The sequence below is a fragment of the Chenopodium album genome, chromosome 5 (assembly GCF_948465745.1).
Source record: "Chenopodium album chromosome 5, dcCheAlbu1.1, whole genome shotgun sequence".
Lineage (NCBI taxonomy): Eukaryota > Viridiplantae > Streptophyta > Magnoliopsida > Caryophyllales > Amaranthaceae > Chenopodium > Chenopodium album.
The window spans coordinates 39869717-39941805 of record NC_137838.1 but is presented as its reverse complement, the minus strand read 5'-3'; the positions used below and the strand labels follow the sequence as shown (position 1 = coordinate 39941805).

The 72089-nt window shown below is 37.6% G+C and overlaps 1 pseudogene; it reads left to right on the top strand.

The window, feature by feature from the left end:
* The first annotated feature begins 36657 nt into the window (after positions 1 to 36657).
* Positions 36658 to 65514, top strand: LOC145632850 (nuclear poly(A) polymerase 2-like; annotated as a pseudogene).
* Positions 65515 to 72089: the final 6575 nt, after the last annotated feature.

Genomic DNA, 72089 nt, shown 5'->3' with positions numbered 1-72089 from the left:
CTTTCTCCAACCAAAATTCACACTTAGACAACTTGGCATACAATTATGCTCCCTTAAACATGATAACACTTGCCTCAAATGCTCCTTATATTCTTTTTCATCCTTTGAATAAATCAAAATATCATCAATAAACACAACTACAAACTTGTCCAAGTATGTCCTGAAAATCCCATGAATCAAATCCATAAACACTGCAGGTGCATTAGTCAAACCAAATGGCATCACTGTGAACTCATAATGACCATAATGGGTCCTGAAATCACTCTTTGCAATATCTTGCTCTGCAATTCTCAACTGGTGATAACCCGATCATAAATCTATCTTTGAGAATGTAGGGAATAATTTCAAGATTTAATCCCACTAGCTTGAACCCCACTGTGATCATACACTAAAGTACGGTGGCATCCAAAAGGGAAGAAGATAGAGCAAAAGAGTCGCCAACTAGTTTTAGGAACTTGTAAGCCGTTCATAGGATGAAGGTTACACCCCTTTACGATCCAAGAGATCTTCAACTGCATAAGGTCTTAAACCAAATAAGGGTTCGGGGATGAAGGTACAAATCCAACCTAAAAGAGATTGAACCTGCCCTAATAATAGGCCTCTCTTTATTCTGATCTTATTCATGTGCGCTTTCTGACTAACATGCAATCAATGGGATTAACCCTAAACCTGTTTATCTATGTTGGTTGAGTATTAATGCACAAATAAACTATTATTGGCGATCACTTCAATTATAATCACAATTTACCCTAAACAAGATTATTAATTATCTTATTAAGCATGATTACAAGTACCAATTCCCTTTAAACATGCATAAAGGTGTGATCAAGCAATAACAATAAATAGCATCAAGCAACATAATCAATAAAATCATAACAATAATTATAATTATAATAACAATAAAAATAATCATCATCACAGTAATAATAATAATAATAATATTCATAATAATATTCATAATCATCAACAATTATAACAATTATAATAATTATCATGTTCATGTTAATATTAAAGCACAATAGTAGTAGCAAGATCCTAGGCATGATACTAACAAGATTAATAACAAACCCTAGCATGTCACTAAGCAATAAAAATCAAATATTTAACCCTAACATGATACTAACATGAATAAATATTAGGAAGAACATAGGAAGCCTCGCAACAATCATATTTAATATTAAAAATACCCTAGACATGACACTAGGAATATCATAATAACAATGTAAACATGATTTCTACATCATAATATCAATAAATCAATAAAGTACTTACTTTGATGCCTCGTACCTCTTGCTAATAAAAAAAATACACACGTTAGTAACTTCAAGGAAAATAATAATCAAAACAATTAAATTAAATAATTGAAAGAGAGATTTGGGACCAAACCCTCAGAAATTAAACCTTTCACGTCTAGAGCGAAGGCAACTTCGAATATGGCTAGGTGTTTCTAGATCTTGTGAATGCGGAATTTTGTATGAGAAAACAAAGTTTGGAAAAAGAAAGAATTGAATGTTTAAAATAATGAAGAGAATTGGTGATTGAAAACTTGTGAATGAGGAAAATTGGTGAGAATTGGTGATTAAAAACGGAGTTTTTATTACGATATTTATAGAGAAAATTAGCCAAAAAGATAAAATAAACAAAACAGATTCTGACGCGCAGAAAACAAAGCTGGCGCCACCCTTGGCTAACTGGCGCCAGGCACCAACACTAGCACCAGGCGCCAATAGCTAGCGCCAGGCGCCTAGCCTGGTTCCGGGCGCCAAGGCTTGGGGTTAGGCGCCAAGCTTATTTCCAACGCGTTTTCGAAAATCAGATAAGTTTACCGTACTGGAGGATCAAATCATATAATTTCCTCAAAAATGCTATTTGATTTTAATTAAAACTCTGAAAAGTCAAAAGTCCATTTATCAATGCTAATTGAATTTGGAATGAAAAGAACTTTCTAGAAGATTCTAGAAGACTAAAACCATTCCTAATTGCATTAGGAATGATAAATCATATTAGGCCCTCCACTAGATCATTGGGCCGCATATAAGGCTCAAACCGGGCCTAGTTTAGTAAATTGGCCATAATTTCCTCAATATTCATCAGAATTGGGCTTATAATATATCGTTGGAAAGCTCTTTACAAGCCCCATCCAACTACACTACTATTGGACCCATATCATGGACCAACCAAACTGGATTGGCTGTTTTCTTAAAATAAGTTTTCAAAACAGAGAGAAGAGAAAATAATTAAAACTATCCGCAACACTAGACTTTCCACACTTTCACTTCATTCGATTATGATTCGGGGTGAAAGGTACTCATCACTGGGTTTGGTTTTGGGGAGACACAAATAGGTGTCTACAGAAGCCCCCACTTTGACTGAGTTTGGAGAAACGCAAGTTTCGATAACAAAAGTCAAAGTATCGATAGGGACGGAGAATGATTCAGAACGTTATGCGATCCTAAACTAATCTTGTAACGTCAATACCTGAAAAACTAGTGTTAGTTAAATAGATAGAAGAGTTAAGAAACGCGTATCTTGCACCGTCGAGCACACGTCTCTGAAAGTAACCGATTTGCTGCCGCTTTACTATTGTTTTGATGACCTTCTGCAAGCTAGAGAATGACTTCCCGCTTGAAAACTGCTACGCCCGTAACTGCTTCCAAATTAGAAGATTGCTTCGCCTGAAACGATCCTCTTCCACTATGATAATATTCCACGTCCAAGGGAATACCATCGAAGATTATTTCTCTTGAAATCACCTTCAGTTGTTTGAGACAACTTTCCATAATCTAGGGAACGCCACCTTGCTGTTTCGATGTTCACTTGTCTCTAAACAAAGAACTTATTTTTGATATGACTCCAATTTCCGCTATGATAGTCTTCGAAAAGATCACTGCTTTTTAATCCTTAATGCTGCTATGCCAGTACGTCGGCGCTTTGCTGCTTGTGAACCAGTATGTCGACAATCCTCTTTTATTTGGGAATAGTTGCCAACACAACTCTTGTATGATGTATGACAATCCGATTAAGGGAAAGTTGTCAATGCCACGTAACAATCCATCCTTGGTAATGTTGCCACGATGATGCGACAATCCGTATCTCGGAAAATTTGACAAAATCCAATTTTTGGGAAAAGTTTCCATGTTTCGTAACAATCTTTCATAAGAATTTTGCTACGATCGACAATCCTCGTCTTGGAATATAACTCTTGAAAGCAATCCACCTTGGAAATTTGCCAACGCTATGTGGCAATCCTTTTGGGGAAATATTGCCACTATTGACAATCCGCGTCTTGGAACATTTGCAAAAAAGAGTCGACCGACAGTCCACTTCGGGAAAATTTGCCACTTACTGAAATGAATGACAATCCACGTTGAGGAACCTTTGCCGAAATTTATGATGAATAGAGTCCTACGACAATCCTTTGGGAAATTTTGCCATAGGGAACTAGGTGTATGACAATCCAATCTCTAAAAACTTGCCAACGAGCCGATGAATGTATGCCAATCCAAACTTGGAAAAACTTGCCAAAAAAAGAAGGAGCACGACAATCCACGCTTGGAAACTTTGCCAGAGATGACAATCCATACTTGGAAAAATTGTCGTTGAAGAAGATGTACGACAATCCATTTTTGGAAATACTTTTAGTTGGGGATGACAATCCAATTTTTGGAAAAATTTGTCGTTTTAATAAGAATGCGCGACAATCCATATTTGGAAATATTGTCGTTTAAGTGCTTGCTTTTTAACCGATTGTAATGAGCCAGTGTTTTAAGCGCTTAAGCTAAGTGAGACGATCTTTCGTCAGGTCGATCACTTAGACTGTAATCAAACCGACTACTTAATCATGTCAAATTGCTTATAGGGCCTAACTGGCATACCAAGGAACCCGAAATTGTTGTATGAGGTCGAAATCACCTTTCTGAGAGGCTTCGAGCTCTGTCGTTGTTGAGATATTTCTGGCGCCAGGAATTGGAGTAGGATCCTCCCTATTCTGCTGCACCCGTATTTATTTTGACTATAGAACTTTGCCAATTTCCTTAACCATCTTATGGGTGACCTAAGGCTTAATTATCTTAGGGTTGACCTAAGGTTTAATGTTTCTTGACTCAATAACTTGACACGACTCAAGGTATAAACTTGACTCGATGTGATCGACTGACTCGAGGTTGACTCGACTAGAAGTGAAACGACACGTGTGACTAATGACCTGTGTGTGCATAGTGTTTTATTATGCGACCCGAAAATGCAAAAAAAAGCAAAAATTTTCCGTCATTTTTGTGGAGGGTACCAACTTTCTCCCAAAAAAGAATCGAAGTTTTGAAGGTGCATGTCGAATGAGCTTAGTCAAATGTTGTGCAAGGATTAACCCATCCTAGGCTATCTCAACTGTTGAATCAATGATGAAAGTATTTGTGTAACTTAGGCACGGAGGCTAAGCACTTCATACTTCGTGATGCAATGATGATTATGAGTGATTAGTGATGCGACAAGGCATGCTTCAATGTTAAGGTTTCATGACAAAGGGTTCCTAAGGGGAGTATGTTTGATCATGTATCTGTGCAGCGTGTGAACGTGGCACCAAAGTTAGGCCGCAAGAGCTAAGTGTGTTGAAAAATATTATTTGTTAAGAGAGTCAAATGGTGGTGACTCGTAGGCTAGGTAAGCTAATGATGTAGGGATCAATCCCCTAAGTCTAGCTCTAATTGAATAGGGATGAGCATTGGAGATCCCTTGATATGATCATGGTGTAAGTGTGTCAATGTGAATATGAATGCATGTTTATTACGGCAGCACCTCGATGTGAGGTTGCCTACGCATCCGTTAGGAATCAGGCCGAACGTAGCTCTAGCTGAACCTCGCACAAGTGTGTATACCTCAAAAAGGTATTTTTAAGGGTTGTAACGTGGTTAGGCTAAAGGTTTGAAGAAGAAGGGGATAAAGGCTTAAGACCCTAGATAAGCCCCCAAGGTGTGAAACCTTGAATCTTTATATTTTTATGCTTGAGTTTCTACTCTTTTTTTAGCTCTCTTTTATCTTTTGCTTTAGCATCTATTTTATTTTTATAAGTGTGGGCAATCCCGATCATGCGGTTTATCACTCACTTGGCATTCATGTTTCTCAGGCACGGTACCGAGCACTCAATAAGAGACGCAATCTGAGACGTGTTCTTATCGAAGATATTTTCATATCAAAGACATTGGAACACTTTCCCTTTTGTACACTTGTTTTCATTTTTTATTTTTGCTTATTTTTTGCTATTTCTTTCTTTTGAATTTGCTCAAGCTTTCTTTAGAATTGCATAAGTTGCACACTGTCCCATCCCAAGGTTAGATAGATGTAGGTTGAAAAAATAAAGGTCTGTCGTTAGACGAGGCTCAAAGTGGTTTATGAAGAAAGGATGTATAATTGAAGGGTGAAAGGAGATATGATGTGGCTATAAGGGGTGCCTCAAATCATTGGTGTACCTTGTGCTTAATTCGACATGGATTTTAATATTTTTTTTATTTTTTTTATTTAATGCAATATAATGAAATGATCATATGCAAGAAAATAAATGCTCATTTTATTAACAGGAATAAAGAATCTACAAAAATAATCTAAGGGAAAAGAAAGGTGCCTATGCTAGACTTATTGGGGAAAGGAAAAAATGAAAAAGAAATAGAAAAAGAGGTCATGAAATCCTGTCGTTGAAGCTCGCTTCTTGTCTTGTGTCGTTTGCTTCATCATCACCCTGTCTTCTCGCTAGCTAGAGGCAATGGGATCTTGTTTGCTTCTATGAGATCTTGAATGAGGTTTTGAAACCTGTAGCATTCATCAGTAGTATGACCGCGCCCTCGATGGTACTTTCAATAGGAGTTTGGATTCCATCTCGAAGATCGATTTTCTGGTGTTGGATCCTCGGTAGGGCCAATAGGTTTGATTAATCGTCGATCATAGAGACGATCGAAAGTAGCATCGTGGGTCATTCCAATGGGTGTGAACTCTCGCCTGGGTTTCCTTTTAGATCCTTGATTGTCCATGGCTAAGACACCATTATGGTCAAAGGTATAAATATTATTACTAGAGTGGACGTTTTCGGAAGAAGAAGGATTGTCGTTGTTCTTTCCTTTCCAGCCACCGTGGTTACTATTGTTAGTAGCTTTTTGCTTTGCGAGGTTATCTTCGATTTCAATTCCGATGTCATAAACGGCTTTGAAAGTATTCAAATTATGTTGATATTTTAAGTGCTTTGAATACTTTTCTTGGAGATTCTTGATAAACATCCTCACAGACTCCTTTTCGGTGGGGACCTCAATCATCTTGGCGGAAGTTTCCCTCCATTTATTATAGAAAGAAGTAAAACATTCATTCTCTTTTTGTCTTAGCATCTCAAGTTGTCTATGGTCGGTTTCAACTTTAATATTGCACTTGTATCTATCAACGAAAGCGTTCACTATCGATTCCCAGGTAGAGGTTTTCTCTTTGTCAAGGGAGAAGAACCATTGTTGGCAAACGGTTTCGAGAGATAGTGGGAACAGAGAGGGGAAAACCTTCTTATCGATACCCTCAATGTTCATTATAGTTTCGAAAGCTCTTAGATGGAAGTAAGGGTTATCTGGTGCCTTAAATTTAGGGATGTCAGTGGCGTCGAACTTATGTGGAAGAAGTTCCTTGTCCAGCGAGACCCCTTGTGAACTCATGCCCTGAAATTTATAGTCACTAGATAGCTTCCTCAAACTTTCTTGCATGAGGTTCATTTGTTGTTACTTCACGGGATCATCGACCTTGAGGGTGAGGAGCTTCAGTGTTTCAGTCATGGTAAATAGTTGGTTCCTAAGCTCATTTACTTCTTCTTAAGTTGCCATTATCCTTTTAGCCTTCCTCTTTTGACGAATCGGTTTATCGAAAAGTGAAACTTGAATAAAGAGGTTGTCCTTGATTAATCGCCCTTCTCTCCTCGACCAAGTACTGTTTAAAAGGAAAGTGGGGATATTTATTGTTAATTATTTGACTCAAGCTTTATTTAACATGCAATGGATGGAGGAGGTGAAGAAAGATGGGAGAATGTGAAGAAAGATTTAGGTGGAGGGATATGAAGAATTAGGAATAGAATGTACCCCCCAACTCAAATGACGGAAAAGACCGACTCATGCATGAACCTAAGACATGGTCATGGTGATATGCACTCAAAGTGTGTGCTAAGACTAGTGAGTGTAGGTGGCATTTTAAGACTCGTGTCATGACCATGTGGCTAGACTATGTGACTAGACTCAAGCAAAGACTAAGTCAAGAGTTCACGTATATGCATTAAACTGGACAGACTGTGGTATTTTAGCCATAACATTTTATCTGCGACTCTGATTGATATGAAACCAACGCTAAATTAAAGATAAAACTCGGGGCTATAGATCCATAGGTTGTACGACTCGTAACTCTTCCTAGAAATCCGGCTATGACCAAAACAAGTTGACGCTTGTGCAGTATACGGGAATAAAAATCCGGGTTGATTAAAGGAACTATGACTCGATTTTATATTTATTTATTAGCTCAAATTAATTAATTAATTAATTAAACAAATTCCTTTAGTCATTAATCAGTTTATTTAGTTTTATCACAAGTCAAACAAACGGTTAGGAAAAATCACATAGAGTATGCACAATAAATAATGCACAATTAGTCAAGTAGGCACAATATGATGCAATGAGTTTGCAACCTAACCTTGGCTCTAGTTTTCTAAAGTTCGGGATATGGTTTAGTCAATATAGGATCCATGGTTAATTGTCCGGATGCACCGCGCGGAAGCCTAACCGTGAAGGGTTGGCGCGAGTGGACGGGACACCGCGAGTTTAGAAAAACTCGCTTCCATGGTTTGGTGAATTCAACATCTCGGATATACCCTTTGTTGCACGGAGCGTTCAATCGGGTAGATGGATCATGAATTCCCAGAGGGTTATGTCCATATGTAGAACACATATGGGTTTCAGAAAAGTGAGAAAAAATTCAATCAGGAAGTACGATCGAGCGAACAATACGAAAAACCGGTCGAAATCAGAACGCATATTTCTGGCTCGGTATTGGGGGAAACTGGCGCCAGCCAACAGAGACTGGCGCCAGATTTTAACTGTAGCGCCTGGCGCCAATACTGGAGTCTAGCGCTACGGCTAAAATGCTGGCGCCAATGCTCTGGCCCCTGACGCTACTTCCCACATGCCTTAGCAGCTTTCTATGCTCGATAAAATTTTCCAGTTTCGCGCGGTGTTATTTCAGTCCTAGTTGTGAAATACATTCCTCAAATTTCCTACGTGTAAAATCCTATGTATTTAACTCATTATGGCTGGTCTTTCCAATGAGATCTTTTTTTATGCATACGACAATAATGTTAATCAAAATTACGCACATGAAATACTTAGAACTTTTTGAGTCTCATCCACTCATTCTAAATCATTGCCGAAATAAATTCCGGAATTGAAATAGAAATCCTACCCAGTGGAGTCGCCAAAAACTATAGGGAATAATTTCAAGATTTAATCCCACTAGCTTGAACCCCACTGTGATCATACACTGAAGTACGGTGGCGTCCAAAAGGGAAGAAGATAGAGCAAAAGAGTCGCCAACAAGTTTTAGGAACTTGTAAACCGTTCATATGATGAAGGTTACACCCCTTAACGATCCAAGAGATCACCAACTTCATAAGGTCTAGAACCAAATAAGGGATCGGGGATGAAGGTACAAATCCAACCTAAAAGAGATTGAACCTGCCCTAATAATATGCCTCTTCTTTATTCTGATCGTATTCATGTGCGCTTTCTCACTAACATGCAATCAATAGGATTAACCCTAAACCAGTTTATCTATGTTGGTTGAGTATTAATGCACAAATAAACTATTATTGGCGATCACATGAATTATAATAACAATTAACCCTAAAAAAGATTATTAATTATCTTATTAAGCATGATTACAATTACCAATTCCCTTTAAACATGCATAAAGGTGTGATCAAGCAATACCAATAAATAGCATAAAGCAACATAATCAATAAAATCATAACAAAAATTATAATTATAATAACAATAAAAATAATCATCATCACAATAATATTCATAATAATATTCTTAATAATATTCATAATCATCAACAATTATAATAATTATCATGTTCATGTTAATATTAAAGCACAATAGTAATTGCAAGATCCTAGGCATGATACTAACAAAATTAACAACAAACCCTAGCATGTCACTAAGCAATAAAAATCAAATATTTAACCCTAACATGATACTAACATGAATAAATATTAGGAAGAACATAGGAAGCCTCGCAACAATCATATTTAATATTAAAATACCCAAGACATGATACTAGAAATATCATAATAACAATGTAAACATGATTTCTACATCATAATATCAATAAATCAATAAATTACTTACGTTGATGCCTCGTACCTCTTTCTAATAACAAAATACACACGTTAGTAACTTCAAGGAAAATAATAATCAAAACAATTAAATTAAACAATTGAAAGAGAGATTTGGGACCAAACCCTCAGAAATTAAACCTTTCACGTCTAGAGCGAAGGCAACTTCGAATACGGCTAGGTGTTTCTAAATCTTGTGAATGCGGAATTTTGTATGAGAAAACAAAGTTTGGAAAAAGAAAGAATTGAATGTTTAAACGAAGGAAGAGAATTGGTGATTGAAAAATTGTGAATGAGGAAAATTGGTGAGAATTGGTGATTGAAAACGGAGTTTTTAATACGATATTTATAGAGAAAATTAGCCAAAAAGATAAAATAAACAAAACAGAGTCTGAGGCGCAGAAAACAGAGCTGGCGCCACCCTTGGCTAACTGGCGCCAGGCACCAACACTAGCGTCAGGCGCCAATGGCTAGCGCCAGGCGCTAGGTTTGGTTCCACGCGCCAAGGCTTGGGGTTAGGCGCCAAGCTTATTTCCAACGCGTTTTTGAAAATCAGATAAGTTTACCGTACTGGAGGATCAAATCATATAATTTCCTCGAAAATGCTATTTGATTTTAATTAAAACTCTGAAAAGTCAAAAGTCAATTTATCAATGCTAATTGAATTAGGAATGAAAAGAACCTTCTAGAAGATTCTAGAAGACTAAAACCATTCCTAATTACATTAGGAATGATAAATCATATTAGGCCCTTCCCTAGATCATTGGGCCGCATATAAGGCTCAAACCGGGCCCAGTTTAGTAAATTGGCCATTATTTTCTCAATATTCATCGGAATTGGGCTTATAATATATCGTTGGAAAGCTCTTTTCAAGCCCCATTCAAATACACTACTATTGGACCCATATCATGGACCAACCAAATTGGATTGGCTGTTTTCTTAAAATATGTTTTCAAAACAGAGAGAAGAGAAAAGAATTAAAACTATCCGCAACACTAGACTTTCCACACTTTCACTTCATTCGATTATGATTCATCGTGAAAGGTACTCATCACTGGGTTTGGTTTTGGGGAGACACAAATAGGTGTCTACAGAAGCCCCCACTTTGACTGAGTTTGGAGAAACACAAGTTTCGAAAACTAAAGTCAAAGTATCGATAGGGACGGAGAATGATTCAGAACGTTCAGCGATCCTAAACCAATCTTGTAACGTCGATACCTGCAAAACTTGTGTTAGTTAAACAGATAGAAGAGTTAAGAAACGCGTATCTTGCACCGTCGAGCACACGTCTCTGAAAGTAACCGATTTGCTGCCGCTTTACTGTTGTTTTGATAACCTTCTGCAAGCTAGAGAATGACATCCCGCTTGAAAACTGCTACGCTCGTAACTGCTTCCAAATTAGAAGATTGCTTCGCCTGAAACGATCCTCTTCCGCTATGATAATATTCCACGTCCAAGGGAATACCATCGAAGATTATTTCTCTTGAAATCACCTTCAGTTGTTTGTGACAACTTTCCATAATCTAGGGAACGCCACCTTGCTGTTTCGATGTTCACTCGTCTCTAAACAAAGAGCTTCTTTTTGGTATAACTCCAATTTCCGCTATGATAGTCTTCGAAAAGATCACTGCTTTTTAATCCTTAATGCTGCTATGCCAGTACATCGGCGCTTTGCTGCTTGTGAACCAGTATGTCGACAATCATCTTTTATTTGGGAATAGTTGCCAACACAACTCTTGTATGATGTATGACAATCCGATTAAGGGAAAGTTGTCAATGCCACGTAACAATCCATCCTTGGAAATGTTTCCACGATGATGCTACAATCCGTATCTCGGAAAATTTGCCAAAATCCAATTTTTGTGAAAAGTTGCCAGGTTTCGTAACAATCTTTCATAAGAATTTTGCTACGATCGACAATCCACATCTTGGAATATAACTCTTGAAAGCAATCCACCTTGGAAATTTGCCAACGCTATGTGGCAATCCTTTTGGGGAACTATTAACAATCCGCGTCTTAGAACATTTGCAAAAAAGAGTCGACCGACAATCCATTTCGGGAAAATTTGCCACTTACTAAATGAATGACAATCCACGTTGAGGAACCTTTTCCGAAATTTATGATGAATAGAGTCCTACGACAATCCTTTGGGAAATTTTGCCATAGGGAACTAGGTGTATGACAATCCAATCTCTGAAAACTTGCCAACGAGCCGATGAATGTATGACAATCCGAACTTGGAAAAACTTGCCAAACAAAGAAGGAGCACGACAATCCACGCTTGGAAACTTTGCCAGAGATGACAATCCAATCTTGGAAAAATTGTCGTTGAAGAAGATGCACGACAATCCATTTTTGGAAATACTGTCAGTTGGGGAAGACAATCCAATTTTTGGAAAAATTTGTCGTTTTAATAAGAATGCGGGTCAATCCATATTTGGAAATATTGTCGTTTAAGTGCTTGCTTTTGAACCGATTGTAATGAGCCAGTGTTTTAGGCGCTTAAGCTAAGCGAGACAATCTTTCGTCAGGTCGATCACTTAGACTGTAATCAAACCGACTACTTAATCATGTCAAATTGCTTATAGGGGCTAACTGGCATACCAAGGAACCCGAAATTGTTGTATGAGGTCGAAATCACCTTTCTGAGAGGCTTCGAGCTCTGTCGTTGTTGAGATATTTCTGGCGCCAAGAATTGGAGTAGGATCCTCCCTATTCTGCTGCATCTGTATTTATTTTTACTATAAAACTTTGCCAATTTCTTTAACCATATTATGGGTGACCTAAGGCTTAATTATCTTAGGGTTGACCTAAGGTTTACTGTTGCTTGACTCAATAACTTGACACGACTCAAGGTATAAACTTGACACGATATGATCGACTGACTCGAGGTTGACTCGACTAGAAGTGAAACGACACGTGTGACTCATGACCCGTGTGTGCATAGTGTTTATTATGCGACCCGAAAATGCAAAAAAAGCAAAAATTTTCCGTCATTTTTGTGGAGGGTACCGACTTTCTCCCAAAAAAGAATCGGAGTTTTGAAGGTGCATGTCGAATGAGCTTAGTCAAATGTTGTGCAAGGATTAACCCATCCTAGGCTATCTCAACTGTTGACTCAATGATGTAAGTATTTGAGTAACTTAGGCACGGAGGCTAAGCACTTCATACTTCGTGATGCAATGATGATTATGAGTGATTAATGATGCGACAAGGCATGCTTCAATGTTAAGGTTTCATGACAAAGGGTTCCTAAGGGGAGTATGTTTGACCATGTATCTGTGCAGTGTGTGAAAGTGGCACTAAAGTTAGGCCGCAAGAGCTAAGTGTGTGGAAAAATATTATTTGTTAAAAGAGTCAAATGGTGGTGACTCTTAGGCTAGGTAAGCTAATGATGTAGGGATCCAACCCCCAAGTCTAGCTCTAAGTGAATAGGGATGAGCATTGGAGATCCCTTGATATGATCATGGTGTAAGTGTGTGAATGTGAATATGAATGCATGTTTATTACGACCGCATCTCGATGTTAGGTTGCCTACGTATCCGTTATGAATCAGGCCGAACGTAGCTCTAGCTGAACCTCGCACAAGTGTGTATACCTCAAAAAGGTATTTTTAAGGGTTGTAACTTGGTTAGGCAAAAGGTTTGAAGAAGAAGGGGATAAAGGCTCAAGACCCTAGATAAGCCCCCAAGGTGTGCAACCTTGAATCTTTATATTTTTATGCTTGAGTTTCTAATCTTTTTTTAGCTCTCTTTTATCTTTTGCTTTAGCATCTATTTTATTTTTATAAGTGTGGCAAATCCCGATCATGCGGTTTATCACTCACTTGGCATTCATGTTTCTCAGGTACGGTACCGAGCACTCGAATAAGAGACGCAATCAGAGACGTGTTCTTATCGAAGATATTTTCATATCAAAGACATTGGAACACTTACCCTTTTGTACACTTGTTTTCATTTTTTATTTTTGCTTATTTTTTGCTATTGCTTTCTTTTGAATTTGCTCAAGCTTTCTTTGGAATTGCATAAGTTGCACACTGTCCCATCCCAAGGTTAGATAGATGTAGGTTGAAAAAATAAAGGTCTATCGTTAGACGAGGCTCAAAGTGGTTTATGAAGAAAGGATGTATAACTGAAGGGTGAAAGGAGATATGATGTGGCTACAAGGGGTGCCTCAAATCATTGGTGTACCTTGTGCTTAATTCGACATGGATTTTAATATTTTTTTTATTTAATGCAATATAATGAAATGATCATATGCAAGAAAATAAATGCTCATTTTATTAACAGGAATAAAGAATCTACAAAAATAATCTAAAAGAAAAGAAAGGTGCCTATGCTAGAATTATTGGGGAAAGGAAAAAATGAAAAAGAAATAGAAAAAGAGGTCATAAAATCCTGTCGTTGAAGCTCGCCTCTTGTCTTGTGTCGTTCGCTTCATCATCACCCTGTCTTCTCGCTAGCTAGAGGCAATGGGATCTTGTTTGCTTCTATGAGATCTTGAATGAGGTTTTGAAACCTGTAGCATTCATCAGTAGTATGACCGCGCCCTCGATGGTACTTGCAATAGGAGTTTGGATTCCATCTCGAAGATCGATTTTCTGGTGTTGGATCCTCGGTAGGGCCAATAGGTTTGATTAATCCTCGATCATAGAGACGATTCAAAGCAGCATCGTGGGTCATTCCAATGGGTGTGAACTCTCGCCTGGGTTTCCTTTTAGATCCTTAATTGTCCTTGGCTAAGACACCATTATGGTTAAAGGTATTAACATTATTACTAGAGTGGACGTTTTCGGAAGAAGAAGGATTGTCGTTCTTCTTTCCTTTCCAGCCACCGTGGTTACTATTATTAGTAGCTTTTTGCTTTGCGAGGTCATCTTTGATTTCAATTCCGATGTCATAAACGGCTTTGAAAGTATTCAAATTATGTTGATATTTTAAGTGCTTTGAATACTTTACTTGGAGAATCTTGATAAACATCCTCACAGACTCCTTTTCGGTGGGTACCTCAATCATCTTGGCGGAAGTTTCCCTCCATTTATTAAAGAAAGAAGTAAAACCTTCATTATATTTTTGTCTTAGCATCTCAAGTTGTCTATGGTCAGTTTCAACTTTAATATTTCACTTGTATCTATCAACGAAAGCGTTCACTATCGATTCCCAGGTAGAGGTTTTCTCTTTGTCAAGGGAGAAGAACCATTGTTGGCAAACGGTTTCGAGAGATAGTGGGAACAGAGAGGGGAAAACCTTCTTATCGATACCCTTAATGTTCATTATAGTTTCGAAAGCTCTTAGATGGAAGTAAGGGTTATCTGTTGCCTTAAATTTAGGGATGTCAGTGGCGTCGAACTTATGTGGAAGAAGTTCCTTGTACAGCGAGACCCCTTGTGAACTCATGCCCTGAAATTTATAGTCACTAGATAGCTTCCTCAAACTTTCTTGCATGAGGTTCATTTGTTGTTGCTTCACGGGATCATCGACCTATAGGGTGAGGAGATTCAGTGTTTCAGTCATATTAACTAGTTGGTTCCTAAGCTCATTGAATTCTTCTTGAGTTGCCATTATCCTTTTAGCCTTCCACTTTTGACGAATCGGTTTATCGAAAAGTGAAACTTGAATAAAGAGGTTGTCTTTGATTAATCACCCTTCTCTCCTCGACCAAGTACTGTGGAAAAGGAAAGTGGGGATATTTATTGTTAATTATTTGACTCAAGCTTTATTCAACATGCAATGGATGGAGGAGGTGAAGAAAGATGGAAAAATGTGAAGAAAGATTTAGATGGAGGGATATGAAGAATTAGGAATAGAATGTACCCCCTAACTCAAATGATGGAAAAGACCGACTCATGCATGAACCTAAGACATGGTCATGGTGATGTGCACTCAAAGTGTGTGCTAAGACTAGTGAGTGTAGGTGGCATGTTAAGACTTGTGTCATGACCTTGTGGCTAGACTATGTGACTAGACTCAAGCAAAGACTAAGTCAAGACTTCACGTATATGCTGTAAACTGGACAGATTGTGGTATTTTAGCCATAACTTTTTATCTGTGACTCTGATTGATATGAAACCAACTACAAATTAAAGAAAAAACTCGGGGCTACAGATCCATAGATTGTATGACTCGTAACTCTTCCTAGAACTCTGGATATGACTAAAACAAGTTGAAGCTTGTGCAGTATACGAGAATAAAAATCCTGGTTGACTTAAAGGAACTGTGACTCGATTTTGTATTTATTTATTAGCTATAATTAATTAATTAAACAAAGTCCTTTAGTAATTAATTAGTTTATTTAGTCTTAACACAAGTCAAACAAACGGTTAGGAAAAATCACATAGAGTATGCACAACAAATAATGCACAGTTAGTCAAGTAGGCACAATATGATGCAATGAGTTTGCAACCTAACCATGGCTCTAGTTTTCTAAAGTTCGGGATATGGTTTAGTCAATAGAGGATCCATGGTTAATTGTCCGGATGCACCGCGCGGAAGCCCAACCGTGAAGGGTTGGCGCGAGTGGATGGGACACCGCGTGTTTAGAAAAACTCGCTTCCATGGTTTGGTGAATTCAACATCTCGGATGTACCCTTTGTTGCACGGAGCGTTCAATCGGGTAGATGGAGCATGAATTCCCAGAGGGTTATGTCCATATGTAGAACACATATAGGTTTCAGAAAAGTGAGAAAAAATTCAATCAGGAAGTAGGATCGAGCAAACAATACGAAAAACCGGTCGAAATTCGAACGCATATTTCTGGCTCGGTATTGGGGGAAATTGGCGCTAGCAAACAAAGACTGGCGCCAGATTTTGACTGTAGCGCCTGGCGCCAATACTGGCGTCTAGCGCTACGGCTAAAATGCTGGCGCCAATGCTCTGGCCCCTGACGCTACTTCCCACATGCCTCAGCAGCTTTCTGTGCTCGATAAAATTTTCCAGTTTCGCGCGGTGTTATTTCAGTCCTAGTTGTGAAAGACATTCCTCAAATTTCCTACGTGTAAAATCCTATGTTTTTAAATCATTACGGATGGTCTTTCCAGTGAGATCTTTTTTTATGCATACGACAATAATGTTAATCAAAATTACGCACATGAAATACTTAGAACTTTTCGAGTCTCATCCACTCATTCTAAATCATTGCCGAAATAAATTCAGGAATTAAAATAGAAATCCTCCCAAGTGGAGTCGCCAAAAACTGTAGGGAATAATTTTAAGATTTAATCCCACTAGCTTGAACACCACTATGATCATACACTAAAGTACGGTGGCGTCCAAAAGGGAAGAAGATAGAGCAAAAGAGTCGCCAACAAGTTTTAGGAACTTGTAAACCGTTCATAGGATGAAGGTTACACCCCTTAACGATCCAAGAGATCATCAACTTCATAAGGTCTAGAACCAAATAAGGGATCGGGGATGAAGGTACAAATCCAACCTAAAAGAGATTGAACCTGCCCTAATAATAGGACTCTACTTTATTCTGATCGTATTCATGTGCGCTTTCTCACTAACATGCAATCAATAGGATTAACCCTAAACCTGTTTATCTATGTTGGTTGAGTATTAATGCACAAATAAACTATTATTGGCGATCACTTGAATTATAATCACAATTAACCCTAAAAAAGATTATTAATTATCTTATTAAGCATGATTACAAGTACCAATTCCCTTTAAACATGCATAAAGGTGTGATCAAGCAATAACAATAAATAGCATGAAGCAACATAATCAATAAAATCATAACAAAAATTATAATTATAATAACAATAAAAATAATCATCATCAAAATAATAATAATAATAATATTCATAATAATATTCATAATCATCAACAATTATAATAATTATCATGTTCATGTTAATATTAAAGCACAATAGTAATAGCAAGATCCTAGGCATGATACTAACAAGATTAATAACAAACCCTAGCATGTCACTAAGCAATAAAAATCAAATCTTTAACCCTAACATGATACTAACATGAATAAATATTAGGAAGAACATAGAAAGCCTCGCAACAATCATATTTAATATTTAAAATACCCTAGACATGATACTAGGAATATCATAATAACAATGTAAACATGATTTCTACATCATAATATCAATAAATTAATAAATTACTTACTTTGATGCCTCGTACCTCTTTCTAATAACAAAATACACACGTTAGTAACTTCAAGGAAAATAATAATCAAAACAATTAAATTAAATAATTGAAAGAAAGATTTGGGACCAAACCCTCAGAAATTAAACCTTTCACGTCTAGGGCGAAGGCAACTTCGAATATGGCTAGGTGTTTCTAGATCTTGTGAATGCGGAATTTTGTATGAGAAAACAAAGTTTGGAAAAAGAAAGAATTGAATGTCTAAAAGAATGAAGAGAATTGGTGATTGAAAACTTGTGAATGAGGAAAATTGGTGAGAATTGGTGACTGGAAACAGAGTTTTTAATACGATATTTATAGAGAAAATTAGCCAAAAAGATAAAATAAACAAAACAGAGTCTGACGCGCAAAAAACAGAGCTGGCGCCACCCTTGGCTAACTGGCGCCAGGCATCAACACTAGCGCCAGGCGCCAATGGCTAGCGCCAGGCGCCAGGTTTGGTTCCACGCGCCAAGGCTTGGGGTTAGGCGCCAAGCTTATTTCCAACGCTCTTTCGAAAATCAGATAAGTTTATCGTACTGGAGGATCAAATCATATAATTTCCTCGAAAATGCTATTTGATTTTAATTAAAATTCTGAAAAGTCAAAAGTCAATTTATCAATGCTAATTGAATTAGGAATGAAAAGAACCTTCTAGAAGATTCTAGAAGACTAAAACCATTTCTAATTGCATTAGGAATGATAAATCATATTAGGCCCTCCCCTAGATCATTGGGCCGCATATAAGGTTCACACCGGGCCCAGTTTAGTAAATTGGCCATAATTTTCTCAATATTCATCGGAATTGGGCTTATAATATATCGTTGGAAAGCTCTTTTCAAGCCCCATTCAAATACACTACTATTGGACCCATATCATGGACCAACCAAATTGGATTGGCTGTTTTCTTAAAATATGTTTTCAAAACAGAGAGAAGAGAAAAGAATTAAAACTATCCGCAACACTAGACTTTCCACACTTTCACTTCATTCGATTATGATTCGTCGTGAAAGGTACTCATCACTGGGTTTGGTTTTGGGGAGACACAAATGGGTGTCTACAGAGAATACCCCTGCTCCTTTTAATTGGTCAAATAAATCATCGATCCTTGGTAATGGGTACTTATTCTTCATTGTCACCTTGTTCAAATCTCTGTAATTAATACACAACCTCATACTTACATCCTTCTTCTTCACGAATAATACTTGGGCTCTCCACGGTGATGAACTAGGCCTAATATAACCTTTCTCCAACAGATCATCAAACTGGTTCCTCAACTCCCTCAACTCAATTTGAGCCGTCCTATATGGAGCCTTACAGATAGGTTTAGTTCCAGGCACTAGGTCAATAGTGAACTCAACATCCATTACTGGTGGCATACCCCAAATCTCATCAAGAAATACATTTGGAAACTCTTCTACCACAAGAATACTATCATCACCTTTCTTTTCCTCACTTTCAACCTCTTGAACACTACACAAAAACAAAAGACAACCCTTCTTAACAAGCTTTTTTAGTTGCATTGCAGACACAATACTTAACTCTGAGCTTTTTCCCTCCTTTTTATACACCACTTTGCTTCATACTTTCCCAACCAATCCATACCTAGAATCACATCAAAGTCATTCAATTTGAACTTGATAAAATTTGCCAGAAATACCAACCTAGAGATGGAAATAGGAACACTAAAAAACAATCTCAATCAACTCCTCACTTCTCCAGACGGAATAGACACACCTAGAGAAACTGGCTCAAGACTCTCTAACCCAAGACTCCCAACTACCTTCTTAGAAATAAAATAATACGACGCCCTTGAATCAAACAAGACTTTTACAGGAGAGGAACTTATAAGGAAAACATCAATTACCACATCATTAGAAGACTCAGCCTTACGACTATTCATCACGAACACACGACCTTTTGGTGCAATTCTCGCACGACTACTGGTTCCAGCCTTGGTTGTAGGTCCACTAGACTGAGGTGGTTTACTAGGTGCACTAGGCTCTTTCACCTTCCCATACTTAACATCAGATTCCTTCTTGAAAGACTCGTACTCACGGTGTCAAAACTTCTGACAGTAATGATAAGTTATCAGTTTCTTTCACAGTCCTTCCCTGGGTGGTCTTTCTCACACCGCTTGCAGAATTACTTCCTCTTAGATTTCTCACCCCTTTGGTTGCCAATCCCCTCATGGTTGGATTACTGACCTCCATTCCCTTTCTCAAAGATTCTCTTGTTGTCCCTCCTACATCCAAAATTCCCTTGGTAATTCCCATTGGGCTTCTGCCTTTTTTCACCCCCGTGAGATGAGTTCGGGTTCTTCCTTTAGGCCCACTTGGGCAATTGATAGCATCTACAAACTTATCAGACTCCCTAATCCAGTTTTCATGGCTGGTAGGGTCCTCCTTTCCCAAGTAAATAGGTGGCTTAGCTGCAACTACCCTCTAAAATACTTCACTATAGGAATCAAGCTCAGGATTTCGGTGTTCCATGTTCACCACTTTTGTGATGTTCTCATTAATATAGGTTAACTTCTTAAGGACCTTTCGAACTTTAGAAATAGTGCGCTTACTCCTTAATTGATCCCTTATTCTTGGAGACATAGTTCCTGGGTATAATTATCACACTTTGGAAATCAAAACAAGTTCTACTCATACAAGCATTTAATTCACTTAATAACATAGAGACATTTCAAATAATTCATTTTATTTCATTAATAATTAATGAAAATACAACTTCGTCATTTAGGACAATTATTGAAACATCAAACAAAACCATGATAGTTGGGTTGTAACCATTAAAGCTTGGAATAAGGCCTGATTATCTTGACCTAGATTTACTTATATTTTTGTCTAGGCCTGGATTGTAACTTGGGCTTTTTGTTAGGCTTACATCACCACGAGGTTGTCTTTGAAGAAGCTTTGGGGTTTTGGGCTCTTTCTTTGGAAGTTTGAGAACGAGTGCTAGGCCTTTATTTTTGCAACATGGAAATGGACTTTTGGGCTAGGTCGTTTTGAAGATTCATATCTTGGAGTTTGGGTAGGAGAACGATAATGCTTGCCCCTGCTAAAAGGTGATATGGATTCATCACTAGATTCCAAATATATTCATAACGCTTCTTGGGGTAAGAGAAAGGTATTTGGGAATTTAGGTAGTACATTTGGTCATTTTCTCCATAGGTGCAATCTTTTGGAGGCTTGGGAATTTTCACAGCTCCACATAGTGCAAGTCCCTCTTAAGGCTAGACATGCTTGCTAACCATTTCCCTTCATGATGATGCTTCTCATTCCACGTCGAATCTTCCTTGATCACATTCCTATATTTGTCAAAGAGAGGTTGGTATTTCTCAATTCTAGGCAAATGGGCCAAGGCCAAAAGAACCTTCCAAGGTTGTTAGGTCAAGGCTTCCACACCATACTTCTCATAAAGGGTCAAGGCCAAAGTACAAATTCCAGTCATGAACTCACTAACTGTGACTCCACTATCTTTCAAGTAATGAATGCCAAAATATTGGTGTCTCATTTCATCAATCTTTTCCATTTGTTTCACACACACATGAAAAACAATTAATTAAATGACAAATCACACAAATAATCCAATTCAAAATCTATTTGCAATAAGCAATTCATAATTCAATCAACCTAGCATAACTCAAAATCACCCAACCATGGGTAATAACTAAAAAATTCGGACATCTAGACCATACTCTAAGGTGTTTTAACACCAACTTTAATGCACATATATTTGCATACTCAAGTTTTAAATAATTTCAATTCTTTTTACTTTCGAAAATAATAAATATGTACTTGAATCAAGATTAAAGGACTGTCAAGCCCGCGTCTCCCAGGAAAGTTACCTACGAAGTTGAGGCGAGCCTTTCCTAGATAGAGAGTCGTACCCATTATAGGCCTCCGTAGAGAACTCGAGAATCCTTTTCCCCTTCATCTTTCCACAAATACGAAAATAGTTTTTAAGTAAAAATAAGGCTTTTGACTCACACACAAATGCGAAACTCTATCTATCCTATATGCCCTCTTAAGTCTACCCACAATTTTAATTACTATTCCAATTTTAATCTTTGTAGGACCTTGAAACTAAAACCACTTTGTAACACCCCCAAATCTCCCTCTACGGAAATACTAGTATAATACTTATGATTTTAACGTAGAGATAGACTTAGGCGTATTACTGTCGCGTGATTACGCAAGGCTACTCAAACTTACTAAATAAACCAATACTTTACAGCGAAATCTTCAATTCTCTTCTTTATTAATAATAACCATAAATAGTAACCAAATTAATGAGTACTCAAAATTAAATACAAGACCAAATATTCCTAATTTATTTGAAACCAATCCCGGGACTCCAATGCATCAATTATTGACTCCACCTGAAAAAAATAACACTGCTTACCATTACGGTAAATAGGGTGAACCAAAACAAATAAGAAGTATGGGTTAGCAAAATATGCTAAGTGCAAGATAATTAAACTCAGTTTATTTGCAAACATGCTTTTGAAATCAATTCCAATAAGTAATCCAATAATTCCATACTCATGATTCAAAACCGATTCTCAATATTCCAATATCAATATTCAATAAAACCAATACCAATTATTTTAAAACCAATTCCTCATATTAAAACCAGTTCCTCTCCCAAGTGTGCACACCCCCCAAGCTAGTCTCCTTATGTTACAAGGCTATTCTTGAGGAAAGACCCGGTCATACAAAGTCCAAGGCCTTATCAATAAACCAAATCAGCATAGTGGGATTACCAACATGCTTATAGAGCATAATTAATAAATTTAATTCAATGATTCAATAAATCCTCTTTTAAATCCAATAATTCAAACTCTTTTATTAAATTCAACATGCTTTCAATATAAAACCTTTCTAAAACATGAATAATAATATTAATCATTCAAAACATGATATAAAATCAATGCCTCAATTTAATTATTAAAACCAATCATTTAAACGTACTTTTGTTTCATAAATCATAATTCAATTTAATTTAATTCAGACATCACAAAATCATTCAAACATGCTTATTCAACCAATCACTTTCAAGGTATCTAGCCACATAATGTACCTTGATCCTCGCTTAGCCAAAAACACTTCAAAAGAAACCTCAAGTGGCTTTATCAAAAACACCCTACAAATAAATATAACCTTAATAAAGATAAGGTTAACAAATAATCACAAATAATTAAATTTAAACCTCCCAACTATATGTACATGAACCTTTTGAATTAATTCAACATAAACATTATTAAAATCTGATTTTTTATAATTAAAACTACTCATAATAATTTATATATAAATCTCCCATAATAATAATAATAATAATAATAATTGAATAAGAGAAAAAAGATAAGAAACCAAGGAGGAGAGTTGGGAGGAGGTGGTGGAAAGGGTGGCTGCCGGCGGCAGCAGGTGGTGGCTGGAGGCGGCAGGTGGCGCTGGTGGTGGAAGATGGTGCTCAGTGGTGGTGGTTGGCGCAAGAATTATAAGAATTTTATGTGGGGTTTGATCATGAATTAAAGGGGTATTTATAGGCTAGTATGAGCATGAATTATGGTTAGAAAATGTAGGAAGAATTATTGTAAGTATGGTTTAAGGAATTACTTGGAGAAGTGAGTAAAAGAATTAAGGGAAGTTTTGATATTATGGTGATTATGTATAATTAAATATGGCAGGTATGTATGTCATGAAAAATATTAAATAAAATGGAATTACATGGGGAATATTTGAGAAGAATGAATGGCAAGAAAATATGATGATTAGATATTAAAAAAAAGGAGAATTAAAATTAAGAAAAATAAGAGATTTTAAGAGATAATTAAGTATATAATTTTACTAAATCAATTCCCCCAAAATAATTCATGAGGGCCGAAAATATTGAGCTTACCATAGCTCAAATTTTCGGATTCCTCTAGATATATTTAGGAAGATTTTTCTTGGTTTTTAAGGAATAAAATAATTGTATAAAAATATAAAATAATTAATTAACTAATTACCAATTATTTACCAATAAGTAACCAAGAAAAATAAGATTTTCCATTCATGGAAAATCCGAAAATCCTAGCTAGCTATTCGGTAATTTTGGCCATAATAATTAATTAATTAAAAATATTATTTTTGCTTTAATTAAAATATCCAAAATATTTAAATAATCCGTTTTTTAAGATAAGATAAATGGATAATAAATCTTATCTAAAATAATGATTAGTTTTCAAAATACTTTTAGCGCCAAAATTCAAATATTATTTTGGCTCCAAATAATAAATTTACTAAAATTCCCGTTTTATAAAATAATTATTAGTTAAATAATTAGTAAAATACGTATGAAAATACGGGGTATTACATGTTACCCCTTTGCCCAAGGAGACGCTTTACATGTACTTAATTGTCTTAGATCATGCCCTCAGTACCGTTCTCCTTGCTGAGAGAGACGACATTAAGCTCTTGGTCTATTTCCTTAGCCATGTGCTAAAAAATGCTGAACTACGGTACCCCATGTTTGAAAATTTTGGCCTCGCCCTTTACATGGCTATTAAGAAGTTAAAACCTTACTTCTCGGCACATCCGGTTGTGGTCTATACGACCAACCTCTCCAACTGCCAATGACAACCTTGGAGTCATCCGGTAAAATGCTCAAGTGGGCCATTAAAAAGCAAAGTCTTAAATTCACTTACGAACTAAGAAAGGCAGTAAAAGGTAAGGTGTTTGTCGACTTCATTGTCGAAATGACAAGGCCGATTGCTTTGGACTATCCTGATTAGGCTTGGAAAGTGTATGTAGGCGAGAGCTCTACTATGAACAATTATGGTGCAGACCTCAAACAATAAGGCGGAATATGAAGCCTTGCTAGCCGGCATCCGCATGTGCAAGGCGGTAGGGGAAACAAAAATTGACACCTGCTCTGACTCTCAATTGGTCGTTAGCCAATACCATGGTGACTTAAAAGCCACTCATTAGGCAATGATCAAATACCTTCATTAATCACTTGAAGAGTTCAATTTAATTCAAGTGCCCAGATCTGAAAACAATCAGGCAAATGCGCTGTCAAAATTGGCATCCTCCGACTCCTGTGATATGCCTTGGTCAGTCCTCTAGAAAGTTATGGAAAAATGAAGTATTACTAAAGAAGAGCCCATTAAAGGACTTGACCAAAGTGCAACCTTCATGTATGGCATCTGGGCATATCTTTAAGACGGCACGCTGCCCGACTCACCATAGGAATCGACTTTCATGAAGAAGCGAGTAGCAAACTTTAAGATAAGAAACGGAGAACTCTTCAAGGTGGGTTTCCTAAAACCTCAATTGAAGTGTGTTACCCTAGAAAAGGGGAAGGAAGTTCCCGAAGAGCTGCATGCAGGATATTGTGCCTCTTACATAGGTGGCATATCTCTGGCTATCAGGACCAGGCAGCAAGGTTACTTCTTGCCCACTCTTGAGTTAGACTCCATGGAGATGGTAAAAAATATGACAAGTGGCAAATATTTGGTAAGCTCATCCATTAGCCGACAACTAAAATGATAGCAATTCACAGCCCAGTCCCGTTTGCTAAGTAGGGCATGGACATTCTTGGTCCTTACACGCCGGCACCAGGCAGAAAGCGTTATATTTTGCTGGCTGTGGATTTCTTCACCTAGTGGGTGGAGGAAGAGGGGGTCAAGAGCATCAAGGCAAAGGATGTTATCTCTTTTATTTGGAGGAACATCATCACCCGGTTTGGGGTACCTATGTCTATGGTGTTTGATAATGGCCCCAAGTTTGAAACGCCTCAGCTCAAGACTTGGTTAGAAGATTAAAAGAGTTGCTTTTTGTTTTCAATATTGTTATTCATTTGTTTATATACATGTGTAAAGGTTAAAACATTACCTGTGCAATGCACAAACAGTCAACTGTCAAACTAAAATTAAACAAAGTTAAAAACTTAGTGGTTAATCTATGTCGAAAAGACACAAGGATAAGGACTGGATGATACTTTTTTTATAAAGTCGTCTCCTCCAACATGAGTATGGCGTCTGGCAATGCTCATCCGGGTGGAATAATCAAAGACAGTTGTATAAGATAGCTCATGCTAAGCTATCACTAGGCGCCTAGACTTGCCCTCGAGGTGCGCACTCGCCACTGGAAGGATAGCCGAAAGGGCTCCTCAGCCCGCAGACTGAGCAAGTACGACTCTCCACAAAGGGGATCGTACACCTATAAATAGAGGGCAAAGTACAACGGAAAAGAGGTAAGACACATGAGTTATTACATTCTCTCTATATTTCTAAGTACACTTTATCTCTCTAAACACATTCTAACTTAAGCATCAGAGTAGGGTTCCTCGAGCCACCCTAAGAGAAATTTATGTGTGCTGCCTTGCGCAGGGTGTTGGTGGGACCCAGCTTGTGCCAGCAGAACTCTTGGATCCATACCTGGAACAATTGGCGCCAGAAGAAGAGGAAGGTCATCTAACCTGAGGTTCAACAAGTGAGAAAGGGACTAGTCGACAGACCGCCATGGCCGGAGAGGAAGTTGTAAGATCAGCGAAGCCAACCAAACACCACAAAAAACACCGTCAATAACCCTCAATCCGAAAGGGTCAACTGAAAAACACAAAAATAATATATCCCAGAAATCTAATCCTGTCGGATCGGCAACTACTACAACTAATAAGTCATATTTATATAGATTTTATAGGCATGTTTATGCCTGTTTTATAGTTTCTTTTAGAGTCTTTTGTTGCTTTGTAGGTTGAAATTGCATAAGTTGTCCTTTTTGTTCTCTATTACGCTTTTTTTGTGTTTCCTTAATGTTTCAAGTAGTTTCAATAACTATTTGGATGCTTCGAAGTGGTTTTGGAATAATCGGACAATGAAAGGATGAAATGTCAATGAAACAAGGTCACTCAATGAAAGATATGTGTTTGTGGAAACTTTGGTTGAGATTTGTATGCATGAGAAATGATAATAACTTCCACAAGAGTCGCTATGCACCTTTCGGAGATGAATTTAAGTTAGAGACGAGGAAAAACGATGGTTTACAAAGTGTTAAAACTAACCTTTTTCCACTCTTTTGATCATAACATGAGTTCCATATATTGGATTAAAGTGGTTAAAAATGCGTTGGAAAATAGACTTGAAAAACCTTCCAATAACAGGTTACACTCCCTAAGAAGCTTCCTAGGACATAAGCTATAGGCATTTTAATCCAAGTGATGTAGTCAGCCATTCCCGGGATAATTGTTGCGCCCCTGTCCCGCGACCACTGGACACCAGCAGGTGATACTGCCAGGCCGCAAGATGTGTCTGCGCCCGCAGGTTTTGGCGAGCAGCCCACAAGCCTTCATTGATTCACGTCCTTCGACCTCGCTTACGGTTTTATGTCATGTAATCATTTATTGCCCAATAGCATTGCAACTTATGTAATTTATATTTTTTTATTTCTTTTCTTTTATTATTTTTAGATTAGATTTAGGATTTTATAAATACTCAAGGGATATTTTTTTTGCCATAGGCCATTTTTACGTTCATTTTCTTAGCCCTAGTTTTTCTCATGGACAACTCCATGGATTATTCTTGAGTTTATTAATTTTATTCATGGAGGTAATTTTATTTCTTTATTTTAATTATGCTTTCTTTGTTAGATTTAGTTTTAATTATTTCTTTCATGTTTGAGTAGTTTATTTCTAAGGTTTGGGAATCCATGTTTATATAATTAATCTTGATTGGTATTTTTAATATTCTGATTATTGATTTCTCTAATTGATAGTGTTTTATTGTTAATCTTGCAACCTGATCAATTGTTTGATTATTTATTGTTAATAAGAGTTTGAATCGAAAGATCGATCTTACTTTTAGAGGCTTACCTACAATTAGCAATTCTTATTATGTTAGCGACCGAACTACATATGTTGAATTGAGAGCATTAAAACCCGACCGTAGGCTTAGCAATTGCTCTATGTAATTGATTGATTGAATTGTTATTGATATTTGATAGATTTAGAACTATAAACATGGTGAACCATAACCCTAGGTCTTTTTATTAATTGTTTTATTTCTTATTTCAATTACACTATATTTTTATCCCAATTTTGTGACATATTTTAGTTTCTCCATACCTTGAAAGCTAGATTGAATAACCATCTATCTGTGGATTCGACCCTACTTACCCTACTACATTGTTAGTTGGTTTTGATAGGAATTTATTTTTAACAGGTGTACGACAACCTATCAGCAACCAAAGTGGCGACAATGCCAGTAGATCTGATAGGGTCTATCTCTTCTTTCACGTTCGAAATGCCACCATTAGGCGCGAATAATGAACCCATCAATTCAACACCCATAACCTAGAAAACCAGCCCGTTAATATGCCAGCTATTATGCAGAACCTCTCTAAGTGAAGTAAAGGGAAGTTGGCAGGCATGACAACAATCCTTACCAACATCACTAAAGAAACAGGCACTTCGCTTGTAACTACAACTACAGAGTCAGCTGTGAAGAAGACAACTGATGAGTGACATTTATGTCACTCTTAGGGAGTAGTTTTAGAGTCATTTTCGTGTTTATTTTATCTTATTTTCCCTTTCTTTCTCTTGTTTTCTTTTTAATAAAGTTTCTTGTTTATTCGGTAATTTTGGAGCGTTTTAGTTTATTTTCTTTATTTTATTAGTTTTAGTCTATTTTCGTATTTTATTTTTACTTTATTTGCTTGTATAGTTTTATTTAATCTTTATTAGTTTAGTGTTATTTCTCTTTTTCTATTTTACTTTATTTTACCTTTATTTTATTTTATTTTATCTCTTAGTAATCCCCTCGTGTTTTTGGTTATAGGTGTTTCGGGTTTTATGTCAAGTGGGTTCGGGTTCCAAGTTGAGTCAAACGCCAAACAAAGCTGCTGCCCAACCTTATCCATCACCGCACCCTTCATTATCCTACACCACACCAAAACACAACACTCTTCCCCTGCTCCCTCACGCAACCACGCACATCACCATCATCCACCTTTCCCCTGCTCACTCACCCTCACCACCAAAATCACCTCTCACGCAACCGCAGCAGCCCCACAGCCGTACTCACCTGCTGCCACACCTCAACTCTGCCACCAACACCACCACACAGCAACAACCATACCTCCAGCAATCACCCCGCAACACCACCGCGCAACAACCAGAACCACCTGACCACGCGCAACCCCTGCTCACCGTCACCTTCAGCCACCAATTAACTCCACCTCACCACCGTTCCCAACCTCCAACCAATTATCACCCCGCATCACCAATTCGCACAGCAACAGCCCCAAATCAGAGCAAATTCGAATTCAATCGGGTTCGGGCAAACCGTTGGTGGTTCGGTCGAAGTTCGAGACAGAGACTTTGTGGGTTTCGTTAATCGAGGAGGAGTGGTCGAACATACCCATGGTTCGACCGAACCAACCCCGTAGTTCGGCCGCACCGACCCACGGTTCGATCGAACCATTTCACGAGCTATACACGTGGTTATTAATGAAGATCAATCGGTCTAAAAACGATGATGATGCAATTGGTGTTGATAGCCATTGATTTAGAGAATTGATTTAATGATAATGGTTGATGATGGTGGTAGGAGAATCAAATCAGAGCAGCCAAGAAGAAAAGAAAAAAAAAACCGTTTGATGTTTTTTTTCTTTTGGAGATTTTGGTTGGTTTTGGTTTTGGTTTTCTTTTTTCTTTTTCTTTTATTTTTATTTCCTTTCCTTTTCCTTTTCTTATTTCTTTTCTCTTTTGTTTTCTTTTATTTTTATTTGATTTTCTTTTTATTTCCTTTTCTTTCTTTATTTTATTTCCTTCTTTTATTTTCTCCTTTATTTTTCCTAGTTTTATTAGCTTAGTATAAATGCCTAATTTTGGGTAATTAGAAAGGAGGAATGGAATAACTATCTATTCTTCTCTCTAATTAGTTTTAGGTTAGGTTAGGATTAGTCTTCTTTGGTAGAGAGAGAAAGTGAGGTTTTCTTCATTAATGAACTTGGATTTTGAAGAAGGAGCTTGTTCAATCCTTTGTAGACCTTCATCTTCAATTAATGAGCAATTTCTTACTCTCTCTCCTCTATTTTTATTTGTTTATTTTGATTATTATTTTAGTTGTTGGTATTGCTTGTTGATCATGTTGATTCTTGATTATTTGTTGATTAATCTTGTTATTATCATGATTAGTGAGTAATTTCCCCATTAAGGGGATGGTTGTGGTGTAGTTGGACCTTGAGCATGATCTAGGGTTTAGAATTGATTTATTTGTGATTAAAGTCTTTATATGCTTGATATTCTTTAATCTTCTTGCAAGTGCACATTGTTGGTTGATTAAAGGTGAATCTTTGCTAACAATAAACGGAAGTTGACTTAGTTAAGGTTCATTACTATCGATTGTTATTTAATAGTACCTTCTAGTATATGGTTCTAATGTGGAAACATAGAGGCTATGTTAGGAGAAGCCAATTGACCCCGGAAGGCGGCTAGATTGGATCCTTTATTTCGATATTTGAGCATGTTTAGTTCACAATTAATTCAATTTCTATGCCTTTGTTTATGTTCAAGTGAATTCTATACCTAAACCATTTCCCTTAATGTTTTATTTCTTGTTTTAGAATTTTTAGACTTTAGTTTATTTATCCCCTATTCCGGACTAGCTTAATTGTCGATAACATTTGGTGGTGTTTACCGTTCTCTGTGGTTCGACCCCTATGCTTGCCTTATACTCGTATTAGGTTTGTTTAGGTTGTATAAATTGTATTTGATCTAGGGATAGACAATTGACGACGCGTTTATTCCCTTGTCAAATTGGCGTCGTTGCCGGGGAACGGCTTCCATTACCGTCATGTTATCTTATTGAGACTAGTCCATTGTTTTTTCTTTTGATTTGTTTTTGTTCTCTTTGTTTTGTTTGAGAAAAAATGGCTTATATTTCTATTCCTCAATTTGATAATGAACCGTTTTGGGTGTATTTCAATAGACTTGAGGATTTCCTAGATGGTATTAAAGGATTAACCAAGGGTGATTATTGTGAAATCATCAATTTGGGATTAAATGAGAATTTTAGAGGAGTAGTTGATAATATGTTAAATGGTAAATTTCAAGACATGTCTTTGGATGAAGCTTGGGATTTCTATTCATGGTTAGCTAGGGATAATTATGATTGGGAGAGGGCCAATCATGAGACTTATGTTCGGGATTCTCATGTTTTTAATGTTGATGTTAATTGTCATGATTTGTCTAATATGAATTCCCATGATGTGCTTGATGCTCCCCATAGTGACCATGTAATGCATGATTTCAACTCCCCTCCCTCTATAGCTCAATGTAATGAGGTACATTCTAATGATGATGAAGTGCATGTTCTTTCTCATTTTACATCCGATTTTTGCATGAATTCTAAAGGTGTGCCCCATAGTCCCCTAGATGATTCCAATGAGCAAGCTTTTGACTCGTCTATCCATGATGATTTGGACTCATTTGAGATTATGGCCCAAATATTTCTTGAGTTTCAAACGGTAGCTCATAACCTTATGAGTGAGTTCATTGATAAGGCTTCATTAGAAAGAGATGAGTTTGAGAGAAATTTGCCCCCATTCACTCTTGATTTTGAGATAGTAGAAGGAAAGGATGTTTATTGTGTTGAAAAGGAGGATAAGGTTGATTACCTTGGAGTTTTTGAGCTTGAGGGAGATGTAGAACATGAGGGTTCTTCATTTGAGGATTCCATGATTGATTTTCATTTCCTTATTAGTGATGTGAAATCTTGTGATGAGGGATTAGCTACCCCTTTTTGCCTTTCTCATACACCTTTTTCCCAAAGGTTTAACCATATCTCCTACTATACTATGTTCCTCCCTTCTTTTCTCAAAGAACCTCTTAGGGATCCTCTTCCTTTTCATGCTTCCGAAGCCCCAAACTCTTTCATTGTTGATGAGGAAAAGAGTTATAATGCCAACCAAAAAGATTTTTGTGAGGATTTTTCTTTTTCTTCTTCTACTTTTTATTCTTATTTTCTTGATTTTTCTTTTGATTCTTTTACTTTTTCTTTTCTCCCTTCTCTCAAGCATAAAGTCTCCTTGTACTTTATGTTTGCTTGTCATATGAGCATCGCGTATGCTCTATTTCTTGATATGTTTGCCGGTGCATATGACAAGCTATTGCGTTCTTTGTCGGGTTATTTACTAGATTGGTCATGCTTGGACGTTAAGCAAGCCTTTGCGGGAAGTAACCCGTGTTTTATTGCTTTCTTTTTCTTTCTTTTGTATATCTCATTTTTGTTTACTCTCTTGTCTATGTGTATAGGTACTCGATGCATATACTCATGTGCAAGGATTTTGGATTGAGCTCCTTGAGAAGAAGAACACCAATGATTGCTTGCATTTGGAAAAGCAACAAAGATGAGGAATTAGATGAAATTGTGGACAATGTGCTCAATTGCGGGTTTCAACACCCACCTCACATTTGGTTTACTCTTTCCTTCTTCCCTCATCTTGGATTCGCTTTCTTAATTGCATTTGGATTGAATGATTATGAATTGTTGTGTGAATGAGTTTTCTTCCTTCCCCTCCCACCCACCCTTTGTGCCTTTATTTTGAGCATTGAGGACAATGCTCCATTCTAGCTTGGGGGAGTAGCTATTCGCTAGCTTGGGGGGGGGGGGGTTATCTATATCTCTTGGTGGTTTCTTAATCCATAGTCTCATGATTGCTTGATTTATTTCTCTCATACTTGCCAAAGTCTATTATTGAGATTTGTTTTCTATGTTTGGATGGCCATGAGCGCCTTATTGAGTTGACTTTTGGTGTATGTAGTTTTGATTGATCATGCTTTCATATTGCACTATTGTATATGCATTCTTGAGTATTGTTGGTTTTGTGAATATTTGTGTGTATAGTGTCTTTCCATGGCATTCAAGGCAAGTTTCAAAATGTTTTGTTTTAAACTTGGACATAATTGGGCTTTAGCACCTAGAATACCCTCTTTGCTAGTTGTTAGAGGTTTTTGTGCACTTGAATGTCGAGGTTGGTTCACACATATAACATTGCCAAGGTAGTAGAACTTAAGGGCTATGAGACCTTAGCTCACTTGGTTTGTGGTAAGACGGTTGTCGCTCTCTAGCTAGTTGAAGCTTTAAAGGTGATTTTTGCTACTCCACTACCGTCATTTTTGTGAGGATGTGTCTATTTTGTTCTAGCCTTCTACATTTCTTGCATGTGTGGCGTTTGGATCCTTGGCATTGCTAGCTTATATCGAGAATTTGGCTTAATCTACCCAAGATCGAGACCGAACCAACCTAGGGGAAGACAAAGGCAATTAGGATTTTTGTTTTATTTATTATTTTCTAGTCTTTTATTTTTCTTTTGCATTTGCTCATTTAGTAACCCAATTTGAGCCATTTACCCTTCTTTGGCATAACCACATTACAAACCAATGGACCTTTGCTTTATTTTCACCTTTATTAGTTTTTGTGAAGCATTCTTGGGACTTGATTTGTATTTTTGGGTTAATGAAAGTGAGAAAAAGAATGAAAAAGAAGTGAAAAAACTCAAATTTTGGTACTTGTGTTTATATTTGTTATGTTGAATGGGTTGAGTAAATGAGAAGAAAATAAAGGAAATGAAAGAAAAAGCCGCTCAAAGTTAAAAGAGGCGAGAGCAAAGAATAAAAAGAAATGAAAAAAAAAAGAAGAAAATATTGAGAAAATACAAAAATATTTGTTGTTTGGTTGAAAAAGAATAAGCTTGGGGGAGGTGTTGCTAGAATTTTTTATTTGAAAGTTGGTAGTTTATTGAATTTGAATTGAGGAATGATCAACCTTGCTTCACTTCTAAGTGTACCACCAATTTCCAAATTTATTTCCACACCCTTTACCCTAGCCTAAACATTTCAACCCTTTTAAGACCTTTTGACCTTAGTGAGGTTTAGTTACTACCGGTGGAGGGTAATCAAGCCAAGCCTATTGAGCGAGCTATCGATGCCAAGATGTCGGGTAGCCTAAATGTTTTTCATTGTTTATTTCTTCCAATTCCTTCGAGGAATCTCGAGATATCACCTTAAAAGTGGATGCAAAACTAGTGAGGATGCGGGAGTTTGGTTGGAGATAAGGAGGAGTCTAAGTCCCTCTAAGTTCTCTACCCTATGCATGCTTTATGTGTGTACCAACCTTAACTATTCTTTTGCTTGGCTACCTTTAATGTCTAGAAAGGTTTGTATTCTTGTGCATTTAGCCCATTGTTTGTGTTTGGTTTGAAATATCCAAACTCGAGTTTTCTTGATTTCATCTTTGCCTTGAATGTTATGTGTTGTCGAGAGTTGTGGGTTAAACCTCTTAGGAAACCCTCACGAGAGCTTACTCGTCCTCTTTGGCGACATAGGGGTTTAAAGGGCTTGATGCATACGCTAAATGCATCCGTGATTCCTACGACAGTGAGTTAGTGTACATCCTTTCTCTTTGTTTCTATTTTGTTTCTTTTTCTTTAAATAATTCCATCTTGTTCTCTTTTGCCTTAGCTTTGCTCGAGGACGAGCAAAGGTTTAGCTTGGGGGAATTTGATGAGTGACATTTATGTCACTCTTAGGGAGTAGTTTTAGAATCATTTTCGTGTTTATTTTATCTTATTTTCCCTTTCTTTCTCTTGTTTTCTTTTTAATAAAGTTTCTTGTTTATTCGGTAATTTTGGAGCGTTTTAGTTTATTTTCTTTATTTTATTAGTTTTAGTCTATTTTCGTAATTTATTTTTACTTTATTTGCTTGTATAGTTTTATTTAATCTTTATTAGTTTAGTGTTATTTCTCTTTTTCTATTTTACTTTATTTTACCTTTATTTTATTTTATTTTATTTTATCTCTTAGTAATCCCCTCGTGTTTTTTGTTATAGGTGTTTCGGGTTTTATGTCAAGTGGGTTCGGATTCCAAGTTGAGTCAAACGCCAAACAAAGCTGCTGCCCAACCTTATCCATCACCGCACCCTTCATTATCCTACACCACACCAAAACACAACACTCTTCCCCTGCTCCCTCACGCAACCACGCACATCACCATCATCCACCTTTCCCCTACTCACTCACCCTCACCACCAAAATCACCTCTCACGCAACCGCAGCAGCCCCACAACCGTACTCACCTGCTGCCACACCTCAACTCTGCCACCAACACCACCACACAGCAACAACCATACCTCCAGCAATCACCCCGCAACACCACCGCGCAACAACCAGAACCACCTGACCACGCGCAACCCCTGCTGACCCTCACCTTCAGCCACCAATTAACTCCACCTCACCACCGTTCCCAACCTCTAACCAATTATCACCCCGCATCACCAATTCGCACAGCAACAGCCCCAAATCAGAGCAAATTCGAATTCAATCGGGTTCGGGCAAACCGTTGGTGGTTCGGTCGAAGTTCGAGACAGAGACTTTGTGGGTTTCGTTAATCGAGGAGGAGTGGTCGAACATACCCATGGTTCGACCGAACCAACCCCGTAGTTCGGCCGCACCGACCCACGGTTCGATCGAACCATTTCACGAGCTATACACGTGGTTATTAATGAAGATCAATCGGTCTAAAAACGATGATGATGCAATTGGTGTTGATAGCCATTGATTTAGAGCATTGATTTAATTATAATGGTTGATGATGGTGGTAGGAGAATCGAATCAGAGCAGCCAAGAAGAAAAGAAAAAAAAAACCGTTTGATGTTTTTTTTCTTTTGGGGATTTTGGTTGGTTTTGGTTTTCTTTTTTCTTTTTCTTTTATTTTTATTTCCTTTCCTTTTCCTTTTCTTATTTCTTTTCTCTTTTGTTTTCTTTTATTTTTATTAGATTTTCTTTTTATTTCCTTTTCTTTCTTTATTTTATTTCCTTCTTTTATTTTCTCCTTTATTTTTCCTAGTTTTATTAGCTTTGTATAAATGCCTAATTTTGGGGTAATTAAAAAGGAGGAATGGAATAACTATCTATTCTTCTCTCTAATTAGTTTTAGGTTAGGTTAGGATTAGTCTTCTTTGGTAGAGAGAGAAAGTGAGGTTTTCTTCATTAATGAACTTGGATTTTGAAGAAGGAGCTTGTTCAATCCTTTGTAGACCTTCATCTTCAATTAATGAGCAATTTCTTACTCTCTCTCCTCTATTTTTATTTGTTTATTTTGATTATTATTTTAGTTGTTTGTATTGCTTGTTGATCATGTTGATTCTTGATTATTTGTTGATTAATCTTGTTATTATCATGATTAGTGAGTAATTTCCCCATTAAGGGGATGGTTGTGGTGTAGTTGGACCTTGAGCATGTTCTAGGGTTTAGAATTGATTTATTTGTGATTAAAGTCTTTATATGCTTGATATTCTTTAATCTTCTTGCAAGTGCACATTGTTGGTTGATTAAAGGTGAATCTTTGCTAACATGAAACGGAAGTTGACTTAGTTAAGGTTCATTACTATCGATTGTTATTTAATAGTACCTTCTAGTATATGGTTCTAATGTGGAAACATAGAGGCTATGTTAGGAGAAGCCAATTGACCCCGGAAGGCGGCTAGATTGGATCCTTTATTTCGATATTTGAGCATGTTTAGTTCATAATTAATTCAATTTCTATGCCTTTGTTTATGTTCAAGTGAATGCTATACCTAAACCATTTCCCTTAATGTTTTATTTCTTGTTTTAGCATTTTTAGACTTTAGTTTATTTATCCCCTATTCCGGACTAGCTTAATTGTCGATAACATTTGGTGGTGTTTACCGTTCTCTGTGGTTCGACCCCTATGCTTGCCTTATACTCGTATTAGGTTTGTTTAGGTTGTATAAATTGTATTTGATCTAGGGATAGACAATTGACGACGCGTTTATTCCCTTGTCAACAACACATATAACTCTCACCCTAGAGCAGGCAGAGTTTTCCACCCGAGGAAGAAGGTGCTGGAACTAAAGGCTCAAAAATTGAATCAAAAGTGGACTGTGGATAAGGCAGTCCAAGAAAAGGGTAGCTTTGAGGTTCGAGTTACTCGCAGCAGGTAACCAGCCTTAGAGCGAATACCGAGCCTGGATAGGGAAAAGCAAGCGCAAATCCAGGCTATTCCAATTGATTCCCCATTTTGTAGGGAGATTCTAGAGGAACCGATGGAGAAAATAAAGATGCCCAGTTGTAAGTACAATGAAACCACAACACCTAAGAACCACGTTTCGGTGTTTGAGAATGACATGGTACTGTACACCATGACAGACTCAGTTTGGTGTAAGGCATTCCTACCAACCTTGGAAGGGGTGGCGGCTGAGTGGTACAGAGCCATCTCAACAGGGTCTATTTACTCATATAATCAATTGAAGAGAATGTTAATGGAGCACTTTGTCACCCTGGTGGATCATACAAAAATGACCACCAAGTTGATGTCACTAGTGCAAGAAAAATATGAGCCCCTTAGAGAGTTCATCACCAGATTCAACAAGGAAGTAAAAGCCATCCCAAACATGAGCCAAGAGGTAGCTCTACAAGCAAAGCAGAGTGAATTGCTGCTAGGCTCACCGTTAAGAGCGTATATAGGATGAAAGAGTCTTAAAACGCTTGATGAAGCACTGGGAAAGGCACACGCGTTTATTAAAGAAGATGAGACAAATAAGGCAATGTTGAGTAGAAAAGCGCCAAGCGACCAAGTTTAGCGAGTTGATGTCACCCGGGCAGAGAACACAACCAAGGTGGATCAGCCTAGCCGAGCAGAACAAGGTCGCAGGGATGCAAAAAGAGAGGTTGGAGTGAGAAGATCAGACTAGAAACAAGGAAGTAGACTTGGGAGGTTTTACCATTACACTCCGCTCTCTCATTCGAGGTCTCATATCTTTAGCGTGAATAAAGATGATGATAATTGGCAGAGACCACCTAGAACGGTGAATAGAAACCGTAACCTAAGCAAGTGGTATGACTTCCACAAGGATCATAGACACTCAATTGATGAATTTACGCACCTCAAAGATAAAATAGAGGACTTATTCTTGAGAGGATACTTGAACCATTTCACGCAACATTCTGACTCTTCCAGGAGAGGAGAAGAGGAAAAGTCTGGCCATGACCGCAGAGGAGGTAACAAAGGTCAAGCTGAAGGCAAAGACCGTGACAACAAAACAAAGGGGAAGGTATATGTGATCAATGGTGGATAAGTTCATGGTTGAAATATGAATAGAGCACGGGCTGACTTGCGAGCAATGATCCACCAGATAAATTACAATGAGAAGCACAGGTGGCCGCTACTTGACGAGTATGGCCAAGAAGGCATAATTTAACCTCATGACGACCTTCTGGTGGTGACAATGAGAATTGCAAACTAGGAGGTAGATAAAGTACTAATAGTTGGTGAAAGCTCAGCTAACATCATATACATTAGTGCTTTCAAAGAGCAAAATCTTGATAAGAAAGACCTAAAACGGGTGAGTTATGAAGTCACCGGGTTCAATGGGTCCAGACTGATTCCTGAGTGCATGATTGAGCTCTCATTCTAAGTGGGAGAGAGGTCAAGGTAATAGACTCCCTATCACCACACAACCTGATTATGTGATGACCGCTGTAAGGAGGGTGTTCCTATCAGAGGGGATCCTTCTTCTTAGATGCCCATGGCCCTTTAAAAGCCTGGGACTTTATATTTGTTAGGGTGTATTAAGATTTTAATTCCTGACTATTTGGGGGACCTTGAATTAGAATTGACTCTATCATTACACTTTTTTATAATAAACAAGTAGGAGTCGCCAATCAGTTTTTGGAAAACTCATAAACCTCGTTCATGCCTTTCTCCCATGTAAAGTTCATGGGATAATTAGCACAAATCATAAGTTTACCCATGCCCAAAATTGTCTACATAAACCAGAAATGAGATTGGGAGCAAGGGTACTAAAATATCGTTCCCTTTAGAGGAGAATCTCTATTCTAGCCCAAGTGCGGCCTTTAGTAGCTCTTCCTTTTTCACAATTTCATCACTAAACAATATATGCAACGTGATAGCTAAAACTAAGTTGTTATTCTTTATTTAATCAAAATTCGTTAAAAGAGCAAAAATAAATTAGTTTCACCTTAGCTTAATTGATCAATCAATCAATTAATTATTCAATTTAATTTTATTTAACGCAAGATACTATGTGAAATTTATTAATCAAATATCCTTTTAAAGTGGTCAAACAACACTATTTAATTGATTAAGGATCTTTTAAACAAGAAAAGTAAATGTGATTTAACTAAGTGGTCGGGAATTTACCACTTCTCTTTGTTAGATCTCCGTTTATAACACTTATGGACTCATTCTTGTTCGGGAACCTCCACCATAGTAACAAAGATTAAGAGGGGTCAGTGTTTAGGACAAGAGGGTTTGGTAACACAAGTTCACAGTATTTTCTGCCAGAGTTTTAGGTAATTTTTTTTGTGTTTAAGCCTCGTATTAAGCCCTTATTTAAAGGGAATGGGTGCAATTAGGGTTTTAAACATTCTGCTACAGTAGGTGTTGCCCGCATTAGGTTGGGTTGCTCGTGGCATCCTAGTGCAAGTAATTTTGTTGCGATGCTATAGGCAGCGCCACAGGATGTCTTGCGGGCGACATTATGGTAAGATTCAATTTTATATTTTTATGAAGTTCTGTATCTTCCGTAAGCGCATCACTAGCAATTGCGCTGGGTGTTGCGCGTAATTGAATTAGCTGCGCGCGCCAGACCTGCACGACTCATTGAGATGCGCGCGGCTTTTTCAGCGGCAGCATAAAATTTAACCTAGGCGTTTCTAAATCTGTCATCATTGGGCCTTAAGCACGGGCTTAAGCCTAATTATGATCGCGCTTGGTTAATTAGACCTTGTTTGTATTTGTTTTTGGGTTAGGCTTGATGTTTTGTGTCTTTGCGGTTTAGCCAGTAATCCATAAGTGTTCTTCACTTAGATCTAACACAAAGAAGGTTTTATTTATCGTCATTGCACTCCTTGTCAGGAAAGGAGGCCAAAAGTAGATGTCTAAAGTTAGCCCCCACTGTGATCGAGTCTAGAATTGACGAGGATCAAAGTAGTCAAAAGAAATAAATCCGAGACTTATTCTACGAAGTTCTCAAAGAGTAGAGAATCTTTCGGAAATTTTAAGGATGTCGAAACAATCCCTGATTCGCTAAGTGTTTGAAACAAGTAGCTATTAAGGCAGAAAAATATTTTTTAGTCTTAATGCGCTAAAGAATCTAGATTGATCCTTTGCAATTGTAGAACGCTTTTACAAGTAAAGGTGTTCTGAGTGATGTCATGTCATGAGAAGAGATCGATTTAAAAAGGATTAAAAGGGGATGATGTCCTCCCAATCATGTCATCGTTTGTCTAAAGTCCCTCGATACTTCATTGAAAACTTAGCCTTATTTTAAGAATTTGAAAAGATGATAAAAAGAATGTTTCGGCTTTCTCAGGCTTTCGGCTTTCGCAGCTTTTTGGCTTTCCAAGCCTTTTGGCATTCGTAGCCTAAACGTTTTGGCTTTTGCAGCCGGAATAAAGTTATTGAAAATTTGCTAGTCAAAACACATTACTTAATGTCCACAAGATAGAAAAACATGTCTCAGGACTGGAGTCATATATACAAATCTAATGAGAAAGAACAAAATCGGCAACTCTCTCAGCAGGTTTGTTCAAAAGATGAGTACACGTATCTCAGGACTAGGGGCACGTGCCTACATAGGAGCGACATTGTCTCGTCGCTCTTTAAACAGGGGGTAGACGATACCCTAACTGTCTGGTATGCTAGTAAGCTCACTAACTACCGTATTTGCTTCCAATGAATAAGTGTCTATTCACGAATGGTTCGGTGTGCCTGTCGACTTGTGAGCTAACGCATAAAGTAAATTAATTCTCTACCTTTTAGTTCCAAGAGGTAGATCTCGTAAAGCTAGGGAAGAAGTGAAATTTTACGCAACACCTACGCAATACAATTTTATGCTGTATGATAACACATTGCATTTTTACGCTGCATGATGACGCCTTCCTTTTTGCTGTGGACGTGAAAAAAGAAGAAAAGCTGAACATTTATAACGTCAATATAGTAAAATGACAAACCTGTCTATGGGACCTTTTACTTAAAGCACCACTATGGAACGTCTTAAGACACTTTTACGAAAAAAGTTCAAAACGTATGCTTAGGGAAGGCATAAAGCACGGTGCGCATGTAGAATGATGCAAAAAACTATCAAAGAAGAAAACAAATTACAAAATGCAAAGAAATTTAGAAAGATTTTGATAATTTGTGCGCCATTAGGTCTAATAATGAGCAAAAACCGTTGAAAATAATCAAACAGATCAAAATCTGGATACTGGTCATTTTAGTGACCAGTATCCACGCATAACTCAGTGGGTCGCGCTGGCTAGGCGCGTGCATTGTTATGAGTTGCGCTGGTCTGTCATGCCCAACTATTTCAGTTGTGCGCGACATTTAAGTCAGCAAAAAGAAATCGCTGAGCACGATTTTCATTTCGTACTCTTCTTCTTCTTCCTTTTCCATTTTCATTCCTCTTTCTCTCTAAGAAACTTGGATTTTGCAATTTTCAAAGCCAAAGGAAGTAAATCTAGCCCTCAATTCACATTTTCCATAATCCAATGTAAGTTTTTTTTTTTTTTTTTTTTTTTTTTAAATTTGTTTGTTCTTGGGTGAATTTGGGCTTTTTCAAACCGTTAAACCCCAATTTTTGAATTTTGGGGTTTTGATTAAGACCATTATTTTTGAAATTGTTTGTTCCATGTTATTATGCTATGTTTAAGGGGTTTTGCAACAAATTTCATGAAAAAGGTTAAGTATTGAGCCTCGTATGAGCATTTCTTCGTTTGTGTACGTTTTTTGCACTTTTCTTCGAATTTGGTTTGATTCCTGTTATTTTGCTTGCTCGTTTTGGCTATAAGTAATTATAGTATTAGAACTAATTATATCTTCATCAGTAATGTTTGAAAATTTTGTATCCGAAAATTGGCGCGAACTGTACACTTAGCTCATTTTTGCCATGTTCGAACTTTAAGATTGTTTGGTAGACGATAATTGCATTATTGTTACTATTATTTGCCTAGGAATAGTTGATTCTTTGAGATTTTGGAACATAATCCCTTGAATGCTTAGTTGAAACTGGTATAGGTTAGCTTTTATGGGTGTTAGAAGCCGCTATATACTAAGTTTAACTACAGGTATTGTAGCTCCCAAGTATGGGTGGCATTTGATTTTTATGTTTTGCCCTTTTCGTAGCCGTTATGCTGCCAAAATGGGTCCAGAACACGTACATTAGCTTAGTTTACAAAAATAAACTAATAAAGAAACTTTATCCACACATAACATGGATTCGCCTACATTTGTAGATACCGAGGAGGTTCTAGGAGAACCCGTGCCTGATGAGGCGGTTCGCCCTCAGAAGAGGGTGACCCGTCCCCATAAGGAGGTTCGGGAGAGATGCGTCGGAGCTGATTGACGTCGCCAGGAGGATGTGATTTTGGAGGCTCCTCCGAACTGGGACCCTAGGGTCCTTAAGTGGCACCCAGACCATCACGTCTCAATCAGGGGTTGGCGCGGCATTATGAGTCCCTTGCGCCTCCGTTATTTTTTCTTTTCTTTTTTTTTTTCTTAAAAACAAGCTGTGACCATATTTTAACCCTTTTTTCTGCCCCTTTTTTTTTTAAGAGTGAGCCTAGCATGCGTCTATACAGCTTTGGTGATTAGCGAGGCCGTTTTGAGAGTTTACCCTAGGTGGTGAAGGAGATTGTGGAGCTTTTGGGGATCAGCCCCCAGCTGGCGGCTCTCTAAGATTTATCGAGTCTGCCTGCGTTGTAAGCTTTCCTTCGTTGATTGCTTGAGTTTTGGTGGGATTCCCCCAACACTTTTCACATTCCAAGGGGAGAGATGACTGTTACCCCTTAAGATTTCTCTATGATTAAATGTTTTCTATTTGAAATTAAGCCCGTATCTATGGAGGTCGTCAAGGGGTCAAACGAGAGACTGCGTGACCTCGTGGGGGATCGTCTTGCGGCGGCCCATCAGATGTATGCGTAGTCTTGTCCATAGTCGGTTCTTGCCGACGAGTTGTCGGCGGACGAGGTTTATCGGTAGTATACACTTAAGCAGCTGGCTCGGATATACATTGCTCACGATCTTTCCTTCGCTATCTTGAGTGATCGGGGAGAGTGTTTCGCTATCGGGTTTCTTATTTGCCTCATTGATTTAGGGTAGGTAGGTAACTTGAGTTAGGTGGAGGTGTCGTATGCCCGCATGCTTACAGCTATGGGCAAGGCGACCCGGGTGATGGATTCTGCAGCAGCTAATGAGGTGCCTCAAATCTCCCTCACGTGGCATGGTCGTATACTTGAGGTACATACTTATCCTTTAAATTTTCTTTTAATTTCCATTTTTTTCCTTATTATTTTTCGTTTCATATAGGTTTGGGGATATTTGTACATGCCTTTCTTATCCCCCTGGACTCTCGGGGCTGCTTGCTTTCCTACCGGCTATCGACTAGTCACGATTTAGAAGAAGCGAGCCACTTCGGTCGGCAACTTTCGCTAGAGGATCCTTTCAGCGACTTGTGCGTCGGTGAGTACTTCATCAACACATGTGCATCATTTTTTAATTTTTTTTTTATTTTTTGATGATTTTCATGTGGTTGTGTTTTGTAGATCGATCTCCGTCCTTGGAGTTTGATCGTTGGAGTCCCTGAGGCTGTCTGGTCTAACATGATGCATTGCCATTTCCAGGCCCTTTATCTGGGACTTTATGTGCTCCAGAGGACGACGTTTGGTTTTTAGGCGAGCGTTTTCTCTGGCAATCTTCATCTGAGGAGCCTGCAATTCCTGCGGATCTTCTAATCCAGATGTTGCGTCCGGACATACTGTTTACTAAGGATCGAGCTCAGGCGATTTTCGGTTATCCAGCGGAGCAGCTGGTGTTTCCTGATGCATCTTACTAGGCTTTCATCGCATCTAGGCTAACTCTATTTTTTTCGGAACCTTGACTCTTTTATTGCGTTTTCAGCGAGTCGAGCTAGTTGGTTGGGTGCCTCCTACGACGGAGGTCACATATACTGATGCTTTTTTTTTCTGTAAATCGTGAGATTCTCTCAGCAGCGGAGAAGGAGGACATACCACTTATTCTTGAGACGGTGTTAGTCGGTATGTTTATTTTATATATGTATTTGCCTTTTATATTAATTTTTTTTTTCATATACATTTGCGCGCTAACTGCCCTCGTATTTTAGAACAAGTACCGCGGGAGACCGTTTACGGCACGGTGAGGATTATGCGTGCTTTCCGAACTGTTTATCGGAGATCCCTCGTGGATTTATTATGCCGTGATCATCGAATGGTCGCAATAAATTTTTTTCTTTTTCTTTTATCAAAGTTATTACACAGTTTGTGCATTAATCTTTGTTTGGATTTTGTAGGATGTACAACAGTCGTCCGGGAGTCGCCGAGCATCCTGACTTTCCTTGTATTTTTTTGTTTTTTTAAAACAGATGTACATTTTTTTTTTGTTCTACATATGACACACATTTTGTATATATGCCATTATTATATAATTTTTTTTGTTTCCATGAATTTCATTTTTTTTCTTAAGCAAAAAATTTTCAGAGGGAGGGAAAGGGTTCCCGACTCACCCCCCTCAAAAAAATAACAAAAAAGAAACGAAGAAAAGAAGACAGGAAAAGGAAAGTGAAAAGGAAGGGGAAAGGAAAAAAGAAAGAAAGAGAAAAGGAAAATAAGAAAGAAAAAAGAAATAAAGAAAATAGAAATAAAAAATCATAAAAAAGAACACAAGAGTTAACAAAGTTAAGAGTATAATTAGTCACAAGATTGCGTCAATATTCCGTTATTATGTGATTCAAAATACGGAAATAAATCTAACCAACATGTCGCGACAGACTAGACGCTCGCAACTGGATGTGCTGCACGCGGCAAGCGTGCGCAACTCATGAGTTGCGCGCCACTGCGGGTGGACTATCATTTTAGTCGAAAAATTGCCCATTTAAGGTCTATTTAAACGTGATTTCGTGTAGGATTTTGATCATCTCTCATTCATTCGCTTAGTAGCTATACATAATTAAACTCTCTAAATTATTTCCCTCTCTCTTTTCTTACATATTGCACAATGGTAAAAACCTTTGAACAACGGTTAAAGGAATGGGCCACTTCCCTTTCAACTGAGGATAAACTAGCCTTCAAAATATACCACCTTGACCCTCTATTGATTTATATGCAACTAGTTATAAACTTTTATTTTCTCCATGCCGATGTCAATCATTGGGACTCGAACCACCATCTCTTTACTTTCAAAGGGGATGAAGTTGTCCCATTACCTGGCGAGTTTGAGGCTCTAATAGGCTTCCCTGCAAATACTCTTCCCGTGAAATATGCCCCTAACTTGTCAGATCCCAAACCTGTATTTCAAAGATTTTTTTGGTTTGAATGACAATGATATGGCTAACATTGGAAAAGCAGAAGGCGTGGATTTAGTTCAATTTTTTAAACATTTTGTCGCCCCTCATGACAACTTGACCAAACAACGTTTTAAGATTCATGGTTTATGTTATTTGTCTTGTTGTCAATTGTTTACTAAGGACAGGTAAAGAATACGGAGATTATTCCATCGTCTCCATAGTAGGGAAAATAGAGGGGTGTCATTCACCCGCTCCTTTAGCATTGGCGGAAACCGTTCTATGCTTGAATTTCCTTAGAGGAGACCCTAAGAAGAATGGTTTCACGGGAAGTCCACTCCTATTACACGTACGTTTTTATTCCACTTAATGCAGCGCAAGTTAGAAAGTTGCGTTGGCTTGACCAGCGCACTCTTCTCCGATGCGCGCGAATGGCGCGCGCAACTGATTTTGATGCGCGCGCCACCTGCTTGTGTAATGTCGCAAATTAATTTTCTTTGTTTTTTTAAAAAATTTTGGCTCATGGAGCGTTTGCAAATTGTTGATCAGCCACAAAATTTTGAGGCTAACGGAGTAAGGACATTCCCTAGACATCGAATTCACTAAAAACACAAGAGTGAAGAAGAATGGACGTCGTTTTTCTACCACGGGGTTCCTAACCTACGCTTTGTTTTTCCTTGGTGGAACATAAGTAGTATGGTTGGGAATAGTTTTAATTGTCCCTATATTAGGATTTTAGGCCTATCTAGTACTACTTATATCTTTCCTTGCAGGGTGATGAGACAATGCGGAATGAAACAAATTATCCCCCCTTAAGATTGTGATGCCCCTTAAGATGTGATCTTTAAACCCGAACAGATTCCCTGTTGGATGGAATATTGGTCAAGTCTACCTAGATGGGTAGTAAAAAAATCCTACCCATCTACAAGGCTTAGATGAATGCGGCAGACAAGGGTGAACTAAACAGTGCTTGATCACAAAATCAAGTCGTCTCAGCTGGCAATCCACCCAAACCTTTGATGCATTCGGCCACCACTACTCCTCCTAGTGGCAAAAACAAAGGAGTAAAAAGAAAATTAGACTTCTCATCTCCTAAGGCTCGTTCAAAGGAACCAAAGAGAAAGACTCCTTCTAAACCTGCGCAACAAGGGGTGAGGATTAAATAACCTTCACCAAATACTCGCAAGAAGACTCCTATAATCACTAAAGGAAAAGGAAAACAAGTTGAAAAGTCCCCAATTCCTAAATTGAAGAACAATGTTTAGGTTAAGAAGAAGAGTGAGGGGGAAAGCTCTAAGGTTGCTGAAACTACTACGTTTTTTTTTAATTTATTATTAGTTTAATTCGAATAAAGTGTAATCACTACCAGTAAAACCTTAGAGTGTTAAAAATTTGTTATTAGTTTAATTCGAATAAAGTGTAATCACTACTACGTTTTTTTTAAAATTTATTATCTAGTTCAACAATGCCTCTTGTTTTTTTTTTCTAAATTTTGAATGGAATAAAATTAGCTTTATTATATTTTTTAAATGACCGAATCATAAAGATTGCCTACGTATTCGTATTATGATATCAGGTCTTTCCATAGTTCTTTGCCATGTTTATATTATTATTTTTTTTATATTTTTATTCAACCACCTATGTAGAAATTGAATGAAAAATTAATCATAAATCAAAGCTTAATTTTAATTTTCCGAGTATATGTTATTTTTAAGAAACGCCCCCCTTTTTATCGCAAGTAAAAATCGCAATTTTATTCAAGCACAAAAATTATGGGCTCGCCGTACGTCATCAGGTGTCATGCGCAACATCTAAGGTTGCACGAGCCTGTCACGCGCAACTGAATCTATTGCGCGTGACATCCGTGTGTAACTGTTTTAGTTGCACGCCATACCTGTGCTACAAGTGTTAAATTTTTTTTTGCATTATTACCCCCCAAGTTTAAAGTTTTTTTCGTGATGTTTGAAAAAATCTTAACACTTGATTGGTTTATGTTTTATTTTTAAATTACCCCCAAAGTGTAATGAAATTTACCGTGTTTTTCGGTAAAGTGCGTAACACTTAGAATCTTTTAATTGAATGCTAAAAAAATGATTTATTTAATGAATGAACGAGTTTATACGAATTTCATATGTAATATTTTTTAAGTCGATCAATGTTTATCGATTGTCAAATTTCATCACCTCCAATATCCATTAATCTGACAGCTACTCCTGATAGAATTTCAATTACGCGGTAAGGTCCTATCCAATTAGGTTTTAATTGCGCTCTTGGACAGTTGGTGGACCCCTAACCTCTTTTAGTAAAAAGTCACCTTCTTTGATATTTCTGGGTCATACCTTTTTGTTAAAATGTCACGCAATGCGTCGTTGGTAGACTTGTACATGAAGCAAAGCTCTTAATTGGCGCTCATCGAGGAATAAAAGCTCTTCATACCTCGCTCTTACCCATTCAGCTTCCGGTAGCTTACTTTTGAATACGATGCGTAGGGATGGTATTTCTAGTTTGACTGGTTGTACTGCGTCCATTCCAAAAACTAAGGAGTATGGAGTTACTCCTATTGATGTTCGTATGGGCGTTCTATAACCCCATAGAGTGAAGTGTAGTTTGTTCGGCCAGTCTTTATAATTTTCTGCAATTTTGTTAATGTTGAATGTTATGTTTTTATTTGTCGATTCCACAGCTCCATTCATTTGAGGTCTATATGGAGATGAGTGATGGTGTTTTACTTTATAACGAGTTAAGAGGGTCTTAACTTGTTGGGGTTTGGTGAGTCCGACTCACCGCGGAAACAAACCCAAAAACAAAATCGCACTCGCAATAAATAAAACCATAAACATAATTAAATAAAATCAAAAGATTAAGATAAAATGATTACCTTTGGAGTGTGCTTCGCTCGACCGCTTGGGTTCTTACTTGAAAGCTAGCATCGAAATTACGAAGCCTCCGATGTTGATTCACCCACAATCAACAAATACCGACAAGGTCCAATGTCTTGGGGTTAGCAAAACCCGACTGATAAAACCGAGTAATTTAGTTCAAAGGCTTTCACTAAATGTGACACGTTCCAACTCTTGAGTTCAAGGGTTTTCACTTACTTGTGATCCCCTTTCCCACTCTTACTCAAGCATCATTTTCAATGCCCTTACTTAGGTATTTATAAGAAATGATGAGAGTATAATTGTCTCTTCCACCAATGTGGGATAGTGGGAGTTTCATATTTTATTTTAAAAGTAAAATAAAATTATTTAAGCAAGCTAGTAATAAATCAACAAGTGTTAACTATTAATGAGAGAGAAAGTGAGGACCACTTGGAGAGGGGGGACCAAACTTGCTCCCCACTCTCTTCCTCTCTATGTGCCACATGTCCTCTCTTTCACTAAGCTCCACTTAAACCTCCCATGCTCACGGCCCAACTACACGCACTACGGAGAAGCGGGCTGCTAATGCTTGTGGCTAGCACGCCACGCACTCCGAGTGCGGGCTGCTACTGCTCACTGCTAGCATGCCGCGCACTCCGAGTGTGGGCTGCTGTAGCTCACTGACCTTAGAGGCCGAGGCTGCTAGCAATGGTGCTCTAGTACGCACCAGCCAGCCTAGGCTCGGCTTTGTGCGTATGCTAGCCAACATGCTATAAATTATGCCTCTAGCACTCGAATTGCTCGGGGCACTCCAATGCTAGGGTATTTTGGGAATTATGTTGATTTATTATTATTTGCACGTCTCGTCTTTTATTATTTTTTACTCGACTTTCGACGCTCGGTTTCGACGCTCTAAGCTCGAATTTCCGAAGTCTAAATAAAATATTACTCGGTCGACTTATTAATTCCTTCCGAAATAATTCTTCGTTTCGGCTCGTTGATTGCTTGCGTGTGACCTGAAGGGTTCAGTCAAGATTAAGCTTTAATATTAATTATTCATTAATATTACTGATCGGAAGCGGCCTCCACCTAGGCATTCCGATCACTTAACCATACTGAATATATTAGCTTTCTAATAATTCTAAACCCAATATTAGAATAATACACTTGTTTGAAGGACACTACTCTTTCAATCTCCTACTTGTCCTTCCGGACAAGTGTGTTTTTCGTTTATAGCCCTTTTCTTATGTCGCTTAATGCCTCTTCATGAACTGTAAGGTAAGATTTATTTATCATGCTGATTACGTCTAGAAGTGTTTCTCGATTACGGGTCTAACTGTCAATAAACAGATGATTTCTAAAATCTTTCCGAGCACGGCCATGCATTTTACAGTGATGAGTGTAATTTATGGCACTCGTAGGGTAGTGTTTTGGGATGTTTTCACCTTATTTTTCATGCTTTTCTTTTATCATTTTGGTCATTTCTCCTTTAGTTTCTCTATTTCTTCTTTCTTCGTGTTTCACATCCCTTTATGGGGTTTTCTTCGTATTTCTCTTTTATATTGCTTTTTTTCTCTTCTATTTTCTCTCTTTGGTTACTTTTGTAGGTGCTTAAGGAGTTAGCTTCGCAAAGGAATCAAGAGGAGCAAAAAGAGCTAAGCAAAGGAGATTTAAGCCTCTTGGAGAAGGATTGGAGAAGGCTTGAAGAGGGCGCTCTGCAACTTATCATTGTCGGGGGCGCTGGTCCAAAGGGCAACGGGCGCGGGCGCGGGCACAAGTGAAGTGCATCAGGGTTGGTAATTTTTGGCAGGAACTCTTCGCGCCCTAGCCGTGGTCTCGCCACGGGCTCGGAGAATCTAGATAGACCGCTCCAGTTGGAGAGACTGCGACCCCCCTCTCTTCACTTGGAACAGGGCATCGTCCGACCCCTTAACCGCGGGCGCGGGTGTCGTTACTGCGAGACCGGGCTATAGTACACGCGGGCGCGGGTCTTGCCTTGATTGCCCTCGGAGTTATTTATGGGTTCCGTACCCATTTCTCCGCGCCCGCGGGGCGTTCTTGGAAAGGGCGCGACCGATCAGTTTTTCTTCTTTGTCTATAAATACTCTTGTAAATCCTTTTGAAGGAAAACTTTTTGAGAATATATCATTTCCTTAATTTTTTAGAGAGAGAAACTAGAGAAAAGTTAGAGAGTAAGTAGAGATTGTAATTCTTGGATTTTATTTGTATTTCAACATTGCTTCTTCAAACAAGTTTGTATTTCTTCTTCATACCAATGAAAGTTCTGGGATTTCTTTCATTTGAATTGACTTCAATTGCAATTTCCTTTAATGCTTGAATGTTTGGTTTTGATTTTGATTTAGTTTTGAGAATTTGTTGATTGATTGATTTCCCTTTTGATTTAGCTTGAAATGAATATGTTTGTGATTGAATTAGTTTTGTCTTTCAATTTCACCATGATTAGTTAGTAGATTAGTTGCTAGGGAGAAGGGGAAGCATGCTTGATTGATGATTTTTTCTAATTGATGATCATATATTGTTTGCATTTTTGCAATTAAATTGGTTGATATAGTTGTGCATGTGATTAATTAGACTAGGAGTGCTCAACCAAAAAGATTAATCTAGATTGCATTGCAAATTTCAATGACATGAACCCTTGATTTGAGAATTGCTTTAATTGATTGAATTTGATTGTGATTCTCCTTGTTAGCCCTTCATAATGAACCCTAGCTTGGTTTATAAGAGATAACCTTTGAATTCCTTTGATTGCAACTATTGTTTGTCCCTTGCAATTTTTGAATCAATTGAGTGAATCTATCAATTAGCATAATCGTTGAGCTTGCATGTGGAACCTATATCCCTAGTGTTTAGCATTATTGATTGAATTCTTTGAATTGTCTTGATTCTTGATATCCTAGTTACCAACCTCAACCATTGATACTCTTCGATTTATCTTGACAATAAACTATAGCATAGTTCCTATTCATTCCTTTGGGTTCGACCCTTGACTTACCGCATACTTGTATAAGGTTTGTTAAGGTTCTCGAGGTAACAATAACAATCAAGGTTATAGTGGCCAAAATCAAAACCAAAATTATGGTAATCAAAACCAAGGTTATGGATATCATAATCAAGGTGGTTGTAACCATAATCAAGGTTATGGTCAAAATCTAAATAGGGGTAATTGGTACAATCAAGGGAGAGGCTATTTTAAAAATAATGCCTAAAGAGGCCCTTGATGAGGGACATTTATGTCACTCCTAAGGAGTAGTTTTAGAGTCCCTTCCGTGTTTATTTTATCTTATTTTCCCTTTCTTTCTCTTGTTTTCTCTTTAATAAAGTTTCTTGTTTATTTGGTAATTTTGGAGCGTTTTAGTTTATTTTCTTTATTTTATTAGCTTTAGTTTATTTTCGTATTTTATTTTACTTTATTTGCTTGTATAGTTTTTGTTTTATTTTTATTAGTTTAGTTTTATGTCTCTTATTTTCTATTTTATTTTATTTATTTCTATTTTATTTATTTTATTTTATTTGTCGTGGTTTTGTTTTATTTCGTCCTTTGTTTATTTTCAATTTCTATGCCTTTGTTTTATTTTATTTCGTCCTTTGTTTATTTTATTTATTTTATTTTATTTGTCGGAATATTGTGTGTTTGTGTTGAATAAGCTTGGGGGAGTGGCATTAGTGGTATTTTTGCTTGATATTTAGTGAATTCTTGAGTTATTTTTGAGTGTCGGCCGCACTTTTTGCTTAACTTAGGAATTATCACCAAATTTTAAATTTTTACCCCGCCTTAACCCTTAGCCTTACGTTACAATCAATAAAAAGACCCTTAGACTCTAGTGGTTTAGGTCAAAAGAACGGTGGAGGGAGATAGACTTCAAACCTATGGAAAGAGTATGCATAGTTGAGACGTCGGGATTACCTTCTCAAAGTTTTTCATTACTTTATCTTTTTCCGGTTCCTTCGTGGAATCTTGAGAAGCTAGCTTAAGGGTTGATTTGAAGCTAGTGGAGAGAACGTGGCCCGATTGGTTGGGGCTAGGGTGGATTGAGTCCTAAGTAGTTCTCTATGCTTAGCATGTGTTATGTTTCAATCAACCATTGACATCTTGGAACTTGCATACATTTGTCCATTTAGAAAGGTTTGCATTTTTTAGTACTCGTCCTTATTTCTTGTCCATACATGAGCTTGTGTTTCGCTTTTTCTCTTAGTGTTCCTTTTCCTTTTTCCTTTTGTTGCCTTGCCTTGGTTTTTGTCAAGAGTTGTGGGGTAAGCTCTTAGGAAACCCTCACGAGAGCTTACTCGTCCTCTTTGGCGACATAGGGGTTTAAAGGGCTTGATGCATACGCTAAATGCATCCGTGATTCCTACGGCAGTGAGTTAGTGTACATTCTTTCTCTTTGTTTCTTTTTTTTGTTTCTTTTGCTTTAAGCAATTCCATCTTGTTCTCTTTTGCCTTAGCTTTGCTCGAGGACGAGCAAAGGTTTAGCTTGGGGGAATTTGATGAGTGACATTTATGTCACTCATAAGGAGTAGTTTTAGAGTCCCTTCCGTGTTTATTTTATCTTATTTTCCCTTTCTTTCTCTTGTTTTCTCTTTAATAAAGTTTCTTGTTTATTTGGTAATTTTGGAGCGTTTTAGTTTATTTTCTTTATTTTATTAGCTTTAGTTTATTTTCGTATTTTATTTTACTTTATTTGTTTGTATAGTTTTTGTTTTATTTTTATTAGTTTAGTTTTATGTCTCTTATTTTCTATTTTATTTTATTTATTTCTATTTTATTTATTTTATTTTATTTGTCGTGGTTTTGTTTTATTTCGTCCTTTGTTTATTTTCATTTTATTTTATTCTTTGTCCCAATAGTCTCCTCAATCTTGCTCGTGTTTGTAGGTGTGTTCGAGGTTCAAGGTATACGTTGCAATTTCCAAATGGAGTGAGTCTCGGGTTTGCTCTGCTACTTGTTGCTGCCCCTTAACCTTCACCCCACCTCCCTTATCCTCCACCACACACACAGCAACAACACAAGCATTTCGCTGCCCCTGCCTCACTTCCAGTTGCCAGCAACAACAACCACAATCACCCACCAATTCACGCGCCCACTGCACCAACCACCTAGCACCGCACATCCCCTGCTTCACCCCGCAACAACACCAACAACAACACAACCAACCATCTGACCACCAACTGCCACCCCGCAAACACCACGCACACCAGCACCACCAGCCGCAACAGCACACACCACCACTCACCTCCCTTTCCCCCTACTCCAATTCGCACCATTGCCCCGCAAAAACAGCCACGCAATCCCCAACACCACCAACACCAACGCAACCCAGCCACCGCAATCAACCTCCCTCAACCAATTACAGCATCCCGCAATTCACCTCACAACAGCCTGCTTTACACCCGCACCTAAACCAGCAACAATTAAGCAACCAATTCGCACAAGCAATTCGGCCCCTTAATTAAGCAAATCAGAACAAATTGAAAATCAATCAAGTTCGAGCATATCGTTTGTGGTTCGATCGAACTTCGAGTCAGAGACTTTGTGGGTTTTTTTATTCGAAGAGGAGTGGTCGAACATACCCATGGTTCGACCGAACTTACCCCGTAGTTCGGCCGCACCAACCCACGGTTCGATCGAACCATTTCACGAGCTATGCACATGGCTTTTAATGAGGATCGAACGGCCTCGATTTGATGATGATGGTTGATGAACGGTGGTGATGGTGGTGCGTTTCAATGGAGTTTAGAGCAGCCAATTGATTTCGAAGAAGAAGCTCGGGGTAGCTGATGTTTTGGGGGGATTTTGGGATTTATTTTTCTTTTTTTCTTTTATTTTTATTTCCTTTTCTTTTCCTTTTCTTATTTTCTTTTCTCTTTTATTTTATTTTTATTTCCTTTTCTTTTTTTTTTTTTTTATTTCCTTCTTTTATTTTTCTATTTTTCCTAGTTTTATTAGCTTAGTATAAATACCCAATTTTTGGGGTAATTAGGAGGAGAATTCAATAATCATCTATTCTTCTCTCTAATTAATTTTAGGTTAGGTTAGGATTAGTCTTCTTTGGTAGAGAGAGAAAGTGAGGTTTTCTTCATTAATGAACTTGGATTTTGAAGAAGGAGCTTGTTCAATCCTTTGTACACCTTCATCTTCAATTAATGAGCAATTTCTTACTCTCTCTCCTCTATTTTTATTTGTTTATTTTGATTATTATTTTAATTTTTGGTATTGCTTGTTGATCATGTTTATCCTTGATTGTTTGTTAATTAATCTTGTTATCAACATGATTAGTGAGTAATTTCCCCATTAAGGGGATGGTTGTGGTGTAGTTGGACCTTGAGCATGTTCTAGGGTTTGGAATTGATTTATTTGTGATTAAAGTCTTTATATGCTTGATATTATTTAATCTTCTTGCAAGTGCACATTGTTGGTTGATTAAAGGTGAATCTTTGCTAACAAGAAACGGAAGTTGACTTAGTTAAGGTTCATTACTATCGATAGTTCATTGATTGCACCTTCCAATATATGGTTCTAGTGTGGAAACATAGAGGCTATGTTAGGAGAAGCCAATTGACCCCGGAAGGCGGCTAGATTGGATCCTTTATTTCGATATTCGAGCATGTTTAGTTCATAATTAATTCAATTTCTATGCCTTTGTTTATGTTCAAGTGAATGCTATACCTAAACCATTTCCCTTAATGTTTTATTTCTTGTTTTAGCTTTTTTTTTAGACTTTAGTTTATTCATCTTCTATTCCGGACTAGCTTAATTGTCGATAACATTTGGTGGTGTTTACCATTCTCTGTGGTTTGACCCCTATGCTTGCCTTATACTCGTATTAGGTTTGTTTAGGTTGTATAAATTGTATTTGATCTAGGGATAGACAATTGACGACGCGTTTATTTCCCTTGTCAAATTGGCGCCGTTGCTGGGGAACGGCTTCCATTACCGTCATGTTATCTTATTGAGACTAGTCCATTGTTTATATTTTCTTTTGATTTGTTTTTGTTCTCTTTGTTTTGTTTGAGAAAAAATGGCTTATATTTCTATTCCTCAATTTCATAATGAACCGTTTTGGGTGTATTTCAATAGACTTGAGGATTTCTTAGATGGTGTTAAAGGTTTAACCAAGGGTGATTATTGTGAAATCATCAATTTGGGATTAAATGAGAATTTTAGAGGAGTAGTTGATAATATGTTAAATGGTAAATTTCAAGACATGTCTTCGGATGAAGCTTGGGATTTCTATTCATGGTTAGCTAGGGATAATTATGATTGGGAGAGGGTCAATCATGAGACTTATGTTCGGGATTCTCATGCTTTTAATGTTGATGCTAATTGTCATGATTTGTCTAATATGAATTCCCATAATGTGCTTGATGCTCCCCATAGTGACCATGTAATACATGATTTCAACTCCCCTCCCTCTATAACTCAATGTAATGAGGTACATTCTAATGATGATGAAGTGCATGTTCTTTCTCATTTTGCATCCGATTTTTGCATAAAATCTAAAGGTGTGCCCCATAGTCCCCTAGATGATTCCAAGAGCAAGCTTTTGACTCGTCTATCCATGATGATTTGGAGTCATTTGAGATTATGGCCCAAATATTTCTTGAGTTTCAAACGGTAGCCCATAACCTTATGAGTGAGTTCATTGATAAGGCTTCATTAGAAAGAGATGAGTTTGAGAGAAATTTGCCCCCATTCACTCTTGATTTTGAGAAATTTAAGGGAGATGTTGTTCAAGGTTGTGAAGAGGAGGTTGAGATTGAATCATTTGGAGTTTTTGAGCTTGAGGGAGATGTAGAACATGAGGGTTCTTCATTTGAGGATTCCATGATTGATTTTCATTCCCTCATTAGTGATGTGAGATCTTGTGATGAGGGATTAGCTACCCCTTTTTGCCTTTCTCATACACCTTTTTCCCAAAGGTTTAACCATATCTCCTACTATCCTTTGTTCCTCCCTTCTTTTCTCAAAGAACCTCTTAGGGGTCCTCTTCCTATTCATGCTTCCGAAGCCCCTAACTCTTTCATTGTTGATGAGGAAAAGAGTTATAATGCCAACCAAAAAGATTTTTGTGAGGATTTTTCTTTTTCTTTTTCTTCTTCTACTTTTTCTTCTTATTTTCTTGATTTTTCTTTTGATTCTTTTACTTTTTCCTTTCTCCCTTCTCTCAAGCATAAAGTCACCTTGTACTTTATGTTTGCTTGTCATATGAGCATCGCGTATGCTCTATTTCTTGATATGTTTGCCGGTGCATATGACAAGCTATTGCGTTCTTTATCGGGTTATTTACTAGATTGGTCATGCTTGGACGTTAAACAAGCCTTTGCGAGAAGTAACCCGTGTTTTATTGCTTTCTTTTTCTTTTGTTTTTAGACTAGATTTTCTCACATGGACGTGTTTGTGTTCCTTGCTAGGTACACAACTTGATATACTCTTGCGCATTGGTGATGATCAAGAATCAAGGAAATGTGCCTCAACTTACCTATCATGTGGAATTCAAGCCTTATTTGTAGAGATTATGGCTCATATGAGGTTATTTCGGGTTTTTTGTGTGATTTTGCATTTACCCCATATCCGGTAATATCCTTCTTTTCCCTCTCTCTCTTACTTATTGTGACTTGAAGATCATGTGTTGGTAATGTTGGATTAATTTTTCCTTGTATTCCCCTTCTTGGTTTCATTGTTTATGATTTGAAAGCTTGGTTTCATTCAAGCTTGGGGGAGGGTATTCTATCATGTTTGGTGGGATGTTGATTCATATATGCCATGCACGTGAGTATATGCATTTCCATGTTTTTCATGCTTTTGGAAAATCCAAAAAGATTTTTGTTTACTTCAAGGCAAGTTTAGCAAAATTGTATTTTGTTTGTTCTTAATTGGACATTATATCTTTTGGATTTGTTTACTCTTGAATGCCTTTCTTCCTAAGTGGTTAATGTGTGCACGATTTGAGAGTGTCATTGGTTGACTCTAGGATATTACATGCTAAGGTAGCCGGGTGGAGAACTTTTAGGAATCCATGAAGCCCTAGTTCACGGGTATGTGGTAAGATGGTGTTGCTCTCTATAGTGGATTTGGCACCCTTAGTTGGTATTTGCTTAGTTATAATCCCGTGTGAGGTAACATTGTTCTAGCCTTCATCACTTTGTTGTGTGGCGCATTTGGACCCTTAGCTATGCATGTCTTGATCCTTGTTTTGACTTATAGCTCCCAAGATCGTGACCGATGCACTCTAGGGGAGGAAAAGGGCACTTCTTTCTCTTTTATTTTTTTTCTTTATCTTCTTTTTGTTTTGTTACAATTTTTATTTTCTATTGTGCATAAACCTACTTGCAAACCAATTTGAGCTTATGTTTCCCGCTCTTGTTTAAACCATGTTACAAACCTAATGGCCTATGTTTACCAACCCTTTTAGTTAGTGAAGCATTGGCATGTGAGGTTTGAGTTTTGAGTTGTTGATCATAAACAAGATGCATTTTGAGATTTGGTTAGAGTTGAGCTTGTAAAGAAATATGCAAATTTTTGAAAATCAAGTGAAGTTTCAAGAAAAAGCCGTCCAAAATTAAAAAAAAGGCAAGGACAATGAATAAAGTTAAAAAAAAAAAAGAAGAAAAAATTTGAAAAGAAACAAAAACAACAAAAATATTTTAGATGGTTTCATTTTCTTCCTTAGTTTAAGCATTGAGGACAATGCTTTGTTCAAGCTTGGGGGGGAATATTGTGTGTTTGTGTTGAATAAGCTTGGGGGAATGGCATTAGTGGTATTTTTGCTTGATATTTAGTGAATTCTTGAGTTATTTTTGAGTGTCGGCCGCACTTTTTGCTTCACTTAGGAATTATCACCAAATTTTAAATTTTTACCCCACCTTAACCCTTAGCCTTACGTTACAACCAATAAAAAGACCCTTAGACTCTAGTGGTTTCGGTCAAAAGAACGGTGGAGGGAGATAGACTTCAAACCTATGGAAAGAGTATGCATAGTTGAGACGTCGCGATTACCTTCTCAAAGTTTTTCATTTCTTTATCTTTTTCCGGTTCCTTCGTGGAATCTTGAGAAGCTAGCTTAAGGGTTGATTTGAAGCTAGTGGAGAGAACGTGGCCCGATTGGTTGGGGCTAGGGTGGATTGAGTCCTAAGTAGTTCTCTATGCTTAGCATGTGTTATGTTTCAATCAACCATTGACATCTTGGAACTTGCATACATTTGTCCATTTAGAAAGGTTTGCATTTTTTAGTACTCGTCCTTATTTCTTGTCCATACATGAGCTTGTGTTTCGCTTTTTCTCTTAGTGTTCCTTTTCCTTTTTCCTTTTGTTGCCTTGCCTTGGTTTTTGTCAAGAGTTGTGGGGTAAGCTCTTAGGAAACCCTCACGAGAGCTTACTCGTCCTCTTTGGCGACATAGGGGTTTAAAGGGCTTGATGCATACGCTAAATGCATCCGTGATTCCTACGGCAGTGAGTTAGTGTACATTCTTTCTCTTTGTTTCTTTTTTTTTGTTTCTTTTGCTTTAAGCAATTCCATCTTGTTCTCTTTTGCCTTAGCTTTGCTCGAGGACGAGCAAAGGTTTAGCTTGGGGGTATTTGATGAGTGACATTTATGTCACTCATAAGGAGTAGTTTTAGAGTCCCTTCCGTGTTTATTTTATCTTATTTTCCCTTTCTTTCTCTTGTTTTCTCTTTAATAAAGTTTCTTGTTTATTTGGTAATTTTGGAGAGTTTTAGTTTATTTTCTTTATTTTATTAGCTTTAGTTTATTTTCGTATTTTATTTTACTTTATTTGCTTGTATAGTTTTAGTTTTATTTTTATTAGTTTAATTTTATGTCTCTTATTTTCTATTTTATTTTATTTATTTCTATTTTATTTTTTTTATTTTATTTGTCGTGGTTTTGTTTTATTTCGTCCTTTGTTTATTTTCATTTTATTTTATTCTTTGTCCAAATAGTCTCCTCAATCTTGCTCGTGTTTGTAGGTGTGTTCGAGGTTCAAGGTATACGTTGCAATTTCCAAATGAAGTGAGTCTCGGGTTTGCTCTGCTACTTGCTGCTACCCCTTAACCTTCACCCCACCTCTCTTATCCTCCACCACACACACACCAACAACACAAGCATTTCGCTGCCCCTGCCTCACTTCCAGTTGCCAGCAACAACAACCACAATCACCCACCAATTCACGCGCCCACTGCACCAGCCACCTAGCACCGCACATCCCCTGCTTCACCCCGCAACAACACCAACTGCAACACAACCAACCATCTGACCACCAACTGCAACCCCGCAAACACCACGCACACCAGCACCACCAGCCGCAACAGCACACACCACCACTCACCTCCCTTTCCCCCTGCTCCAATTCGCACCATTGCCCCGCAACAACAGCCACGCAATCCCCAACACCACCAACACCAACGCAACCCAGGCACCACAATCAACCTCCCTCAACCAACTACAGCAGCCCACAATTCACCTCACAACAGCCTGCTTTACACCCGCAATCAGCCGCACCTAAACCAGCAACAATTAAGCAACCAATTCGCACAAGCAATTTGGCCCCTCAATTAAGCAAATCAGAACAAATTGAAAATCAATCAAGTTCGAGCATACCGTTTGTGGTTCGATCGAACTTTGAATCAGAGACTTTGTGGGTTTTGTTATTCAAAGAGGAGTGGTCGAACATACCCATGGTTCGACCGAACCAACCCCGTAGTTCGGCCGCACCAACCCACGGTTCGATCGAACCATTTCACGAGCTATGCACATGGCTTTTAATGAGGATCGAACGGCCTTGATTTGATGATGATGGTTGATGAACGGTGGTGATGGTGGTGCATTTCAATGGAGTTTAGAGCAACCAATTGATTTTGAAGAAGAAGCTCGGGGTAGCTGATGTATTGGGGGGATTTTGGGATTTATTTTTCTTTTTTTCTTTTATTTTTATTTCCTTTGCTTTTCCTTTTCTTATTTTCTTTTCTTTATTTATGTATTAGTTTTCTTATTTTATTTTCCTTTTTATTTTTATTTTCTTTTCCTAGTTTTATTAGCTTAGTATAAATACCCAATTTTGGGGTAAATAGAAAAGGGAATAACTATCTATTCCTCTCTCTAGTTAATTTTAGTTTTAGGTTAGGTTAGGATTAGTCTTCTTTGGTAGAGAGAGAAAGTGAGGTTTTTTTCATTAATGAACTTGGATTTTGAAGAAGGAGCTTGTTCAATCCTTTGTAGACCTTCATCTTCAATTAATGAGCAATTTCTTACTCTCTCTCCTCTATTTTTATTTGTTTATTTTGATTATTATTTTAGTTTTTGGTATTGCTTGTTGATCATGTTTATCCTTGACTGTTTGTTAATTAATCTTTTTATCAACATGATTAGTGAGTAATTTCCCCATTAAGGGGATGGTTGTGGTGTAGTTCGACCTTGAGCATGTTCTAGGGTTTGGAATTGATTTATTTGTGATTAAAGTCTTTATATGCTTGATATTATTTAATCTTCTTGCAAGTGCACATTGTTGGTTGATTAAAGGTGAATCTTTGCTAACAAGAAACGGAAGTTGACTTAGGTAAGGTTCATTACTATCGATAGTTCATTGATTGCACCTTCTAATATATGGTTCTAGTGTGGAAACATAGAGGCTATGTTAGGAGAAGCCAATTGACCCCGGAAGGCGACTAGATTGGATCCTTTATTTCGATATTCGAGCATGTTTAGTTCATAATTAATTCAATTTCTATGCCTTTGTTTATGTTCAAGTGAATGCTATACCTAAACCATTTCCCTTAATGTTTTATTTCTTGTTTTAGCTTTTTTTTTAGACTTTAGTTTATTCATCTCCTATTCCAGACTAGCTTAATTGTTGATAACATTTGGTGGTGTTTACCGTTCTCTGTGGTTCGACCCCTATGCTTGCCTTATACTCGTATTAGGTTTGTTTAGGTTGTATAAATTGTATTTGATCTAGGGATAGACAATTGACGACACGTTTATTTCCCTTGTCAGCCCTCCACCCGGATTTGCTCCAAAGACTCAAGTTGATGATTCTTATTCACAATCCTCTTCCTCTAGGACTAATTTGGAGGAAATTATTAAAAATCAAATAAAGTTGTTGAACACTTACATGGCCGTAAGTGACAAGAAATTCAATGAGGTGATGACTCATAATAAGATGCTTGAAAACCAAATTTCTCAACTTGCCAATGCTTTGAAAAACCATCCTAGTCCTTCTTCTTTACCTTCCCAAGGCTTAAATCCCAAAAGACCCGTCAATGCTATTGTTACAAGGAGTGGTAAGGTTCTTGAGGAGAGTTTGCCTAGGAAGAGTAAAACTAAGGAGGTCCCCAAGGAGGTCTTGGTAGAGGATGAGAGAAATGGTGCTTCTTTTAGTGAGGATGTGATTGAGACACCTAGAGAGGTGAAAGTGGAGAAAGAAATTGTGAAACCCAAACTTCCATATCCACAAAAACTCATGAGACATAAGTTGGATGAACAATTTATTGATATGCTTAAGCAACTTCATCTTTCTCTACCTTTTACCGAAGTTGTTACCCAAGTGCCCAACTATGCAAAATTCCTCAAAGACATTTTGAGTGGTAGGAGGACTTGTGATGTGGTGGAGATGGTCAACATGATCGAAAATTGTATTGCAATTATAATGAACAAGATGCCACCCAAGTTGAAAGATCCAAGAAACTTCTCTATCCCTTGTGCCATTATCAAGATGCAAATTGATAATGCCTTATGTGTCTTAACACTACTACAAAAAGTGTGATTTTTGGACGCTTTTGGTTCGACGCTTTTGCTGTGGCGTCAGCGTATGGTTTTTAATATTGCCTTTTCTCGACGCTTAATCTGGTCGAAGATTTTCTCGACACTTAAAAGCGTCGGAAAAATCACGTGCTATGCACGTGAGTAATTGTTTTCGCAATTTTGAAATTTTTAATGAAACACTTAGCGGGTTGAATTTTCGCTCCTCACTTGAATCAAGTTCCCAAATTCCCCCAAATTCCTAATTAAACCTCCCACTATTATGCTCTCTACTAAACCTGAACTCCATCATCAGCGACAAAAAAAAAAATCATTCGTTTTTGGTTAAATTCTGGGTTTTGCTTGCTAAACATCAAGGAATTTGGGGGGTTTTTTGCTCGTCACTTTCATAAATTTCAGGTATCTACTTACAATTTGCTATACAATATTGTTGCTAGATACATATCTATCATTTTTGTTACCCTAACATCTCACAATTCTCTAAATTTCGTTAAAATTGGGAATTATTCTTTGCACGTCTTCGATTTTGTGTTGGTGTAGAACAAGAATCGATCTCTTATTGCGAGGTAACTTTTTGCCCTTAATTAGATAATTTAATTTCTTTTTATGTTGTTTTTTTTCGTGAATTCTTTTTTCAAATCCAAGTTTTCCATTTTTTTTATTTTTTTTATGTAGTTGTTTTGTTTTTGTTATGATTTGTATGTCCTTTTTTAGGGTTTTAGTTTTGAATTTTATGGGTTTTTGATATGAATTTTATAGGCTTTGAATTTTCTGGTTTTTGATATCAATTTTATAGGCTTTGAATTTTCTAGTTTTTGAATTTTATGGGTTTTTAAAATGAATTTTCTAGGGTAATTTGGTGGCTAATGATTGCATTTTGTCTTCACATGCTCTGCTCTTAGAAACAATACTCATTCCTTTATAAATTATTAAACAACAACCCCAATACTCACGGCCTACTGCTGATGAATCAAGTCTTCTTGTTAAGAATGTATAAGTTTTTTTCTTGGTTAAGATGATATGTATATTGCTGAAGAATTGCGTTGAGTTGATAATGAAGGTTGTGATAATTAGCAGGTGAGAAGATTAATTATAAGTTGAAATACATTTAAAGAGTCTAATTTAGAGCTTGATAAATGATAATGCATGAAGCTTGTGACACTATTATGAATCGCTCACTACTGCGGCCTCCCCTGGCCAAGCTCTCTTTCATTGCCCATATTTTAGCTCTTATTTTGGATCAAGAAACTGAAATATTATTGACAATTGCTCTGTGACTACAATTGTCTCTTAGCGGTAAAAGTAAGCAATGTATGAAATTTACACAATTCCTGTTATATTTCTACAAAACTACCCAGTGGCCTGTTATATATCCCTTGAATTCTAGGAGCCATAACTTCAGTTGGTTAACTTAGTCACGAATAAGATTGTACGTTGGTAGTATTGTGATTGTTTTCTTTTCCTTTAAGTTATTATTATTAATAGTGTTCCTCCAGGATGATAATTAAAATGAGTATTGTTGTAGGACTTGGATATTTCCGATGTTATGGTTCTAAACAATGTTGACGAAGCTACTCTTCGAAGTTTAAATGGATGCAGGGTTGCAGATCAAATTCTTAAGTTAGTTCCTAACATCAAGGTACACATGAAAACTTGGTTTCTTTAGCCTTGCAATGCTTTATATTCCTTCATTTTTTTAGTTATTAATGATTTTTTTGTTGTATTTTAGATTTGTATTTTTAGTATAATATGATTATAGTCCTAGTCCACTAGCAGCTTTTATTTGCAGTTGCTTTGATACTTGAATGTTTATAAATTATAAACTATCTTCCATTTTCATCATTTCTACATTACGCTTCGGTGTCTTAAGTTTTGGGCGAAAAAACGAGGTGTTTACTCAAATGTGAGTTTCTATGTGGTTCCAAGTTGCTATTGTTGATTATATTCCCAATTTACTTTTTTTTCATCTTCTTCCTCTTTTGCTAATTCTATCAATCTGTTGGCTTAAGTGGCTAGATTTCTTGGAGGTGTAAATTGGGCCATTCTAGTTGCTCGAGTTTGTCAGCTGTATCCAAATGCAGTACCAAGTATGCTGGTTCCTCGAATTTTTAGGGTCTTTACCCCAGTGGAGTTGGCTCAACCTTGTGATGCTTTGTGACATTGAAGAGGAAGAGCTTGGATTTCCAATTTGGGATCCTCGTAAAAATCATCGGGATCGTACTCATCACATGCCTATCATTACGCCTACATACCTTAGCATGATGTTAAGCTACAATGTTTCGTCTAGTACTCTCCAGATAATGGTGGAGCAACTCGAGTTTGGCAACAAGATTTGTTAGGTAAGGTGGTTTGAAGCCTGTTCTTTTCTTATTTTTTTTTAAGATAACTCGGATGACACTAATGTAGTTTTTTTTACTTGATTATCATAGGATATTGAGCTTAACAAGGCACGCTAGGGCTCTCTGTTTGAGCCATATTTTATCTTTGAGAGCTATAAAACCCATCTACAAGTTGACATAATTGTTGCTGATGCTGATGATTTGCGTTCTTGGAAAGATTAGGTAGAATCCCGATTTAGACAGTTGACTCTGATGGTAAGACATTTTTGTTTTTGTCTGTAATGGACTAGTGGTGGCTTTATTGGTCTTTACTGGGGCTTAAGCTTTATTGGTGCTTGTTAAGCTGTTTTACATTTCACATAATTGTTATTTGTTATCTTATGAATTCCAGTTGTCTCTTCTGTATTTCGTTGTCGGTTTTTTTCTGAATAGGTCTTGTTTTATCTGTTGTACTTTTCAAATAGAACGTGATACTCTTGGGAAACTGCAGTGCCATCCCTGTCCACATGACTTGTTTGATCCATCTAGGCAAAGGGCTCATTGTGCATTTTTTATGGGTTTGCAAAGGAAGCAAGTCGAGGTTGTTCAGAAGGGACAACATTTTGATATTCGCGCAACAATTGATGAGTTTAGGAATTCAATAAATATGTACTCTTACTAGAAACAAGGAATGGATATATATGTGTCCCATGTCCGTAAAAAACTACTTCCAGCTTTTGTTTTTTCCATAGGGATATAAGCGTTTTCGATTATCAAGTTCTCTAGGTGACCAGCGAGTACAAAGTTCGAGTAGTCCAAAAGATGAAGTTTATGGTGGAAGGTCTCATAAAAGAAAGTATTGTAGTGAAGATGTATCTGGCAACCGGGGAAGCAGCGGTCACTTAGTCCATGTGGTGCTTCAGTATCTCCTGATTCAGTGCATCATAATTCTAGGTCTCCACTACCACAGTGTGATGTGACACCTGTGGTAGATCGGGGTTCACCGCCAAGGATGATCTTAGGGTATGTCTCAACAAATAAGAATGCGGTGTTGGATCATGATGCTAAATATTTTGGGCTAGCTAATTCTGCAAATACTGTCTTAGTTGCAGAAAAGTTAGATATTCCTTCTACCTCTACCTGCAGTGCAGTCTCTATTCTTAGAAGCAATGATGTTTTCAGGGATCTTGATTCGAAACCTAAAGCAAATGTATTTTTTCTTAACTCTAAGGGTTTAGCTCGAAGGTATGTACTCATGAACCTTCTTCATATGCACTTTACATTTGTGTTTACCTTCTGTCTATGTTAGCAACTCTATGAAGGTTTGGATTTATTTGGAATTTTGTTCTATGAACGTTCCACGGAGGTCTTTAAAGTCAACATATTGTCTGTCATAGGTGTTGTCTTCCAGAATTTATTCTACGCTGCATGCAGGCAAGTGTGTTATGGTGCTGGTAGCCACTCAAATTTTATGTCACTTGCATTTGAATGGCTAAATGTGCCTATTGTTTGTATTCACTAGATTCTGAACTCCACTTGTAATTATGTTTGCAGGTGTCTGTTTCATTAGTTGAGTTGTTTGAGGTTCCTGACAGGTTTGTCGAGTTGATTGAGCTTGTTGCTTGCCCCTGATCAAGATATCTTCATTTATTTAGTCAACAACAACTACAGGTACACTAATTACCCTAAAAAATAACTCCTTAAATTATAAAGCTTATCTATTCTTTGTATGTTAGTACTTGCTGATTTATTTTATTGGTTATGACATTCATCTTGGTAAGAAGATAATGGAGATCATTCCTACATTTCTACAACCATCATAAATTATAAATTTACTGGCTTCTCAGCTTATTAGTTTTTAACGCTATGTAGGGATTAGGAGGCTTTGGCTACAAAATGTGAACTTAAGGAGGAAGAGAGATGGCACCCTAGTGTTAGTAGTTTTTATCTAATATTTTATTTAGATTCACTTGTTGATGTATTGATCAATGCATATGCTTTAATGTGTTGCAGGGTCAAAAGATTTTGTAGACATCCATGTATGAATACCGAGAAACGATAGAAAAAGGCTGGCAACTAACACTGCAATATTTCAAGGACGGAAGAAAGATATATTTAAGCTCTTTAAAGATTTCAATTAGTGATTCGGAATTTGTTCCACTACAACTAGTCACGAATGAATTCTATGTTTCAATTATAATTGAAACTCATTACTATGAGATATTGTATATACGCTATAATATATTTATATATACAATATAAAAATTTTGGTATAATTTTGTTGTACTTCTTAATTTTTTTTTGGTAAGATATATTAATATACTAGAAATCATTGTCAGTGAATCAAATATCTTATTTTATTATTTTTGATATTTTTAAATAGAATATGGACAAGATAAAGCGTCCCCAAATTAGAAAACGTGGACAGAAAAAAGCGTCCCCGGAATGTTAGATAACAAATGTATGAAAATCTGGACATAGAAAAGCGTCACCAATCCTAAAATTCTTGACTACAAAAAGCGTCGCCAAAGCTAAGAAAGTGCGCCAACTGTTGCAAGTTGCGATGCTTCGTATAAAATTTAGACACAATAAAGCGTCGAGATTCGTGACGCTTTTTTATGTCCAACAAAATTCTCGACTCACTTATTCTCGATGCTTTTTAGAAGCGTCGAGAGAAAATTTTGGGACGCTTTTTAGTGTCGAAAATTAGGCTAAAAAGGGCCTATAAAGCACGCCATTTGTAGTAGTGTAAGAGCTAGTGTTAGCTTAATGCCATATTCGGTTTATCAAAGACTTGAAGTACGGGAACTTATGCCTTCCAAAATTACCTTGCAACTTGCCGATAGGTCAATTAAGATTCCTAAGGGTAAGGTGGAGGATGTTCCTTTGAGAGTAGGGAAGATTGTAATTCCGGTAGATTTTGTTGTTCTTGAAATGGATGAAGATGCTACCATTCCTATTATTCTTGGTAGACCTTTTCTTGCAACCCTAGGTGCTATGATTGATGTTAAGAGTGCAAAAAATTTCCCTCAAGCTAGGAGATGAGGTCATTGAATTTGATTTGAATGAAAGCATGAAGTACCCATGTTCTTGTTTAGAAAATTGCTTGTTGATTGATTCTCTTGATATTTTTGTATCTTCCATGCATGAGCACTTGCGCACTTCTAATGATTCTCATGAGAATGTCTTGTTGAACAAGGATAAGATAGGTGCTCCTATCAAGGAAGTGGCAATGTATGAGGATTTGCTAAATGGAAGCATTGAGGAAGTGGATGAGCATAGGTGTATGAATTTCAATCCAAGAAGTTTTGGAAGCCGCCACTTCAAAGGAAGGTAAAGGTGTACCAATGGTTGAGCTCAAACCTCTTCCGTCACACCTTAGGTATGAATTTTTGGGACCCAACTCTACTATTCTAGTGATTGTTAGCTCTTCTATGAGTGAGCACCAAGATCAAAAGTTAGGTGATGTTTTGAGGAAGCATCAAGGTGCTTTGGGATATACCATTGATGAACTCAAAGGTATAAGCCCTGATTTGTGTACACATCACACAACTCTTGAGGAGGGTACTCTACCATCCATTGAGAGGCAACGAAAGCTACATCCCCAAATAGGAGAGGTAGTGAAGAAGGAGATCATCAAACTTTTAGATGCGGTAATTATATTTCCCATTTCTAATTCTAGGTTGGTTTCTCATGTTCACGTTGTCCTAAAGAAGGGAGGTATGTCCGTCGTTGAGAGTGAGAAAGGTGATATCATTCCAACGAGGGCAGTCACGGGGTGGAGGATGTGTATGGACTATAGACGTCTAAAAACATCCACAGAGAAAGATCATTTCCCCCTTCCTTTCATTGATCAAATGCTTGAAAGACTAACAAGGCACAAGTACTATTGTTTCCTTGATGGTTTTTCGGGATTTTTCCAAATTCCTATTCATCCTGATGACCAAGATAAAACTACTTTTACTTGTCCCAATGGTACCTTTTCCTGTAGGAGAATGCCATTCGGCCTTTACAAAGCTCCCGCCACTTTTCAATGGTGTATGATGAGTATCTTTGGAGACATGTTGGAAGCGGAGATGGAGGTGTTTATGGATGAGTTTTCCGTAGGTGGAGTTTCCTTTCAGGCGTGCCTTGAAAATCTTGAAAAGTTTTTGGCAAGGTGTGAAAAAGTTAATTTGGTGTTGAATTGGGAAAAATGTAATTTCATTGTTGAAGAAGGAATAGTACTCGGGCACCAAATTTCTCACAAGGGCATATAGGTGGACAAGGCAAAGATTGAGGTTATTGAAAAGTTGCCACCTTCGGTTAATGTGAAGGGTGTGAGATCATTTTTGGGCCATGCTGGGTTCTATAAAAGATTTATCAAGGACTTTTCCCTTATTACAAAGCCCCTCAATGATCTTCTTAAAAAAGATGCCGAGTTTGTATTTGATGATAAGTGTTTGGAGGCATTCAATGAGTTGAAGAAAGCTCTAATCTCTACTCTTATTGTTCAAGCTCCAAGATGTGATTTACCATTTGAGTTGATGTGTGATGCAAGTGATTCGGCAATAGGAGGTGTCTTAGGTCAAAGAGTGGACAAGAAGCTTCATGTGATCTATTATATATCCAAGACTCTTAAAGGAGCTTAACGGAAACGGAGAAGGAATTCTTGGCTATAGTTCATGCTTTTGAGAAGTTTTGTTGTTATCTATTGAGATCCAAGACCATAGTCTTCACGGATCATGCCGCTCTCAGGTATCATTTTGCCAAGAAAGAGTCCAAGCAAAGGTTGATCATCTAGATGATTCTCAAATTCATGATGATGGTTCTCTGATTGAGGATAAGATGCTTGATGACTTCTTATATGTTATTGAAAAGAAGGACCTCCCTTGGTTTGCCGATTTGGTGAATTTTATTGCATGTGGGGAGTTTCCTCCTTCCTTTTCTAAGAATCAAAGAAAGAAGTTCAAGAGAGAGGAAAGGCATTATGTTTGGGATGATCCCATCTTATACAAGCGAGGGGTTGATGGCTTACTTAGACGATGTGTGCCAAATAAAGAGGTTCCTAGGGTTTTAAAAATGTGTCATTCGGATCCAAGCGGGGGCGACATGGGTGTCTCTAAGACCGCCACTAAGGTCCTTCAATGTGGTTTATGGTGGCCACATCTCTTTAGGGACTCACGGGGCTTTGTAAAGACATGTGATCGATGTTAAAGAGTTGGGAACTTCTCCAAGAGAAATGAAATGCCTCAATGACCCATACTCGAGTTGGAGGTGTTTGATGTATGGGGTATTGACTTTATGGGGCCATTTCCTTCATCTTTCGGAAATCAATTTATCCTAGTGGAGGTCGATTACGTGTCTATGTGGGTCAAGGACATTGTCTCCCCAACTAACGACCACAAGGTGGTTATTAAGTTGTGTAAGAAAATAATCTTTCCAAGATTTGGGGTGCCGAAAGCGGTGATAAGCGACAATGGTTCTCATTTTATTCACCATGCCTTTCAAAATATGTTAAGGGAGCATGGAGTCCATCAAATATTTGGCCTCCCATATCATCCCCAATCGATCGGTTAAGTGGAAGTCTCTAATCATTAAATCAAGCTCATCCTTGAAAAGTCGGTTGCGAGAAATCGAAAAGATTAGTCGGAAAAATTGGATGATGCTCTTTGGGCGTACCGAATAGCTTTTAAGACCCCCATAGGTACCACTACATACCTCCTAGTCTATGGCAAGTCATGCCATCTTTCGGTTGAAATTGAACACCGTGCTTTGTGGGCAACAAAAAAGATAAATTTTGACTTGGCAAGTGCGGGGGAGAAAAGGTGGTTGGATCTTCATGAGCTAGCGGAGCTCTGGCTTGATGCTTATGATTGTGCTAGTGTGTACAAAACTCGTTCCAAGGAAACACATGACAAACTTATTGAAAAGAAAGATTTTTGTGTTGGTGATAAAGTTCTTCTCTACAATTCAAAAATGAAGTTATTTCTCGGAAAGCTTATGTGAAGATGGAGCGGTCCCTATTTGGTCAAGAGTGTCTTTCAAGTTGTGTTGTAGTGGTTTCGATGATGGATTCTTCTTCTTCGTTTAAAGTCAATGGCCATCGCCTTAAGAAGTATTTTGGTGGTGTTTTTGTTGGCGTTGTTCACTCATTGCTTCTCTGACAACCACCTTGAAAGAGTGGTAATCGTCGAGCTAATGACGTTAAACAAAAGCGCTTACGGAAGGCAACCTAGATTCTAAACCTCTCTTATCTTTTCTTTTCTCTCTTTTATTTTTGTTGTTAGTATTTGTTTTTACTATTTTTCTTATTTATGTTTGTATTGTAGGTTTCTTTCCATCATATACTATGGATATAGGGTGAATGATGAGAAGAGTACAAGAAGAGTTCGTGATGTAGGTGAGAAGGCACCCGCGGGCATGGAGTGGCCGCGGGGGTTATGAGCTTCAAAATGATAAATTGTGCAAATTTCTACCAGGAACGTCCTGCGGTTGCTCCGCAAACTACCCGCGGACGCGGGTGAAAGAGAGCGGCCGCGAGTCTTTTAGAGAGGGCACGACTCCTCATTTAGGAAAAAAATATGTATAAAATCATTCAGTTTGCCGCCACGGGCTACCTGCGGGCTCTTTACGGGGGTGGCGATGTTAGAGCGGGCGCGTCATTAAGGTAAAATTCTCCAAAAATTTTCCAGGGATTTGCCGCGGGCGCGGAGATTTCGGGAGCAGGCGCAGCGTTCGGGGCTTAATTTTACACGATTGCTTTCTTTTTCTCTCTCCTCTCTTATTTTTCCCTTCACTCATATTTCACCCTCTTTCTCTTCCATCTTCCTCTCAAAACCTAACCCCCAATTCATAATTTTCACATCAAATTCCCTGATTTCACTCAAATTTTCACTTTAATCTCTTACTTTTATCCATTGTCATCAAGTTTGGAACGTTTTTCTCGTGGCTTTTCGGGAAAATTCTTGTTATTGAAGCACTTTCAAGCTTGTTTGGTGCTAAGTCCGTTTTGGTGTTCTTATGCTTCTTTGTGTCTACAAATTTGGTATAATCCTAACCCTTTCTCTATTTTTGTCAATTTTAATTGATTTTGTGCATTGATTTTGATATACCTTGGTTTAGAATGCATATGATGATTATGGTTAATTGTTTGGTGATTTTGAAATTGTTTTGAGTGAATTGGGTTTACTTTTGATACTGATTGTTAATTGTGTTGGTTTTTGTTTGTATTTTGGTTGTTTTGTTGTTTGAAATAGGTACTTTGTAGTATTGGGGGTGTTGTGTAGTTGTGTAGAGCATTGGTGGTAGAATTAGTGTTCACAAGTTGTTGGTCTGAATTCCTTTGAGATATATGGTGTTTTTGATTTGGTAATCATGGATTTGTTGAGAAAAGCCAAGAGTAGTAAGAAGTGTTCCCATCAATCACCCGGCAAATATTCTCAAAGCCAACCTCCTCCTAATCCCACTCCTCAAGATATTAACCCACCTCCACCTCTTCCACCACTAAAATTTTACAAACCGGTCTAAACAAGCTCTCATATATAATAAAATGAAATCCCGAAAGTTTAGACCAACACGAAATTACCATCGTGATGACATGGTCAAGTTAAGAATCGAATCCGGCCTTGACATCCTTCTCCACAACCTCCGTTTGACTGAGTTTGTTCGAACTTCTCCTAGAACATACTTGGAACCCACCATAGAATTTTTCTCAACATTGGAATTTAATAGGGTGGGGGATTTATATTATCTCATTTCCTTCATATTATTCAATGTCAAACACACTTTAACCCTCTTTGAATTCAATGAAGCTCTCGGGTTCAACCATCTGTAGGGGTTTGGTGAGTCCCACTTACCACAGAAAATACCCGAGCCATGGATCACGCTCGCAATAAATAATATCACTAATGCATAAATAAACACAAAAGGAAAAAATAGGAAATTTACCTTTGTCGCGTGCTTCGCCCCACAAATTGGGCTCTTACTTGAAAAGCATAGCCCCAAAAAAACGAGAGCCTCCGATGGAGATCCACTCGCAAAAACAACTACCAACTTTTAGGTCCGTTACCTCGAGGTTAGCGAGGTCCGACCAAAACCCGAGTATTATATAAGTTTAAGATTTTTTGCTAATGCAATGCTCTATTGTACTCCTACTCAAGCACTCTTCCCAAAAACCCAAGATGGGTATTTATAGGCAGGAGGGAGAGTGGGAATTTCTATCCCAT